At 28.2% G+C, this 72,089-nt stretch overlaps 2 protein-coding genes across 2 annotated transcripts; both read left to right on the top strand.

Moving 5' to 3' along the window:
* The first annotated feature begins 10,439 nt into the window (after window positions 1-10,439).
* On the top strand, window positions 10,440-31,465 carry LOC101237885 (uncharacterized). The gene is made up of 6 exons (XM_065788586.1): window positions 10,440-10,656; window positions 21,186-21,557; window positions 28,549-28,833; window positions 29,566-29,871; window positions 30,046-30,153; window positions 30,736-31,465. Exons 1-6 carry the CDS (start codon window positions 10,608-10,610, stop codon window positions 31,035-31,037), a joined length of 1,422 nt encoding a protein of 473 aa, XP_065644658.1. The 5' UTR covers window positions 10,440-10,607; the 3' UTR covers window positions 31,038-31,465.
* Window positions 31,466-38,650: 7,185 nt separating this feature from the next.
* LOC100215666 (succinate dehydrogenase cytochrome b560 subunit, mitochondrial) lies at window positions 38,651-71,519 on the top strand. Its single transcript, XM_065788585.1, has 6 exons — window positions 38,651-38,803; window positions 49,083-49,145; window positions 55,378-55,512; window positions 63,006-63,067; window positions 67,773-67,936; window positions 71,253-71,519. Exons 1-6 carry the CDS (start codon window positions 38,784-38,786, stop codon window positions 71,370-71,372), a joined length of 564 nt encoding a protein of 187 aa, XP_065644657.1. The 5' UTR covers window positions 38,651-38,783; the 3' UTR covers window positions 71,373-71,519.
* Window positions 71,520-72,089: the final 570 nt, after the last annotated feature.

Raw genomic sequence — 72,089 nt, 5'->3', positions numbered from 1 at the left:
AAATTTATCTCAAATTTACAAGGCAGATTTAGATTCTTCCGATTTCTAGTCAGAAATGGCAGGCTTTAAATATCAAGCTGCCGCAATGATGGACAACTTTGAAAAATCTAGCCCGATCAACATTTTGCAGCTCATTCATAAATATTCTTTGACCGATGCTTATCCCAACACAACAATTGCTATTCGCATCTTCCTCACCATACCAGTCACAGTTGCTACGTGTGAGAGAAGTTTCAGTAAACTTAAGCTCATAAAACACTATATGAGGTCAACAATGGGCCAAGAACGTTTGTCTTGTTTGGCTATAATTTCAATTGAAAATGAAGTGGCAAACAACATTGATTTTGATGTTGTCATTAGTGAATTTGCCTCAAGAAAAGTCAGAAAAGTGGCATTGAACTAAAGTTTGTGTAACCTTAATGACAAACTTTACTTATAACTTGATGTGATAAATTTTGTGATCAATAAATAATTTTTTTGGTTTAATTTTCTTCTTTTTTTTTTTTAAGGAGGGGGAGGGGAAGGGAGGGGAAGAGGGGAGCGCAATTTTCTTTTCTTGCCCGAAGCGCAAAATTGGCTCGGTACGGCCCTGATGAAAGCTAATCCAGATAAATATCATAAATCTTAAGATATTAATAAAGATATTAATAAATATCTTAAACTTTAAGAGAGCTAGTTTTACTTATAATAATAATATGATATTTATCTGGATTAGCTTTCATATCATTATTTAAATCATGAAGAAAATTAATATGCTGCGTTTTGCTGGTCACTCACAACAAAATTTAAGACATTTTTTGCCCTGAAAGGAGTGTTCTTATCAGCATATCCTGCAATATCAACATTTGGTAAAAATAGAAATATATCAGTTATGAAAATTTTAAATAGTAATGGGCCTAAAATTGAGCCTTGTGGAACACTGAGCAAAATATTAAAGTAAGCTGTATCAATCATTTATTTTTACTCTCTGTATTCTATTACTAAGGTACGATTGAATGAGCTTTAATGCATTTCCGCTGAGACCATATGCATTCAATTTAGTAATAAGCAAAGCATGCGGAATGCAATCAAAAGCTTTTGAAAGGTCTGTAAGCAAGGCCCCAAAATGTCCTTTTTTATCTAGACATTTTCTCCATTTCTCAGTCATAGTTTAAAGAATAAGATTGATATAGCTCAATAGAGAATAATCTCGAAAAGGGACTTTCCAGAATAATATCTAAATAGAAAATAAACCGAAATTGTGAAAATATGAATATTATTGAAAATGCCAAAAGCAGAATATGCTATAGGTATAGGTCTTGCGTTTTCTTCAACATATTGATTCCCAATGCTCAAATCTGCAACAAATCTTGCGGTTTGTTACGGATAAACCTAACCATTGTCAGTCATTATCAACTTTTGCAGACTTTGAAAAAATTATGTCAATTGTTATTGCTCAGTTTCTTTTTTTATAAAAATTTATGTTTCATGAAAATTTTACTATGTAGGGGAGAACGGGGTGAAATGGGACATGAGGTGAGATGGGACTTGGCAATATCTCAGTGAAAAATTTAATAAAGCAAAAGTTTTTTATATATGTTATAAGTTTGCAATAGCTTCTTCATATTATTGTGTTTTTTAAATTTCATAAGTTTTTTTTTTGGATTATTTGCGAATATGTAAAAATCTAACAACTTTCCTGGATTTTGAAGACATCATTAATATTAAATATTTATGTGTTGTTTGCATATATTTTTATGTTCATGGTTTTTAATTATTCACTATTGTTTTATTTAACTACTGAAGAAATATGATTAGCATATGGCTACGAGGACTATATAAAATAAAGGTTTTCTCACACCTGCTAGTGATGGGGTGACTTGGGACAGGAGAATTGAGGTGAAATGGACACTGTTCAATTTTATCATTTTTTAATTTACTGTACTTTAACTTTTATAATCAATATTTTCGTAAAAAAGCAAGTGAACAGAAAATTATGTTTATGTTTATGATAAGATTTCAATGTTTACTTTATAGTAAAGTGTTTTTTATCATAGAAAATAATAGTAATTATATTGGATTTCTTTGTTACTTTGTCCTGAAGACATCTTTCACAGTAAGTATTGTTTTAATGCCAATCATTTTTGTATTTTAAATTCAGTTTAAATAACGTTCTTCACTATTAGCCTTATTAAATTTAATCACATTATAAGTTTTATAGGGTTGTGATACTATTTTATTTTCATTAAAATAAATTTAAAATTTATAGCCGAATCTGGATTTTGGTTAATGCAATTAAAAAGAGCATAATTTTTTTTAATAATGGAGTGAGTAATATGCACAAGAGTATACAATTTCAAAATCAAGTTTACAGCGGAAAATAAAGGTTAATAAAGAAACTTCCTACAGTAACTTATACTTTGATGAACAACATAAATATATTTTTAATAAGACACAAGAAGATGAACTTTCAATATATCTTCGTCAAGCATCTAATATGCATTATGGACTTAATGTTAGAGAAACAAAGCAACTTGCATATCAATATGCAATTAAAAATGACATTAAAATACCAGAAAACTGGAAAAAGAGTGAAACAGCTGGAACTGAATGGTTTTATTTACTCTTAAATCGTACAAAATTATATATTCGTAGAAGCTACCAGCCTCAGTCGAACAACTAGTTTCAATCGCACAAATGTAGATACTTTCTTCAAAAATCTTGACAGTGTGCAGAAGCGCTATAACTTTTCTGCTGATTGCATTTACAATATTGATGAAACAGGTCTGACAACTGTTCATAAGCCAGTGAAAGTGATTGCTGGTAAAGGAGTAAAGCAATTAGGACAGGTAACTTCTGCTGAAAGGAGAACTCTAGTTACAATGGTGGGTTGCATTAATGCCCTTAAAATTTTATTTCACAGTTTTTGATATTTCCTCGTGTCCACTTTCGTAGCCATATGCTTAAAGGTGCACCAACAGGTACAAAAGGTGAATCCTAGTGGATATATAAACACAGAAATTTTTTTGAAATGGTTTGATCATTTTGTATGGGCATCCTAGCAAGGATCATCCATTACTTTTAATAATGGACAACCACAAAGCTCATATATCGATTGAACTGATGGATAAAGCTAAGGAAAGCAATGTTGTGCTCTTGACATTGCCACCCCATTGCAGCCACAAACTCCAACCACTTGACAGATCAGTATTTGGGCCATTAAAGAAATTTTACAATTCAGCATGTGATTCATGATTAAAGGCACATCCAAATACTCCTATGACGATATATGATATTTCTGAAAATTTAGGAATAGCTTATACGAGAGCCTTTACTTCCCAAAACATTCAAAATGGTTTTAAAGCAGCTGGCATTTTCCCGTACGATCCATATGTTTTCAGTGATGTCAACTTTTTATGTTTTTATGTATCTGATCGACCAATTCCAGCAAATCACAATTCCGACAAACAAACAATCCCCAAATCACTGTGTGTTGTATCTGAAATTATTAATGAAAAGAAACAGCAAATCAGCACTTCTGCCTACCATTGAACAGCAGAAGATATAAGGTCATTTCCAAAAGCGGGTGAAAGGGTGGCAAAGAGAAAAAGTGCAAAAAGAAAATGTTCTAGGTCTCTGGTATTGACTGACACACCAACAAGAAATGAACTAGTTGAAAGTTTATCAGAATGTAAAAGAAAAAAAGAAGATAAAGATAAGAAAAAGAAAAAAAGTTACCCCCTCAGACATCAACGTAGTTTTGACTCAATTTAAACATCAAGCAACCTGTTGAACAAAGTTACAAATGCATTTAGAATGGTATTTTATTTTTGTTAAACAAATAAATTTTGTGTATTGTTATGTTTTATAAGGAGTAGAATAAACAATAAAATATTGCTTAAAATTATTTGTTTCTATTTTTGTCCCATTTCACCCCAACATGGGGTGACATGGGTCAAACAGTGTCACTTTAAAAAACCAAGCCCTTGAACTTAATTTGATGGTAAAATAATGGGTTTTGCAATAATTTAACTTGACCATTCATTGGACTATAGTTTTATACCGATTTGTATGGTTTTTGTGGAAAATTTAAAGCGCAGCACGCAAGCAAATTTTTTTGTCCCATCTCACTTCGTTCTCCCCTACTCCAAATATATCAAGGTATATACTGGTTTAAAAAGAAAGTTTCAGGATTATTTGCGTGCATGCTTTTTAAATATATATATATATATATTTGCTATACTAAATAGTTTTCTAGTGTAATTAAATTTTGTCTATTTGCAACATTTTTTTTTTGCAATTGCAAATATTTGTTTGCATTACTTTTATATTATTTGTTATATTGTATAAAAAATTTTTTTATAAAGTGGATCATCTTAGTTAAAGTCGGATGTTTAGGACACACGGCTTTTATCTTTTTTTTTTTTTTTTTATATAAAGTCTATATAAAAAACGTTTTATATGCTGTTGTTTTACGACTTCTATTTTTTATCATTTTGTGTTACGGTATATATTAAGGGGCTTGGCGATAGGACAATTTGTCTTCTTCTTGCCCCTGCTATTTGTAGTTACACATGTTTACGGTATGATTAAATGTATACGGCAAAAAAAAAAAAAAAAAAAGTTAGTTTTGATAAAATTAGAAGAAAAACTGCCTGAACAATATTGAGACTGGAAACTATATTATTGTATGATTCCGTTTTTTTGTTTTCGACACTATTCATTAAATTCATTTGCGATATTATTTTTTATTTTGCGAGACTATTCCGTTTTAACTTTTTCGACAATCAAAATTTTGCGATACTATTCCGCCACACCTTTTGTAATTACGTCAGAACGAAACAAGATCATCAAAAATTTATTACACCCTCAATATTTTATGCTTATCTACTGCAAATTCCATGGGTTATATGAGATAATACATAAGCTGTTGTCATGCTATTTAAATTATGATAGTACTTGGTAAAGTTGCTTAAGATGATTTTTAGACACTCAAGATACGGCTTTTTATTTAGAAAAGCGCTTTTTTTTTTAAGTTATTTTAAAGTTATTTATTTAAGTTATATATATATATATATATATTAATTATTTTTATAAAGTTATTCTCCATGGGGTTTTATTTTTGTATTTCAAGAGCGAAAGGTTTTTCAAAAAATAGTATTGCAAACTTTTTTAGAAATAGAAAAGTTTTATTATTGTTTTGTTTTTTTATGGTTGAGATAATTACTTTTTACTTAAGTATATGTCCTTAAAGATACAATTTTATTTAATTTTTTTTTATGATTATTTTTTTGTTGATCATTATTAATTTATAATGATTATAAATTTTGTTGATTGTTATTATTATGATTTCCTTAGATGATATGATTGGGTGTGTTGAATTTAACGCAATTTTTGGTATAAAGATTTTTCTTTAAATGAACTATTCATTTATATTCTTTAAGAGGAAAGATTAAATTATGACAATCTGCAAAAATAAATATAAATATTATAATATTTCGGCTGCAAAAAAACAATACACTGTTAACATGCTCAACATACGCAACCTTTCCCTACACCAAGCAATGTTAGCGTAACTAAGATTGGAATGAGTAAAGGAGAAATATAAGAGTTTTTTGTTGTTTTTTTTATTTCGTCATTTTTATAATAAGTTATTTACAAAATATTTTAAGTTAACATATGACCGGAGCACGCAGAAGACAAATGTCTTATCATCTAGCCCCGTTGTATCGTTTACACTATCATAAATCAATCATAAAATTTTACAATATCAGTAAAACAATATAAATACTTTTAAATAAACATTTTACATTTTTTTATACATAAAAAAAAATATTTTTACACACATAAAAATATATAATTATATAAAGAAAAAGGAAATAAATACAAATTAAAATATATAAGCAAAAAAATATGTTTTGCTTTTTAGCAAACGAAAGAAAAGTCAAGAATAAATAAAAAAGATTTTAAAAATAAAATAGAATTTGAGATATGTCATAATCAAATAACTGTTTTTTTCAAATTATTTTGAAAGTTTGAAGTGAAATTGTAGTTTTACTTTCAATTGGAAGGAATGAGTTCCACAAATGTGGCCCTCGGTATGTTATTGAGAAACTAGATTGTTTTAATGAGGTTTTTGGTACCTGAGAGTTATGCAATGAATGCTTTGTTTGATATTTATGATTTATAATAACAAAAAGGTCGTCAAAAATATTTGGCAACATACGATATTTTAATCTAAACATGAATAAAAGAATACCGTAAATATTTAATTGATAAACATTAAGCACTTCAAGCTTTTTAAGCAGTGGATTGGCACTGGTGTATTTATTAGCATTTAATATAAGGCGGCTCGCTTGTTTTTGTTTATTTAAGATACGCGTTAATTTTGATGGATAAGTGCTGGCCCAAGCAATATTACAATAACTGATATTGCTATGGGTAAACGAAAAGCAGATAAGTTTTAAGCAGTTTTTATCCAACATATGTCTTGTCTTGTACATAATTCCAATACTCTTTGAAATTTTATTTTTTATTAAATTAATGTGGTCTTTCCAACTTATTTGTTCGTCAAGTAAAACGCCCAAGAATTTAATGCAGAATGTCCGTTGTAAGTTAGTTTTTTCTATTTAAATATTTGGGAGTTTTAGGGGCAAAGTTTCAGATTTGGAGGATTTAGAAAAAAGAATATATTTGCTTTTAGTTTTGTATAGAGATAGTTTGTTGGCTTTCAACCATTCATTGAGGTTGTCAAGCTCACGATTCATAATGATTAAGACTGACTCTATGTTTGAATGGGTATAAAAAACCTGAGTGTCGTCAGTAAAAAGATTGAAGTTTAATACACTAGAAGATAAATAAATACTTCTTTAAATACTTAATTTTAAAAAAAGTTTTGCTCTTTAAAGTAGGTATATGTTTCTTGATATTTTACCTTCAATATATTTTACATGACCGCTCTATGATACATTTTCGTCAAAGAGTACTCCAAAAAATTTTTAATGATTTTTCTCTTTTTATTTCGCAATTGTTAATACAAAGATATGGAATTTTGATGGATTTTTGTCTCGTTCATGATAGCGATGGAAAAAAGTATATTTTGTTTTAGTTAGATTTATAGAGAATTTGTTTACTTTAAACCATTCAGCAAGGTATAGCAGTTCTGTGTTTACAGTTTTAAATAACATTTAAACACAACTGAAAATTGCAAAAGAAGAAATTTTTTCAAAAATGTAAAGACCTAGAATTGTTCCTAAGTTTTGAAGGAGAAAAGGATGCTTATGGAAATGAACTTTTTTTTGAACTTAAGGTTCTTTGTGAACTCCTTACGGCTGAGGTGGAAACAGATGTGGAAATTTTGAGATTTATCAACAGGATTCAAAACCTATTTCCCAACGCATTCATTGCGCATAGAATTTTACTGACTATATCTGTTACTGTTGCAAGCGCAGAAAGAAGTTTTTCCCATTTGAAACTTATTACAACATATTTAAGATTGTCTATGAGTAAAGAAAGAATATCATTCCAAGCAACGTTATCAATTAAATCTGACACAACAGCCAAAATTAATTTTGATGACATTATTGACAACATCGCTGTAATGAAAGCGAGAAAATTACAGTTCATATAAGGTGAGTCTAAGTTTATAATCCTTTTAACGCAATTTTAAAAATTATCCAACCATGGACAATTGCATTACATTTTTAATAATACTGTAAATGCATGTACAATTTTTTTTTCCAGTTTACAAGAACAATCTTTTTTTATTAATTTATATTTAACCAGGATTTTATTGTAATATTTTACCAGGAGTCTATTGTAAAACTATGTTCGATTATTTTACAGATGTGAAAACTTATTTTAAAACTTCTACCTATCTATGAGCACCCTTCAGACCGATTACCGAAAAAATTAAAAATACAGTTACAATATGTGCAAATAACATTAATATTTTATAATAATGCGTTATAATATAACATATTATGACATATAATTACAAAATTACATTTGATTATTCATTAAAAACCCAGCATAAAAAAATTTAGTTGTCCTTCTCACTCCTTTATTTCCTATCTGAGCGAAATTGTAATTTTTTATTATTATTTATTTATAATATTATTTTAGATCTGTAGTTGTTCAATAAAACAAAGCATACTTCCTCATCAACGAAAGATAGCCAAAGTTACACCAATAGTTAATTGAGGGTGTGTGTGTGTGTGGGGGGGGTGGGGGTGGGGAGGGGGGATGGTGGTGGTGAGGGGGGGGTCATCAGATATAACTAATTATTGTAAAATACTAAAAGCAAACCAATATGGATTTAAAAAAGGTATTTTCACGGAACACGCAGTGATTCATCTGAGTAGAAATATTTCAGGTTTGTTTGAGAAATTACAATTTATTCTTTAAGTTTTCATTGATCTATCAAAAGTCTTTGATGCGGTAGATCATGAGATTCTTATTAAAAAACCTAAAAAATGTGGAGTCTGTGGTAATTTTTTAAGATTACTAAAGAGTTATTTAAGCGATTGTAAACAGGTAGTGCAAACTGATGTATTCTCCTCTACAAAATTTACTTTATATAATATGTGGTGTTCCCCAAGAGTTTATACAAGAACCACTTCTTTTTCTCGTTTATATTAACGATTTTTATAATGTCTCAAATTTAAAAATGTTTGCTGATGACAAAATAACTTTTCTGTCTAGTAATAATATCATAACACTATTTAATGACACAAACACGGAGCTAAATAAATTTCAAAATGACTCAAGTCAAATAAGTTATCAATTAACGTAAATGGTCTCTATTTCATCCAAAAGCCAAAAAAAATGTTTTGCCAAATAATATGTCTCAAATATATATTGATGATATTCAAATAAAACAATCAAGTTATACTTTTTTTTGGTGTTCTTATTAATGAAAATCTCTCATGGAAAAATAAAAGAAGCCTTCTCAAAAAAGTACTAAATCAAAGAAGTGCTTTACGTACGGATCAATGGACAGTGCTTAGAAATGCAGAAGAATTGTAATCGGTCGACACACATTCAAGGGGTAAACGTAAGCAGGGTCTACCACAAGGTTCGACTTTAGAACCAATTTTATTCATTCTGTACATCAACTATCTGCCAGATAAAGTTTAACATTCAGTTAATTTCTACGCTGACGGACGCATAATTATTGGCGTCATAAATCTGACTTTGAGGTGGACCTTGTAAAAGCAGACATAAGCAAAACCATGGAATGGTTATATTACTGTCTAATGAGTTTCTATGCAAGGCGTAAAATGAAGCATGAATCAAAAAAATCAACAGTAAGCTATTTCATGCCTATCTCATTTAAAGAAAGAGGAGTTCCCTGAAGACTTTAAACTCAACTATCAACTCAACTATCAACTCAACAAATCATGGCAGCTGCGGTGAACGTTAACCAATCTTAAAGAAGACTGAAAAATAAATAAGGTATAGTATTTAAGGTAAAATTAACAACTGGGCTAAAAATAAATACTGGACAACATACAGAGAGAGGACTTATTTATGAAATGTGTTGTATCGCAGTGGAACACCTTTCCGCAAACAGTAATCGATACAACTTTGGTTAGCATGTTCAAAAGTTGGCTGAAACAAATTAAAAGAAAAAGATAAACGATAAATCAGAATAAAATGTTTTTTATGGTGTAATACTTGTGTAACAGATATGTATTCATTAGTTTTCATTTATCAAAAAGTTGAAATCTATAAGGTAAAAACAAATATAAAGGGAGAATTAAAAAAAATTATTTTGAGGGGGTAAAGCTTCCTCTCTTCCGGAAACATTTAAATTTTTTTTGTTTGTTCAGATAGATTTGATGTTTTTAAACAATTAGATAGGTGTCAGATTTAGATAAATTTTCCCTCTTTTTTTTTTTTTTTTTTTGATAGTTAAAAACATATTAGAATACTAATTAAAAAGAAATACAATTAATTTTTAACAGCCAACATATCCACCATTGTTTTTTTAATCAAATTGAAAAGTAAATAAAACGGGTAAATAAAAAAGCAAAAAAAAAACAAAAATCAATAAAAACCTCTGCATTTGTCTTACGACCAGATGAGTTCGCCCATAAATATATTTTAACAAGAGTTTTTTTTTTTGTTTGTTTGATTTCGTTATATGCTTTATGTTGTAATAAATTTAAATTTTTCATAACTTTTTTAAGATAACAAAATTTTTTTTAAACACTTCATTGACGCTCTTAAACATTGTTTCTATGTAAGTTAAAGTATTTGCGTCGCGAGGGAAAGAGAAGTTAACAATATATATTAATTGAAAATTCAACTTAAATATTCAATATTGACAAGTTATGGTTTATATAGTGGAAATAAGTTTGTGGGCTCATAATAGAACAGATTTTAAATATTGTAATACTCTATTACGTTTTTACACGTGCCTCGTTCAGTTTGTTTGGCAAGGTTAAACATTATGTATTATAATTTGCTCTTTTTACTATCAACATATTTGTTTTATTTAATTTTTTATTATATTAACATATGAATGTCAAAAATGTGAATTCCCGAATCTCACTTTTTAATCTTCGAAAAGGAAGAACATACAGTTTTGAAAATTTTGAAATATTTTTTTTTAATCTTAAAGCATGCTGTTAATTTATCATTTATTATATCTTGGTGTTTTTTTATGGCGCGGTGAGTAATTGAACATTTATAACTATATAACTATATATATATATATATATATATATATATATATATATATATATATATATATATATATATATATATATATATATATATATATATATATATATATATATATATATATATATATATATATATATATATATATATATATATATATTCGTGTATATCCTTAATATATTATTTGTTTTTGTTTTTTTTTTCGTTAACGAATTATAAGACAGTATAATTTATTTTTTTGATTTTAAACTTATTGACAATTTGGAAATAAAATAGTCAAAATTTATTATTTATTATTTTTTGTATTTTTTAACTAAGTTTCATTTTGTTTAATGTAAGTTAATGAAATGTTTACAATGATTTACATTATTAAAAATTATATAAACTTAATTAATGAAAACTTAAATTTAAAAATGTTAAATATAATATAGCTACTTGGTGTGAAGACGACAAACAATGACGGTGACATTCTTCTTTAAAAATTTTGAACCTTACTTGCTCCTTACATTCCAAGTTAATTGTCAATATATTATTACTGTTTTGAAAATGCGTTAGCCGTAATTAATATACTTGAAAGAAAACTAATTTAAGATGTCTTCATTTTACTATTTATCAGTGGCGGATTAGGAATTTTCGGGGCCTGGGCCTAATTTATAGTAGGAGACTCCTTTCCATAAAATCAAAGATTTTATTTTCAGAGTTTCTTTAAAAAAAAAAAGTTGATTTTATTAAGATATATAATCTTTTATTTATTAAGATATATAATCTTTTATTTATTAAGATATATAATCTTAAAATTATATTTAGAAAAGTAAAATAAAAATCTTATTTATAGCTATTAAAATTATTATATATTTAAATTCTATATTTATTGCTTTAAAATTTTAAGATGTCTCTTTCTGAATAAGATTTATATACTTAAGCAAATCTTATTAACTAAAAAGTCGCATATATCTTAGATAAAAAAAATGTTATATACCGTAAAACAAAGTAGCTTAAACCAAAGTTTGAAATGTGTTTTAATCTAGTCTAAATGTTGCAAATGCATTTCTAAAGTTATAACTTGTTTAATTTAAACATTTCTAAAGTTAACTTGCTTAACTTAAATAAAATAATTATCTAATAAAAAATGGTTTTGATTCATGAAATACATGTGTCAACATAAGTATTTTAAGCATCAAAACATCCAATAGTAATTGGATGAAAACATTTGTTCTTATAAGATTTCAAATCATAAACAAATTATATTAGGCTTTTTTTTCGCTAGAATTGTTTTTTAAAAAGTTTAATTTTAAAATACGGGGAAATTTTTTTTAACTTAATAGCAAAAGTGAAGATATTTTATAGATTGTGTTTAAAAGAATTTGTTTGAAAATTCGCGTACAAAAGTATATTTTACAAAGGATTTTACAATTTTAGCAATTTACAGCAATTTAAAAATAACAACACAAACATAAATAGACAACAAAATGTAATTGTTTAACTAATTAACGCCAAAAAAAACTTGTTTAATTAGCCATGCTTGCATAATAAATAAGTTACCATGGGAAAATTTTTGTACTTGAAGTATTTATCTCTTTATATCTGTTTGTTTAGATAATGAACTTTATTTTTAATAAATTCAAAAACTCATGACATTTAAATGAATATAATGCTTTGTTTTGATAACGATAAAATTTAGAAATTTTTTTTTTTATAAGCTTTAAAAAATGTGCGGTATACTAGCTTCAGATATCTCCAATCTTCGTAATATTTCGAGATTTGAGAGTACTTTAGCATTCACAAGGACCTTTATTTCAGCTTTTTTGCGTGGTGTAAGATCGGCTTTATTACCCATGCTTAAAGTGTTCAAACTTATTATTATTTATAAACGTTGCACACGAAATAAACAGTTAAATGCGTAATATGTACTGTAAAACTGCTAAATAAACAAACACTTCAGATAAACACGTCCGCAACTGAAGCCACCGCAAACGCGACTGGAGCAGCTTTCGACTTGTACGTGTTAATGTACTAATTGACTCACACTGTAATACCATATATGGAAAATACATACAAACACGAATTGTATAGTAAATTTCCTGCATAAAAATCCATCACATCCATGTTTAAATGTGAATGTACTGCATATAAACTGGTGTAATGCGATAAATTCTTAAAAAACTCGAGTGCGTCTAATAATTTGGCCAGGGACTGTATATATATATATTACCATATACTGATAAACCTAATAATTTAAGATTACATATAAACGGGCATATTTCCAGTTGCAGAACTGGTTTAGCAATTGATCAATTTGACAACCTTGTTTAAACTTGTCAACGTGCCCACAAAAGTGTAATTGAACCTTTTTTCCAACTTTTAGTCTTTCTTAAGGTTAACAATGAAAGTTTTTTGTTATCATATGAAAAGCATTTGCACAACTAAAAACATGATACATTTAATTGATATTTCCTGTCTATATTCAATCCTTCACAATCCATAGTTACCCATAGCAACAATATAAAAATTAAAATTATTTTTGTTTTTAATACAAATATCTTGCAATAATACCAAAAACAGCACTACTGATAATTATTTGAAAGGCCTCTAGTGCTAATAGTTTTAATATATAAAAAAATATTTTGTATTAGTATTTTTTTTGGTAATTATATTGTTTTAAATAAAAACATTTTGAGAAAAAAGATTCACTGGATTTTCTATTTGTTTCACTGTTCTGACTATTTTTGAATTTATTTGGTTAAACATCATATTTCAAGTTTAAATATATATATATATATATATATATATATATATATATATATATATATATATATATATATATATATATGTATGTATGTATATATATATATGTATATATATATATATATATATATATATATATATACAGATGCTATATATATATATATATATATATATATATATATATATATATATATATATATATATATATATACAGATGCTATACATATATATATATATATATATATATACAGATGATATATATATATATATATATATATATATATATATATATATATATATATATATATATACATATATATGTAAATTATGTTAGTGTATTTTACAAATAGAGTGCTCAATGTTCTTAAAGAACAGAGCAATAATAAATTAGATAAAAATACTTATCTAACTTTTTTCTTCAACTTTAAGTTTCACCATTGCTGGATCATTAGCAGTGGCGGATTAAGACTTTTCGGGGCCCGGGGCTATTTAAAAGTAGGAGGCCCCGTTCCACTAACAAGGTCAAAAATGAGTAAAACAAAGACTTTCTTGAAAACGCTATTACTGATATTTATTTATATACAAATTTTATATTTATTATATTGAATTAAGTTGAGTGATTTTTTTCTGCTTTTCTTCCCCGCAAACTCTGCAATCACATCACTGAAATCCAAAGTTTCTAATAATTTTGACTCAATAGTTAATCTTGCTATATTACTTAAACAACTACGGACCATTGTTGATCGGTGCATGTTCTTAACTCTTTTAAGAGTAGAGAATGATCTCTCAGCCTCGCAATTTGTTATGGGAATAGTTAGAAACAAGCGATATGCTATATAGACATTTGGAAATACATCAATAATATCAGTTTCAACAATCCAATTTAAAACATGGAGAGGAATCAATGTGCTTTCAGTCTCAGATTTATCTTTTTTATGCGATAAAAAATCCGGAGGCTTCAACTTTAATAATGTTACAAATTGTTCTACTTCAAGTATGAAACTATCTTCTAAATCATTTGAGTACACTTCTACAACTTTTTTCGCGCTAACTTGCAATTCCATGGTACTAATAGCTTACAGCTTCGATAGAAATCCAAATAACTTATTTACGTGGTTGTTACCATTGTGTTGTTAATTAATTGTGTTACCATTGTGTTGTTAATTGTGTCACAAGTTTGTCAATAATGACAAAAAATGTATTCACTCGAAACTTGTCGGATACGCTTAAAGAATCAACTTGGTTTTCTCCGTTGCTCAATTTTTTAATTACCTTTCTTTTGTTCTTATCCGAATAGTCTTTTTCAATAAACGAGCTAAGTTTTTTTGTTTCATTCTCAAATCTCGTAAAGTCGTTTCGTAAGTTTTTTACAAAGTCAATTAGTGAAAGTAACATAATGCTTGTCAAAACGCCAAAATAGTTGATAGAATTGATGCACTCACTGACACTGCACTGCCCTACTAAATTTAAAGAATGTCCAGCGCAGGGGATATAAAAAGCTAATTCACTCCGCTCTTTTAAACATGCTTGTAATCCAGAATATTTACCAGACATATTGCTTGCATTATTGTATGCCTGTCCCCGACAATTGGTTATATCAATATCATATCTTTCCAGTAGATCTAAAATGTCAGTAATCAAAGATTTACCGTCGTGGCTTTTAATTTGTAGAAAACAAATTCATCACTTTTTGAAAATATTCACCGAATAATATCTGTGCTGGTTTTCGAACATTCGCTTCGAAGATTCGAAATTAGAGTCTTTATTTTGAAAAAAAGCATACCCCTTGTTTAAATACTTCATACGTTCATTTTCCTTTAATTGTAATGGCCATAAAGCAGGGTCTTCGCGTAGAATGGTATCGAGGAAAAAAAATCATGATAAATAAGCCTAATAAAAAAATAATAATAAGTGACAATTTATAGAATAAAAATATTAATTGCCTAAAAAGTAAATTGTTTGTTTAGCAGATGTTAGAGGTGTCATTAAAGATAGCAAAAATTGGAGCACCTGAGTCAAGCTCATTATTATGCATTGTAGATTCAACACTTTCAACTTCTTGAATTTCATTTGAAGGACCTTGGCAGGCTACCTCATTTTCCGTGTTATTGTTTTCATCTTTTCTTTCATTGTTTTTATTATTATCTACAGTTTGTGGAAATTGCATATTAGTTTGGTTTGATGAAAAAAATTTGTCATTTTCGGAAGTTTAGCTACCATTTCCTCTCTCTCTTTCTTCAATCTTCTTTTAGAAGCTCCACTTTCATATTTTCTTTGCATTTTAATTATAACTGTATAACCTGAAAAGTGTTAACCTGTTCTTTTTTTCTCTTTTACGAATTTAGCGCTTCAACTTTTAAATGCATTCACACAAGAACTCTTTTGTGCGGAAGTACAAAAGAATTGTAGAATTGCAATCGTTTATGCATTTTCAATAACAATATAATTATTCAAGTCATTAATAATTTTCCGAAGGGAATTGTTTTTGTAGCAATTTATACAAATGTTGCATTCAGTTATTGCTATAAGGCGCTGCTACCAATCTAGTAATTTTTTTTTTGTAGAAGTAGTTGCGCTCCTTCGTTGTCAAAGACCGGAAAAAATATATAATGCAGCGTTTTTGTTGACAGTTATTTTTGTGCTTTTGTTTTCAGACAATTAAGTAAATTTAACTTTGGCTCTTTTAAGGTAATAAAAGATTTAATTTTCAGAGTTAATAAAAAATTATTTTCTTTGAATCCGGGCCCCTAAAATTGTCGGGCTCGGGGCTATATCCCCCCCCTAGCCCCCTTCTCCCCCTTGATCAGCCGCTGATCATCAGGAAGAGTACTAGAACTAAAGCCTAGAACTCTTCCTGATGATCCAGCAATGGTGGAACTTAAAGTTGAGGAAAAAAGTTAGATAAGTGTTTTTTACTAATTTATATATATATATATATATATATATATATATATATATATATATATATATGTATATATACATATATATATATACTGTTTTAGATGAAATACAAGATTTTGTGACATGAAAATAGCGGTTTTTGGCGTCAGATAAAACTTTTTTACAATGGTTTCTAGCAATAATAAACAGTCGTCTGTTTTCTGGAGAATTATTTTTACAATAGATATGGAGTAATGGTAACGATTGGAAATTGAAGCAGCATAATAAGAGAAAAACCATGGGGTAGAGTGAGGCTTGACTTAGAATTGTCAAGAGGGAATAAAAGATTTCATGCCAGCCTAAATCCAAGAAGTTACATAAGTAGCACATTTGTCAGCAGGAAGACGAAAGATTTCTGCCCAAAGGTAGAAATCTTTCGTCTAATGCGGTAGTGGTGTAGTGGTAGAGCGCTCGCTTGGAAATGCGGTAGTGGTGTTGTGGCAGAGCGCTCGCTTAATAAGCGAGAGATTCCGAGTTCGATTCCCACCACGTCCCTGCTAGTCCCGCACTCAACTCGTTTCTCCGCCCAGCGGCCTTGTTCGTCAAGGTTCGTGTTTTAGGAGTTATAGAGTTGGGAGAGGGTTATAACCACAAGTAGCCTCCTCATCTGTAGTGGCATTTTTCTTGTCCTTGGAGAGGTGAATTACAAAAAAAAAAAAAAACGTCACAAAGAATGTTAGCTTTAAAATAGTTGTAAGAAGTATGATGATAGGGGGATTCTGATGATGAAGAAGAACGAGATAACAGTTTTAGAGAAACCAAACCGTGATCAAAAGCACCTAAGGGTGAATGTGAAGAAACTGAGCACTGACTAGGATCAGAAACAAGAATGTGAAGAAACTGAGCATTGACTAGGATCAGAAATAAGACATAAATCAAGTAGAGAAAATAGAGGATTCAGGTTGTTTGGAAGCTATTTTCCAAACATTGTTTTTCTATTTGTGTTGTAGATTGAGAAAGGCAAAAGGGCTTTAATTTCTGAAGTCACTGACATTAGAGCCAAGTCATTTAGTATGATGAGCATTAAAGATACCAACAACATTGATATTAGCCGAAGGATAAAGGAGGGCTTGGTTAATTTGATCATAAATAACATCAAAAAAAGTACAGTCCTGAGATGAAGGAGAGCAATATAGAACATAGTGAAAGGTGATAAGAGTGAAGTGAGCTAAACAAAAGCACATAAAAGTATTGTTAGTGGAATAAAACTTTGTTTCCCAACAAATTAGTGATTTCTTACAAATGTAAATGCCTAGGCCAAGCATGTGACTATTGGAGTCTTTGCAAATTAAAGGAAGACAGCCATTAAGGCCATCTAACTTGAGTTCAGCTGTCTCATCACAAAATGAGACAGCTGAACTAAAATTCGTCTCAAAAATATTCAACAGAAATAAATTTACTTCAAAGACCAAGAATATCAGTGATTGATAGATTTAGAAAACTTGGTTATGAAATAATTTTTTGTGTTTTATAGTTTTTGATCCTTATTCATTTTTTAAATTGACGAAAGAACGTCACTCAAAACACAGATAGTACTCAGTACACCATCTAATAGTCCAAGCGATTGCCTCATTTCTATTAATAAAACCTGAACCGCAACAAATGCTCTAAACGTAGCCTCAACAATACACACTAAAAAACGAACAGGAACACCATCCATGCGCAACATGGCATTGCTAGTACTCTAATATTTTACAGTTGTCGATAGAATGGGTCTCTCTGAGAGCTGCGACAGAGTTCAGAAAACCTGACTACCAGTTGGCCTCAGAACCATAAAACTGAGTCCTAGAGCTGTACCCTCATTAAGAAATAATAGAATGAGTTGTCATAAAAGCAAAAACAAAAGCAAAACCCATGCAATTAGTTAAGAAGATACAGCATTCGACATTCTAAGCTGGAACAACGTGTTATAAATACATCTACGTCAGTCTTATAAATAAAGAAAGGGTGCGAAGTTGTCAACAGATAGAACCTGTTTACCCCTTACATGTGTGAGCATGAGTTTTATTGAATCGGACTTCTCAGAACCTAAGTCTTGGTCCCGGTCCAGTAAAAACATTCAAAGACTTAGTCTTGATCTTGGGTTGATTTTTTGATGTCTTGGTCTTGAAACATTCAGTCTTGGTCTTTGTCTTACTGTCTTGACTACATCTCTGCATATGAGGCTATATATATATATATATATATATATATATATATATATATATATATATATATATATATATATATATATATATATATATATATATATATATATATATATATATATATATAAATATATATATATATATATATATATTATATATATATATATATATATATATATATATATATATATATATATATATATATATATATATATATATATATATATATATGAAAACATACGTCCATAGGTGTTCCTCAGTGTTCAACTCTGGGTCTTTTTTTTCCTTATCTATATAAATGATTTAAACACTTGTGTTAAGTACTCGAAAGTGTATCATTTTGCTGATGACACTAACCTCTTGATTGTAGATTAGTTTTTAAAAAAGTTAAATAAGTACCTAAATTATAACCTGGCATCATTGGTTCAATGGTTGCAATCAAACAAAATATCTTCGAATGTCAAAAAAACTAAATTAGTTCTATTTAAACCTTAAGGCAAAAGAAAATTACCAAAAAGTTTAATGTTAGAATTAGTGGTCAAAAACTAAATATTGTAGATAAAATAAAATATTTAGGAATAATGTTAAATGAAAATCTTTTGTTCATTCAGCAAATTAAATCCATATCAAACAAAGTAGAGCAAATGGAAACTCTCTTCCTGTTGAAACTAAAAAAAAATTCTCCAAAATGATAAATAGAAATGCCTTCATAGCCCATGTAAAAAGTTTATCCTCAATAAAAATAATCAATGAGCTATCATTTATGCAATCACCCCCTAGTTATTCTCTACAATTCCCCCTATAACACCCTCTAGTTATTCTCTATGACTAAATTTTAATAAAATAAAAGTATAAAACTCATAAATAAAAATATAAAACCCATAAAATAGAAATAAAAATATAAAACTCTAAAAATAAAACATAAAAATATATAAATGTTCATATAGTCTCAATGAAATACTTTCATCATCCTGTAAAGTTTATATGACCTTAATGATATTTTAACTGATAAGGTTTTTATCAGTTTATAACTGTTTGTAAATGTCCCGCACGATTGTATATAATATATAGATATTATATAGTATTATATAGATATTATATAATATATATATATTTTCGCGTCACGGTAAGGAAGGAGTCGTGAACTTCCTGATTTAATGCACTTCCGCGGTGCTCTGTGACAAGACCGTTAAGATTTCTTGGAGCACCCAAAAGAAAAAAAAAAAAAAAAAAAAAAAAAAAAAAATATATATATATATATATATATATATATATATATATATATATATATATATATATATATATATATATATATATATATATATATATATGGATTATATTGGGAGCAATTCTACGAATAAAAAGGGCAAATCTTTAAAACTTGTATTTAAATACAAACTATATATAAACTTATATTTAAGTATAAAGTAATAATTAATCTAAAATATAGCTATCCTTGGTGTCACAATAACTTCACAACGCGCGCTACACTGTAGCTGTGTTTTGTTTCCCATCCAAGACTGTAGCCTACAGTCTTGGATGGGAAACAAAACATGCCTCATTAAAGCGTTTGTTTAGTGTTTTTAATATTTTAACAATAAAAACACTTAACAAAACGCATTTTATAACGTTTTTAATCTTTTTAAAGCCTAAAAATGCACCTACCATTTTTAGGTTTTACAAAATTAACACATTAAGGTTTAAAATATGTCTGTTTCCATTGTATTTGGTCAGTTTATCCCGTACTGAAAGTAAAAATTGTATGTCTAAAGTAATGTTTTTGCTTCCTTCAAATCTCCATACTTTAACTAAATATATATAGTAGAGGAAGACGAGGACCATTTGACCACTTTGCAGGTTTTTATTAATTTACAAATGATTTTTTGCCAGAAAAAATAATTTTTTTTTAGCATTACAAGTAATAGACTTAAACAAATTGAAAAGATAATGTATATAAAATATTGATTTTTGTTAAATTTACCACTGTTTTAAAAGTAAACCTCAAAGTGGTCAAATGTAACCCACCGCTGGGATAGTTTCAACCAGTTAGATATCGTCGACAATAATAATATGGTCAAAAGTACTCCTCTTAGAGGGGTGCTTTCGACCATATCCATATTAATAAAAAAATAAATCTCTAAGCTTTCTTTATTTTAAATATATCCATATTAATAAAAAAATAAATCTCTAAGCTTTCTTTATTTTAAATGTTTTATTGTACAAATGAAAACTTTCTACAAAACTGCGAAATTGTATCGAAATAAAAATGATGACATTTTTTCGGTCAAGATTAAAATAACTAAATTCATATAATATGTTAAAAAGTATTCTAAATCATGCTTTATCATTAGTAATTTTTAGATAGATCTATTTATTAAAAATCAAATCAGTTTAAATTTTAACCATACTTAGTTTCTAAGTGTATGTTAATAGGATGTTAAATTTTATAAAAGACTTGATTAAAATGAAGCAACTTGTTTGATTCTTATGAGTTAAAAGATTTTTTTATAAGGTTTTATTCTAATGTTTTGTTTTTCTCATTTGTTCATTTCTTTTTACTCCCTTTCAATATTTAAAAATCTCTTAAATTAATAAAATGTATGCAAGATGATATTTTTGTTTTAACAAAATAACAATATTACTTGTTTTGAATAATTTAATATTTTTTCTTTTAAATATTATTAGTGAGTGCTGGTACTATAGAAGTCATTCAATCTCCATTTAATTCTATAGTTGGATCTTCTGTAAAGTATAGTTGGAAACTTTCATATGATTCAGCAACCGAAAATGTTGTTAAACTAACATTTTCTGACGGGGGTGTACAGGCTTTGGCAGAAGGAAATTTTACACATTTTTATCTCACAAAATTTGGAGTCAGTTACAATACAAAAATATCAGTTAACTTTTCTGAAAGCGAAGAGTATAGTGTTGTACTTTATAATTTAAGCTATTCGGATGGAAAAACATATAAATTAGATGCACAGTTCTTTCTTGAGCAAGGTGACTTGTTATTGTTAGAATCTCATCCAGAAATAGCTTTTCCATTAACTGTTAAAGGTACGTGTTATGTATGAATAAACTTTACAAAAATCATTTTTTTAACTAATATTTTATTTATTTAAAACTTTATTAATAGTTGAATACAGTAGTTTAAAAAATAATTAGTATATGCACAATAAACTGCAGATAAACTGCATAGACAATACACACAAACATAAATCAGTAACAAGCATAACTAGAAACTTTAATAAAACATCACACATAAGTATTTAAAAAATATATATATCTTTATAAATATAGTAGAAAGAACAAATATAATTTATAAATTCACAAATGACTTGGTTCATAATAATTATAAATAAATTTAAATTCTAAAAATCTAAAAAAAACATTATACTCCAATCCAATGTAAAACATTATTTTCGAACACCTGGATATTTTTTAGGCATATGGTTTTATTAAGTCCAGAGGAGTGGTTTTATATAAAACATTATTTATACTTTTATGATTAGAGACTTTGGGCAGTAATTCATTTTAATAGTGTTTTAGCTAAACTGTTAAAGGTAAGTGTTATTTTGTTAAGACTTAATGTAGTATAAAATAGTCAAATATCATGAGAGCTTTTAGTTCTACAAACATCAACTTTTAATTACTTTATTGCTTTAATACTTCTATAAATCTTTTTGGAATCATTTGGTTTGAAATTTAATCAAATTTTATCATAATTAATAAAAAGTAAATTTCAAATGTTAAAACATAAGTTCAATTTACTTAAATATAAATGTTTTTATTTATATATAAATTTTTATGGTTAAATTTTATGGTACAAATTAAAGGCGAATGAAAAAATGACAGTAAAATCCAGAATAAATGTTTATTAAATTCATAGCATTATTAACATATGGATCTGGAAAAGTGATGATGTAGTTATAAACAATTGGCTTTCATACAAACCATTAACTGAATAGAGAAACAAACTAAACAATAATCATAAAAGGCATACCATGGCACGTGTCTCCTGAGAAGGCTTGATATATATATATTTATTTATATATATACATATATATATATATATATATATATATATATATATATATATATATATATATATATATATATATATATATATATATATATATATATATATCGTTTGATTTAGTGTTGTATTATAATAATACAAAACTCTTGTTCGTTTAAAAGTGCTCAATATTTAGGAAATTTATTTTGGTTATATATAAATTTCTAAACAGAGCGATTTATAATTATAGTTAAAAACGATAAAGAAAAAACTTTTTATTATGGAACTTTAAGTTTCATGCCTAACGGCAATCATCAGCCATATATTACAAAATTAAAAATTAAACGTTAAGTTACAATTAGAATTACGGTGGCGTGAGTTCTAATGACTCCATGAAAACACAATTTTAACGCATATGTAAATTTAGTATAACGTGACGTAAACGTGACGTAAACCAACCAGGATCAATCTTCGGTATCAAAAGAGGAGATAAGGAACTTATTTTTGTGCCTGCACTTCGATATTATTTCGCTTCTTGTATTTAGTAGGTTTTCTCCTCTATACATCAAAATTTGGAACTTTTCGTTCAAACAAAGGTTACAAACTCTTGATGTTGGGTTGTATGGTTTGCATTTTTTAACAATCCTCCATCTGACAAAAGGTGTAAAGTTATTTTCTTTTAGTTTCCAAACTTCTTTAGATAGCTCTGTATCATTCTTGTATCTAACTGCATTAAAAGATTTTAAGTGGTTTGCATACCGAACTTTAAAAGGTGTTTCGCTAATTCCAAAATACACTTTTTCTTTATATTCCGGGTTATTTGAATAGATGGTGGCCTGATAAACAATGTTGTTGGAAAGGCAATGGTTGTTCATGGGACATTTGGTTTTTTCAATGCAGTTGCATTTCATTTCATTAGTTTTTGCCTCCTTACGTAAAATGCTTTTGTTGTGAGAGTTAATAATGGATTTTATGTTTGGCATGCAGGAATAACTTATTTTGATTGTGTTTCTATTAAATATTTTACGAAGTCTGTGGTTAAATGGAAAGTGGAGGTCGATGAGGTTCAAGAAACATTTACCTATTTTTGTAACAACATTTGCACTGAAAGGAGGATTATACCAAATTATCTTGCGTTTATGGTTGCAGTTTGTTGACTTTATACATGGATGGTATGCAAGTTCACAATTGTAACCCGATTTTTTCAAGGCTTCTTGATAAGGAGGAATACTTTCTTTAAAAATTGGTTCACTCGACGATGCTGCTGACAATCTTAATGCAATAGTCTTAGGAATACTTTTAATTACACTCGGTGGATGATTAGAACTAATATGTATATAATTCAGTATATTATCTGGTTTGCGATATGGCTGAAAAGATCCATCGTTAAGGTTTAGCGTTAAATCGAGATAGTTAACTATTTTCAAATTACATTGAATAGAGATAAGAAGATTGTTATTTTTAAAAATTTGTACAAAATGTTTCTTTATCCTCTCCATTTCATGACCACTTTTATTCCTAAACATAGCTAGCCCATCATCTCGATATATGCCGAAATTGCTTTTATCATAAAACTGCGAGATTTGATGCAAAATAAAAATCCCAACTAATTCGCAAATCTCCGCGCCATCAAAGGCCCCCATAGTAACATCGAATAATCCTCCCATTTTTTTAATCCAAGCAGTTCCATTGCTAAATAATAATGATTTTCTTGCATGGTGTATAAAACTCTTTTGTTCGCTATTTATTGTTAGATGTTGCTCTGCAAAAGTTATTGCGTTTTTTAGTAGGTTTTCATTAATCGACGGATAAAAATCACTAATATCAAAGACTAAGAACTTACAGAATTGCTTTTCTTTTATGTTTTGAAACCAATGTATAACATTTTGGGTGTTTTGCCATTGGTTCAAAAATAGCTTCTTTCTCAGTTCGGAGTTAATGTTGGATACAATAGATTTTGAAATTCTTCCTATCTCATTTTTAGCAGGATTAATAAGTCTAACAGTTGGTTTATCTAGGAAGTTCTCTTTATGGTCTTTTAGAGTTATGAAACAATCTGCAGTACCGTTAATTTCAATTTTATTGTATACATCATGGTTGATTAAGATTTTTTTACCTTGTTTATTTACTTGATCTTTGAGTTTAGGGTCCGCCTTTTTATACGTGGAAGTAATTGCATTATTAAGGAGATGGTTGTATTGATCTTTGGATAGTTTGTACATGTTTGATGTTTTGTCGGCTAGAGTTAAAGTTTTTTTCGAGGTTCGTATAGATTTTATATCGTTTGCTATTTTTTCTTGAAAAACATTGTTGATTTTCCGAAATTTAATGGTTTTAACAAGATTAATTAAATTGTTTTGTTTTCGAAAGCACACATTTCCTTAATTTGCGGAGGACATTTAGAAGAGTTAATACCGTAGTTAACGTAATCGAGAGAATCTTTTTCATTCGATTGTTTGTTAATGAAAAAAAGCGCTTTCCATCTCATTCTTTTAATAAGTGTTTCGGTCTTTGCCAGTAATTGTAAAATATATTCTTTCTCTGATGGTATTGAGATATTTTTAATTGAGTATTGCAAGTTTAATTTCTCCATCTTGTGGACGACTTCGAGTAGAGTGCTCGACTGGTGGAGCGTTTATATCGTTTGATTTAGTGTTGTATTATAATAATACAAAACTCTTGTTCGTTTAAAAGTGCTCAATATTTAGGAAATTTATTTTGGTTATATATAAATTTCTAAACAGAGCGATTTATAATTATAGTTAAAAACGATAAAGAAAAAACTTTTTATTATGGAACTTTAAGTTTCATGCCTAACGGCAATCATCAGCCATATATTACAAAATTAAAAATTAAACGTTAAGTTACAATTAGAATTACGGTGGCGTGAGTTCTAATGACTCCATGAAAACACAATTTTAACGCATATGTAAATTTAGTATAACGTGACGTAAACGTGACGTAAACCAACCAGGATCAATCTTCGGTATCAAAAGAGGAGATAAGGAACTTATTTTTGTGCCTGCACTTCGATATTATTTCGCTTCTTGTATTTAGTAGGTTTTCTCCTCTATACATCAAAATTTGGAACTTTTCGTTCAAACAAAGGTTACAAACTCTTGATGTTGGGTTGTATGGTTTGCATTTTTTAACAATCCTCCATCTGACAAAAGGTGTAAAGTTATTTTCTTTTAGTTTCCAAACTTCTTTAGATAGCTCTGTATCATTCTTGTATCTAACTGCATTAAAAGATTTTAAGTGGTTTGCATACCGAACTTTAAAAGGTGTTTCGCTAATTATATATATTATATATATTCGCTAATTATATATATATATATATATATATATATATATATATATATATATATATATATATATATATATATATATATATATATATATATATATATATATATATATATATATATATATATATATATATATATATATATATATACAGTATGCGGCAAAAGTGTTTACATGTTTTTGAAAAATATTCTTTTTTAAAATATATGATTGAAATACATGTTTATATATCAATATATATATACCAAAATAAAGGTAATTCATTGTAGTTTCATGTTTTGAGCCTGAATTTAAATGAATGAGAAGTGTTTATAGCAAGTTATTTATTGAAACAAAATGTCAGATGTAAACAGTTTTGTCGTGATTTATGCTATTATTAATTTTAATGCGAAATTATTACTTTGTGGCTATATTTTTAATTTGTTTAAATAAAACATATCTCAATTAGTAATAAACGGTTTATTTAAACTTAAAATTCATAATGTAAACAACAGAAAAATTATAATTGAAAGAATGAAGAAAGTGTCAAAAGCAATTGAAAATTTAGCTGTTCAGAAGCTTAAATCAGGATTGTCTCTTCGTGAGATAGGGCGAGAACTTAATATATCTTATTGTTTAGTCTATAAAATTAAGAAGCGAAATGATATAGAGGAGAAATGCAACAAAAATGGACGCAAGAAAATTTTCACTACTCGAGATCAGAGAACAATTTCTAGATTAATCATGACAAATAAAGAAAAATCAGCACACAATGTAAAGAAACAATTAAATAATGCTCAAGGTACAGTGGTAAGTACTCGAACAGTGCAGGGAGAACTCAAGAGAATTGGATTCAAGGCAAAAAAGAAGATCAAGAAACCACTACTAACACCGAAACATCGTAAACAACGATTGGAATTTGCAAAGAAGTATGAAAACTGGACTTTTGCTGAGTGGAGTAAGGTGATTTGGACAGACGAAAGCAAGATTAACTTGATTGGCTCTGATGGCATTCGATATGTATGGAAAAAAGCTGGAGAAGGAATTTCTGATCGTGACTTTATTCCAACAGTAAAATATGGCGGTGGAAAGTTGTTGTTTTGGGGATGTTTCTCTTCGTCTGGTGTTGGTAAAATCGTAAAAATTGATGGAATAATGGACGCAAAACATTATATTGACATTTTAAACAATGGCTATTTGCCTAGTTTACGAGGATGGCGAAAGCAAATTCGTTCGACACTTTTTATGCAAGACAATGATCCAAAGCACAAGGCAAAAATCATATCAGAATTCCTAAATTCCAAGAAATTTAAGATTCTAGAGTGGCCTGCGCAAAGTCCCGATCTTAACCCGATCGAGAATCTTTGGTCTATTGTAAAGAATCGAGTTTATAATTATGAAACAAGAGCAGCCAGTCGACAAGAATTATGGGAACGAGTTGAGTATGTTTGGAGTTCGATAACTGTTGAAGAATGCAAGAAGTTGATTGGTAGCATCCCTGCGAGAATTGCAGCAGTCATTAGAAGTCGTGGAGGCAACACAAAGTATTAATTTCGCATTAAAATTAATAATAGCATAAATCGCGACAAAACTGTTTACATCTGACATTTTGTTTCAATAAATAATTTGCTATAAACACTTCTCATTCATTTAAATTCAGGCTCAAAACATGAAACTACAATGAGTTACCTTTATTTTGGTATATATATATATTGATATATAAACATGTATTTCAATCATTTATTTAAAAAATGAATTTTTTTCAAAAACATGTAAACACTTTTGTCGCATACTATATATATATATACATATATATATATATATATATATATATATATATATATATATATATATATATATATATATATATATATATATATATATATATATATATACACACACACACACATTTTCTAAAATATGTGTTATAATTATAATAATCTCTACATATCTATATTTTAGATTTAAATATAGTTAGATATAGCTTAAATTTATAAACAAAAAGCAGTTTCTTTTTACACTTTTGGTGTAAAGAATGTATTCAGATGGTTTATATCAAAGAATCTGAAATATAATAATACCCATAAATAAAAGTAAACAAAAAAAAAAAATGATAAAAATAAGCTTTTATTTATTATATTTTTAATCATTTGTAAAGATTTTTTATTTTTTTTAAATAATTTGCCCTTGACAGCAACATTCATTTTGTCATTGATTTGGTTGATTAATTTGCTTTTTTATTGCATATCTTTATATAGTAAAAATAAAATTCTGTTTTGATTCAAAGACTAATATACGCTTGCATACTTATTATTATTAAATAATATTTGCTTGCATACTTATTATTAAAAAGGTTTATTGTTTATATTATCATTTGTTATTAAAATAATATTTTTATTCAAAATAAATTTTGTAAACTTTAATTTTTTTTTTTGAGACTATTCAAAACTTTTAGTCAAGGTAAGTACACAGAGAGGCATTGCTATATTTTTCATATCTGGTAGAAAATAAAATTTCACTAAGTTTTTAATAACAATAAAATTTCACTAACTGTTTCATTAAGTTCATCTTATTATAACAGTAGCAACTATTTGATACAGGTTTGTTTTCGTTGTTTGTCAAGCTCAAAAACAGTTAAATAAAAAGAAAAGTCTAAATATTATTTTTAAAATAAAAATGATGATATTTTTATAACACAATAAAATTTGATTTTTTTTTTCAAATCTATTAACTATATTATAACAGGTGGACCTGCAATCTTAACACGCACATTTCCATCTGTCTGGACACTTCATGAAAATAGTGAACATAATCCATCTATTCATGTTCAGGGAAAACCAAAACCTAATGTTGAATGGTATCTTGGAGATACTGAATCATTACCTGGTAGTTCTATTAGCTTAGATAATAATATTTATATTTTTTCAACAAAATTTAAAGCTGATGCAGGTATCTGCGGTAGTTATCTGAGATATAAAGTTAGTGGCATACAAGGAACTATCAGTGCCGAAACACAAATAAGAATACACTGTAAGTTATTTTAAATTATTAGTTCAATAATTGAATAATCTATAATTTTTTTTCTTTTTAGGATAGATCTCCCCCTCCCCTACCTTTTTTTTTTTTAATTTCTCTAATGAATTATTGGCATCAAATTAAATAACAATGAGTTTTTTCATCATTCGGTTTTATTTTAGGACAGGAAAATGAACAACAGGTTCTAATTATTGTTAGACAAGTTTTGAAAAATTTTTGGAAAACAAAAAATGTCAAAATGAAGGTTGAAAGAAATAGTAGAAGTAGAGTGTGTTGATAAACTTTTTATTTAGATGCAAAAGAGACATTTAGGACAAAAGTAGGTGTCAAGTTCAGAGAAATATCTTCACTTTCTGACAACAAGAGTTACATTAATAAAGAGCAAAGAAAAGCTATCCTCCACATCTGTACATAGTGTTATGATTTAGGCAGTTAATGGTGTCCAGTGTCTTGAAAAAACAGAGATGATGATCAAATGAATGCGTGTTGTGACTCTAAAAGATAAATAAAGAAACAATGATCTTAGATCATTTTTTGGGAATATCGTTTGATAGAATGCATTAAGGAAGGTTTAGATGACAATGATCCCAATAATTGAAACAGTTTAAACAAAATTTCATATTTAAAAATAAAGTCCATCTTATTTATATTAATGAATGCTCAGAATATTATTTCATCAAAACTGTAATTATTTTTTATTTTTCAAGTTGTGTTTCACTTTTTTAGTCAAAGAATCACCTTTATGGATAAAAAAACAAGATTATTGCATTAGTGTTGATTGGCACATTAGACAACATGGAAATTGTTCCACAAAATATGTTATTGATTTCCTTAATAAAACATTGAATAAAGTATACACCAGTACTGTTTCATCGCAAGTTAATTCAGTTAGACAATGTTATGGAACTATACAAGAAGTAAATGAAATAAGTGATGTTAAGGTCAAATTGGTCAACAAAGATTTTGAAAGTGATCTTTCAGATATATCATATCCTAATGATAAACCTAATTATCATGAAAAAGTAGCTTCAGGTACTCAACACATTGCGGTTTACTAATTTTATAACAAATAATTTTGCAGTGAGTAACAAAGTTTTTTTAATAAATTTAACTGCAGATTTTTTAATTGTTATTTTTCCATTTAGATTAAATTAGGCTACGAATTTTTTGAAAATTTTACAATAAAAAAATTAAAATTATATGTAGGAAACCCACCACTCAACTTATTGACAATATCAGTTATAAGCGGTTGTGGAGCAGTCATTTTTGTTGTTTTTGTGGTTTCTTTTGTTTGTTTGCTAAAACACAAAAAACGTGAGTAAATAATTTATTAAATGACAAGGTTTTCAGAGCTTCATAGGTTTTCTGATTATTTTTTAATGTTTACTATAAATTGATTATTGATTTGTTTGATTTTTAATTATTTATTGATTTACAATCGATATTTTTTGTTTATAAATTCATTTCTTGATAACAATATATCTAATTTTATTGAGTGAAAAAATTAACTTTACATTGTTACATGTTTTTATCTCATCTACCAGCCGTCAAATAACGGATGTAAGCACTGGCAATACAGCAATACGATTAATTTTGGTAACGCGTTAAATTTCGATATTTAGATAAGAAATTGGGGCGCTTTCTTGCGAATGCGATATTTAGTTTGGTAATTGCGATGCTGTCATTTTTATAGAGCAAGTCACTGGGTGATTTATTGTGATTTGATTTTTATCAAAAAATTGAGTGCGAATTGATGCGATTTTTTATTACTTTTTATCGCATAATCAAAAAAACCGCTTTTCTTCAAACCGCCAATGTGGTAACGCCAGTGCTTAATCGGCTTGAACATTTTTTTTTGTCTCGACTATTTTTCGGAAGTTTTTGACACTTTTTCAGAAAACAGACAACTTCGAAAAGAATTTGTTGGCGAAATCTCGCATCCGTTAAATAGCGAGCCTCCTAGATATGTTTTTACGGCCAATGCCAATGGTGAACAGGAAATGTTTCTAAAAAAGTCGAAAGCTGACTCTAACTTCTCATTAAATAGCCTTCAAAATACACATTATATGGTTCCAAGACCATATTCTGTTGAAGACCACGATTTTAACTATCAAGCTATTGATGATAATATACCTGCTATACCGGATTCAGTTTACACAAACATGACTCAAAGCGCTATAGCAACTAGACGTTGTTGAAAAGAATATTTACTGTGTTTATAAATAGGTGTTAGTGGTTTCCGCTAAGGATCAGTGATTTCCAAAGCGATTGCAGTTTTTTGAACAGTTTTGATTTGTCCTTCCTTTAATTTGTTTGATTTATCATTATAATTTACGTTTTTTATTGTAAATAAAATAATGTTAAACTATACGACTACCATTTAACAATTAGTGAAATTTTAACAAAAATTGAACATTACATTTTTATTGTAAATACGACATGAACGAAAGTTAAACAATTACCCTTTAACAATTAACAAACGTTTAACATTTAATAATTAATGACAATTTATTGTTGTTTAACGAACGATTAATATTTTACGAACGTTTATCTTTTATAAAGGTTTAAACTTAAAAAATGTAAATAAAATTGTTTTAAAAAACAAAGTTAATATAACTACATATTACTACGTTGTTTTTTTTTCGTCGTTCTAAAGATTCTAGATTTAAATGGCCAGAGCTGTAAAGTAAATAACAGCGACATAATCATTAAAATCGACAATTCTGATCACTGCACTTACAATGTGCAGGTGCACATTGTAAGCACAAGTACATTAAGAAAAAGCATACGTGCACATTGTAAGTATGACATAAGTATGAACATTGAAAAGTTTAAAACTTAAAACTTTTCTGAAACTTACTAAACTTAGATATCAAAAAGTTCTAGAACCACCCCCAATTATTGAATTTAAATTGAAAGATGCATTACTAGTCTGTAATGTTAGTCTAAAGCTAAATTGAACAAAAAACTCTGCATAAGACATTTAAAATTTCAGTAGGTTAAAGAAGTATTCATTTCTATTGGTAAGATTTAATTGTTACCATTAGAAAGATTTAAGATTACAAGATATTGATAAGTAACTTGATTCAATAATAGGATTGACTATACCGTATGGCTTTATTATATCTAAAAGAATGCAATATTTAACTGTGTCTAATGTTTTGGATAAATTAATATATACTCATCTAGTAAGTTTATTTAATCCGTTGGTAATCTCTTTAACTTTTTGAATAATTGCTAATTTAAATAGTTTTTTTTATAATTTTCTATTATAATTTACACGTTTGAACAATTTTGTTTAAACAAAATACAAAAAGTAATAATATAGTTTTATAATTTTTAAAGTCTGAAGAATAATTTTGATTGGAATTTTCTTTTCTAATTTAAAAACATCATAGAAAATACTGAACTTCAGTGAATGCCTCAGTAAACGGAATAGAAGTCAGCTTGAGCTAAGTTTGTATATAGGGTAAAAAAAACTAAAATAGATTAAAAATGAATATTTTATTATACCTCAGCGTATTATTTTTTTTTATAAAATAAAATATACTGTTTTAAATTTTTTATATAGTATACAAAAATACAAAAATTTATACAAAATTTTTAATAAATAATTTATACAAAATATTTATAAATAAATAATTTATACAAAATATTTATTTTGTATAATTATTTTGTACAAAATATTATAAAATAAATATTTATAAATAAATAATTTATACAAAAATTTTTTTTATAGCTTAAATCATTGTTGCATAAAATGGCGTAATTTGGGTATTTAAGGTAGATTTGAAAAGATTCTAATGTTAGTATATTTACAAAATTTGATTACCAACATCTGTTTTAAATTCAATTGGGGTTTTTGTATTTTTAAATGTAATTTTGTATTATAAAAGATAATAAAAAAAGTTTGATAACATTGAAACAGTTTACGAGGTTAGCGTTTTTTAATGCGTTTTTATAAAGTTTTGTACATGGGGTAGCTTAAATGGGGGTATGTTAATGGTTAAATGAGAATGTTTGATTGTTATATTTGGGGTTTGTTAAAACTCTTAGGTAACAAGAGCTTTAAGTGCAGAAAAAACGCAAACTTAAGCAGCGCAAACTTGAAACCATACAAAGGTATACTACTGTATAGTTTTAAAAACATAATTGGTGATTAAGCAATAATTAAGCTAATAAATTAGTTTTAAAAACATAGTTTAACGTAATTTAGTGTTAAAAAACATTATAGTTTTAAAAGCATATATTTAAACTAAACTACTGTACAGTAGGGTGATTCATATTTGACGAACTTTTGAAAATCAAGTTGGTCCTACCTGGAATGGTTGACCAATAATATAAAAATAATTTTAAGCACAAAAATTTTAATGTCACGTGACTTTAGAGGTCCCCGCCAGTCAAATTTGTGTATAAAAACATATCAAACTTCAGGGGTCTGGCGGGGACCTTTAAAATCAACACGGAAAGCCAACTTTTATTCTATATGGTATATTTTAGACTACTTATTTATAATAGGGTAGGACCAAAAAGAAATACGGTGGGATTTATTCCACATGATGCGGAGAAAGTGGCGAAAAAACGGTTTTTTTACATGACACATTACTATGTATAACTGACGCTGATTTATTCATCATATTTAGGCCAAGTTTTGAAAATTATTATTAGATCTAAGCATTAATAATGTTTATATAGAAGGGGCGTGTCAATAGCTACCCGCCCCCTCATGTTTATATTGTCTTTTTTAGCAAAAAAAGACAATATAAACATTAAATTATGATTACATTAATACAGACATTATTCTCTACTTTCAGTTTAGAAGATCTGGAGACAAAATAACTCTAACAAAAAAGCTGATTGCTTGTACCATTGGTCGTCAAACAGCAAAGTGTTCTGGTCTTGGTAGCTGTCCTGAAAACTGCATTATGTTCGCAGTTAAGAAACCATGGATAGACGGAGGATACAAGGATGGGATACTCACTGACCCATTTATAAGGTAGGCCAAACAAAATTTAATTCAAATTAAAGGGACAGGTTACCATAAACACTACACAAAACTTGAATAATATAATATTTTCTAAACCTGTTATATGTATTATTACAGGAAGCATATCGCTGATCTGATCAACAGCTGGGAGAATTTAAAGAAAAGTAAGTGTAAGAACTCAAAAGAAGCAGGAGAAGCTAGACAAGATTTCAAAGAAAAAGGAAAGAAGATTTTCTGGATTGCTAAACCAAATATACAAGATATTCTAAAGAAGACTAGTCTTAATAAGGAATCGTATTGTACCGATATGAAATTTTTGAGAGATCAAAAGACCAGTCGCAAAATGACTCTTGGTAAAAAAGACAAACTTCATAACCGGATAATTAAGAGAGAACAGAGAAGATTAAAACATCCACAGTTAGTACACAGTGTTAAACAGTTTTCTCAGAGAGATGATTTTACTAGAGAGCTTCAGTTTTCCTCAGAAACCAGTGGTATAAATACCAGCATAGACTCAGATTGTTCGTTTGATTTCGATCAGCCAGGTCCAAGTAATGACACGCCACAGTTAGCCAAGGATTTTGTAAAAGATATTGCCATGACTTCAGTTTCCAAAAATATTTCCTCCAGAGATTTGCTGCATGTGTGTACAGATTTGGTTGTTAGTTCAGGTGGAAATGTTGAAGACTTTTTACTGTCTCAAACTACTATTTGGCGGGCACAAAAGAAAACCATCCAGCAAAATGCTGCAAAGCTCAAAATAGAGGTTAAAAAAGCTGCTGAGAAAGCAATTTTCCCTATAATAGCGCACTTTGATGGCAAAATTATTGAAGATATTACTAATGGGAAAAAAGAAAAAAGAGACAGGTTTGCTGTTTCACCTAATATTGATGGAGACATTAAGCTTCTTGGAATTCCAGCAATGGAGCATGGGACTGGAGCTGCTCAGTATGAAGCTTTGTATAATGTACTGGAAGATTATGGAATACGTGACGGTGTGAAGGGACTATGTTTTGACACAACTGCCACAAATACTGGAAGACATTCAGGAACCAATATAGGTTCAGTCAAAGACAGGAATGTATTTTATTAGAGCTTGCCTGCAGAAGGCATATATATGAACTTCATCTCAAACATTTTTGGGAGCAGATTACCTCAGGCAAAACAGCAGCTCCAGAAAATTTAATGTTCAAACGGTTTCAGACAAACTGGAATGACATCAAGGAAACTGTCGATTCTTCCAATTTAATAAGGTTTGATATCCATCAGCAATACTTTCTTGGCAACCCAGATTGAGGAAACTATCCAGTTTTGCAAAGATGCATTAAACAATGACATATTTCCAAAAGGGGATTATAGGGAGTTATTGGAACTTTCCCTGATGTATCTGTATCTTAAAATATTTTTCAAAGTTCGAGCTCCAGGCTGTGTTTCTCATGCTAGGTTCATGTCGAAAGCCATTTACTACTTGAAGATTCAGATATTGAGTAAACATCTGCCCTATGATTTGACTGCTGCCCAAAATAAAGAGTTGAAGACAATGGCAGAATTTATCTCGATTTTCTATTCTGTCTGGTTTCTGAGAACCTCATTGCCCTCAGCGGCACCATTTCAGGATGTAAAAGCCTATTGGCAAATGGTGCAGTACAAAGAATATGTAGAGAAACGTGACACTGATTCCAAGAGAGTTCTAAACGGAATTGAAAGTACAATGATGTCAATGAAGAGTCACACCTGGTACTTAGATGAAACTTTGGTTCCACTTGCTCTCCTAGACCCTACCCTTCCTGATGTGGAGAAAGAAAACATCGCAAAAACATTACTCTCCAAACCAGTTCCTGATTATTTTCAGCATTCAGAGAAATCAAACTTGATAAACGAGTTAAAATTTAAACAAGAAGTGCCACCAGGACTTGCTCCATTAATTGGAGAGAACTCTTGGTTTATCTTCAGTTTATTAAACCTGACAAGAATGGAGGACAAACTTTGGTTAAACTGTCCTGCTCCTATGTGGTGCTATGTTGACCAGTTCAAAACATTCTCCAATTTTGTAAAAAAACTTGAAGTAGTGAACGATTGTTCTGAAAGGGCTGTAAAACTTGTATCAGAGTTTGTGAACAATGTTCACAATGAGGATGATCGTCAACAACTTATACTAGCTGTGCAGCAAAGACGAGATCACTTCCGTGGGTCAGAAACCAAGGAACAGTTGAAGCTAGCGTATGAAGCAATAGGAAAGCAGAGAAAAAAATAACATGATTTATATACTATATTTATGCATTGCAATATATTATATTATATTTACATGTCATGATTTTAATATTTATATTGCCAAATTATGTTTTTTTTTTGCTAAAGAAAATAAAGTAATTTTAAATATTATAATTTATAATAAAATTTAAATAACTTCGCCCCCCCCCTTCTAACAAAGAAGGGATAGAGGGGGTATAAATCTCCAATAATAGGGTGAGGGGGCGGGTAGCTATTGACACGCCCCTTCTATATAAACATTATTAATGCTTAGATCTAATATTAATTTTCAAAACTTGGCCTAAATATGATGAATAAATCAGCGTCAGTTATACATAGTAATGCGTCATGTAAAAAAACCGTTTTTTCGCCACTTTCTCCGCATCATGTGGAATAAATCCCACCGTATTTCTTTTTGGTCCTACCCTATTATAAATAAGTAGTCTAAAATATACCATATAGAATAAAAGTTGGCTTTCCGTGTTGATTTTAAAGGTCCCCGCCAGACCCCTGAAGTTTGATATGTTTTTATACACAAATTTGACTGGCGGGGACCTCTAAAGTCACGTGACATTAAAATTTTTGTGCTTAAAATTATTTTTATATTATTGGTCAACCATTCCAGGTAGGACCAACTTGATTTTCAAAAGTTCGTCAAATATGAATCACCCTACTGTACAGTTTTAAAAACATAATTAGTACTGGATAGTTTTAAAAACATAATTGGATTCTATTTAATAAAAGTTCTTTTAAGAATACCAAGCATTTTAATGCTGCATTATTTATCTGATCGGACCAACTAAGCATAATTATTTGATTGGACTAACTAAGCATATTTATTTAATCGGACCAACTAAGTTTGTTGCTGAAATAAACTCCTAGTGTCTTTTCAATATCGATATTTTCAAAAGATATAAGAGTGCTAAATTAAGCATTCCATAACAATAGTCGAAAGCATCGAAACCACAATTAAATCTCATTACTTTGCATTTATTTATAGTAAATTTCATGCTCCCAAGTTTAGACCAATGTAGTAAGACATTTATATCCTTTCGGAATTATTCTAGATCAAATAAGCTTTTAATTTTTGCAATTAATTGAATGTTATCGGCAAATAGTTTACAGAAATTAAATAAAAACTGAGGCATGTCATTAATAAAAATTAAAAACAGAAGTATAGCGATAACCTAGTCCTGAGGAACTCCACTTACTACATTTATCCAGTCAGAAAAGGAGTCACCTAGAATTACTCGTTGTTTTCATTTGGTCAAAATTTTTTATCCAATTAAGGATCAGTTCACAAAAACCGCATCCCTTTAGTTTTAGAAGAACAAAAATTAGTGAAACACAATCAAATACTTTAGTGAAGTCTAACCGAATTAGTAGTGCAAAGCAGCGATTATAAGGAGCGTCGGTAATAATGTCTAATTCTTCTAAAAGATTAGTCGTACACAAACGGTTTTCGAACAAATCCGTAATGATGGCAGGATAATAAAATGTGAGTGTTTGTCATAAAATCGCGAAGTAACGTTCCCATAACCTTACAAACGACAGAAGTTAGCGGAATAGGTTAATAATTTTCTGGATTATTACGACAACCTTTCTTGTGAATGCGTGAGACATTTGCAAGCTTCCAACATGATGGAACTTGACCAGAAATAATGAGCAGTTTTAATTAAAAACAGTCATACCTTTTGAGCATTAAGGAATATTCGATGAAATTTTAAACATGCGGATAAGCTAAAATTTAGCATAAAACAGAGATGTAGCCAAGACAATAAAGGTCAAGATTCAGATCAAGACCAAGACTTAGAGTAAACCCGAGACCAAGATCAAGACTTTAAAAGTTTTCACAAGACCAAGATCAAGACTTAAGATCTTAGAAGTCCAACACATTTATGCTCACACATGTATGTATACTATTAGGCCTTTAACTGATGTATTACTTTACCATATTTACACATTACTCTATAATAAAACGTACTTACACATGCAATGTATAATTATGTAATTGTATATTAGGCAGTGCATTTTTGCAACATACAAAAAATATCTTCAACAATAACACAAAACAAAAAGGTTTCTTTATTGTTATAAAAATTATATACCACTAAATAATGGTGCAAGATTATGACATAGTAAAACTAAGAACAGCATACGTATACCAGACTTGCTAGGCTTGTAGCCACATAATCTATTAACAAAAAATAAAGTTTATATTTTCCATTTAAGTACTTCATGTACGAAGTCAAACAGACAACTATGAATCATCTGATTTCATAACTTACATTTTGACAATCTAACAAAAACTGCATGCAAATCGTCTTTAGAGCGGAAAGTTGCGTTGATCAACGACTTTTAAGTTACTAATCCTTCTATTATGTTGATTTTTTTTTTTTATAGAATTTGCGCAATACCTTAAAGTGTCACATCCGAAACACCGAAGAACCAAATTAGCGCCACTGTAAACGTGCCGGCTAGAGTGATCAGTACATATTTTACTGACCCCAAAAACCTATGGCTAGAAGTATAATATGACTACGTTTAGATCTCTTCTATTTTTGCCTACTTTTGATAGTTTTGCTGAATGTGCAACGGCTCAATTTTCTAAAGCCTTGGGCTTAGCTCCCGGAAATTACATTGCAAATCGTATAAGTGCGCACGAACCTTAAAGCGATTTAAGCAACAAAAACAACAGAAAAAGAAAATGATTCCATTTACATTCAGGTGATTAATGCTATTGAATTTTAATTTATATGCTTTTTTGAACTATTTTTCAATTACAACTAAACTTCTAAATCATTTAAAAAAAAAAAAAATTAAACATGATTGGTTTAAAAAATATATATTTGATTGAAAAATTCAATTTCGTTGCAAAAGATTGGTATATTTCGTTGCAAAATAATGGCACAGTAATTGCCATTATTATATAATTAGCATTTATCTTTTTAATTAGCATTATTTTATTAAAATGAAAATATTTTTGTTGTTCGATAATTTAAAACAATAAAATAATTTATAGTAAACAAAGAAGATTGCCTCAAACAATACAGAATTTATAAAAATGTAGAAATATCAAAACCTACCTTTTGAGAAAATTGAGAGCAAGAGTATTTCAAAACTGAATTTGATATGCTTAAAGATAATAGTGTTGCTATGTGGAAACTAAGTGTAATGCTCAACTTAATATATAGGAAGATATCCCGTTTTATGATTTTAATGAAAAATCGATTGCTGATGAATACAATGAATTTCTAATCCATAACATTCTAGATATTGAAAAATGGATAACAAAATTAAACAACTATCTGGCTGTTGCTTACCCAAAAACATCACATCGTGTTGATGGAATAAATGACTTTAAAGAAATTTCTAATTATCAATTTGACAAAATAGTGAATGACCTTAAAGATAAAATAAGTATTTGTGAAGATATGATTGTATCAATTTTAAAGATAGTATAGCTAGTCATAAGTTTAAATTTGCTAAGAATAATTAATCTAACAGGTTTTGTATCTAAAACTTGGAAAAGATCCACTTTGATACCTATACAGGAAGTGAGATTGCCCAATTTACCACAAGACCACTACTATGTTAACTACTCAATTCAAAATGAAAGGCAACAATTGATAGCAGTATGTTAATTATTACAATTGAGGAGTGAACTTGCAAAACCAGACCAGTTGCAAGTCCACTCTGAAAAAGTTATGGGAAAATGAGAAAAAAACATCAACATGATTTCAAAGAAGATCTGAATGATGATTGATTGCATTATTTTTATGTATTATTAGACCACACTACACAGTAGAAAGTTTACACATATTGGTGCACTTATTCCCTGTCCACAGACTTTATATTTTGGGACTTATCTGCTTTTGCATGCTTATCAGTTATTTTGTAAAGTTACTTTTGTCCAAAATTAGCATTTATTTTTATCTTTTAGTGAGAATGAAAGCTTTTTGTTTTATAATTCTAAAAAAAATGTAACTGAAAAATCAAAGATGAAATGTCCAATTATTATTAACACAGATCTCTCACCAACTGCCTATTTTAATATAACCTATTACTATTTATATCCAAAATGCAATGTCATTATCCGCACAGTCGCACTCTTTTCCTGGCCTTGTATCATCGACTACATTGGCAGATGTTTCTAAATTTAGGTATACTTTGACACCTGGAAGATCTTTCCATTTTGCACCGTAGGCTACATGAAGAAGTTTATGAATATCCTTCAACTTCTTAGGGTTGATTGGCCTGGATGATGGCAAACGGTTAACCACAATGTTTGAATGTTTTTTCCCCTTCTTTAAGAGATTGACTGGAGTGCCCACGTCACATTTGTAGCTGGATTCACATCAAACATTAATCACAGGCACTTTGTTTCCACTGTATGTTCTTGTTGCAATAATTCTTTTTCCTTCTTGAATGTTTTTCACCGGTTTGTAGATAGCACTTGTTGCTGTCTTCCAGTCATCACAAAACCAGTCGGTTCCAATATGGAAAACCTTGTCACAATGATGGCTAAATATTTCATGAAATCCTTTCGGTTCCAATATCGTGTTGTTGGTTTTCAATTCCTTCTTGATTTTTCCAAATAAGCGATTACAAGGAAGGAATAAGTGCCCATGTATTGGAAATAGAAATTTAATGAAATCAATGTTTATAGGTGCTTCTGCAAGCCATGATACAGCTATACCAACCACAATGTTGTTTTCGTTCTGCCCTCCACATCCGTCACTCACCAAGGGAACATCTTAATCGTATTTTCAAATGATTCAATGTTTTTCAAATAATGGGAAACAATGCTAGAAATTTTGTTTGAACCACGATATGCTTCATTTTCCATCCATGCATATGAATAATTTTTAAGAGACACCTGATCATGTAACCCAAAAGTTGTATAACGACAACTGACGAGAATAAAATGCTTCCTGACACGTCACATGTGGCAAGGGTTGTACTTGCTGCAAATCAAACACGATACTGTATGTCTTTTCTGATATGTTCTTAAGTGATGCATAAAATATATTTGCTCGTAATTTGTGCACTCTTAATTGCATTAGAAGAACAACTTTATCTTTTGTTGAGCATATTCGTAGCTGATTTCTAAAGCTGTCACAAGTTGTACAGGTATAACAAGCAGGTGAGGAAAATCCTATATTGAACTCTTGTCTGAAAATCCTACTGAAAAAACTATATCCAACTTTTAGGTTTGCAGCTGAGATGGTTGAATTGTAGATTTTGCATAAATTGGTTATGTTTTTCAATTTAATTGGCAAATATAATCTACACTTTTCTTTCTCCCATAGCGGCTTTCTGTTGCTCAAATTTTTTTGATAAATTGGTGAACACTCATTTTTCGAGATTTGTTCTTGTCACCTATACGATTCCCACCACGGCCTTCAGTGGCACATCCTTAACTTTCAACATGGCGTTTAATTACACTATTTGCGCTTTCTACCAATTGGATTAATGATTTTTAGAGAGGCACTTTGACAAATACGATTTGTTTTAATGAAATAGTTAGTAGAGTAAGTCTTGTTAAATACCTTTTGATAAAATCTCGTCTGCATTCTTTTGGCACTGGTCACTTTGACATTTAGTAAAATGTGGTTGTCCTGCTGCACCTTATTATTTGTTTTGAAAAGCTCGCAACGGAATGACAAAACATCATGGCAAACAAGTGAACATCCAAAAGCAGAGCATTTCTTGGCATTCTGACCCTCAGGAGTAGATTTTGTCTTTGGTTGCTTTTTACTTCATGTTTATATTTATGTCGATGTTACATCAACCAAATTCTCAGTCACATTCACTTGGTGCCTAAACAAAAGTATATATTAATAAAGTACTATGAAATAAAATTTAGTAAAAACATTTTTGTAATCAGGTTAGGGTTATGGTGAGGTTAAGAGTGGTGATGGTTTGATTAGAGTAAGTTACTACTGTTCACTTAGGGTTAGGTTAAGGTTTGATTAGGTTGCATCAGGATTTGCTTGTCATGTTAGGGTTAGATTAGGGTTATGTTACAGTATTGTTATCCCTGAGCAGTTTACTTTGAAGTCCCAGATGCAATTATTATAGAGGGAACCAAGGAGGTAGTCATAGCTCTCTGCTGCATTGCATTTCTCAGCTCTAAAAACTGCAAAGGCTCGCACTCTGCGTGTGAAGTTTATAGTAATAGAAAGGTTAGGTTTGCGCCCATGGCAGGATATAACCACCTTGCAAATTGGGGCAAGATAGCCCCGAGCAAATTTTTAAGAAAAATTAAGGGGCGAAAATATTGGGTGAAATGACCAAGGGGCGGAATTGACCCTGTACCTTAACAATGCTATAAGCAAGATTAGTACAAGATTAGTGTAAAAGTTGGATACCTTCTCAATTTTGCTTTTAACCAGTACTTTTAACCAGACTTCTGATTCGCTGCAAATACTTCCACACCTTCATTATCAACATCATTAATATCAGCATTTGCAATGTGCGCCGCCATTTAAAAAGTAGTTATCCTTGACTGTGTTGCTATATTTAGCAAACTGACGTAATAATAATGCGCTGTGATTGGTCAATACTCGTTCAATACTCATTTGCAATCTGTCTGGTTTTGCATGTCTAAAAATGAAATCGAGGAAAGGACTTGTCTGATTTAACGATTTTCATCACGCTTTATTTCAAGGTCCTGTCTGATGCACGTCTGACCTATTTAAATGCGCGTAGAACATGCCCACAAAGCTTGGGGCACTAAATGCACGTAAAATGTTAGACGTGGACTTGTCTGGTTTTGCAGGTTCACTCCTCAGGTATGTCAGACTTAAATATAGCATTTGAATTAATTAATATTAAATATTAATTGAAAAATTAAGGTGCTATAAAATGGGAGGAGTAGTACTTCATAAGCTACTTAACAAGAAGAACTCAAAGAGTTAGAATTATTGATTAGTTATTATCTGAAATACCCAGTGAGGTAGGTGTGCCCTAAGGATCAGTACTAGGGCCCCTGTTACTTATAATATACATGAATGATATTGGCAGTGCTACCAGATATGTAAACATTATTCTCTTTGCGGATGTCACATTAGTCTACATTGAAGGTAAGAGTTGGGAAAAATTGATTATTAGGTTAAATGATGAATTGGAAGTACTCAGTATCAGTTTATTGAAAATGGATTGAAACTAAATGCATTGAAAATAAGTCAATAAGTATGTTGATTACAAGTTTGAAGTTAAAATATTTAAGTATCAATGGAAAATATTCTAACATATGTGTCAAGCTTGAAAATCAAGAAGTTAAATTCAGTGAGTGTGTGAAATACCTTGGTATTAAAATCGACTGCTATTTGAATTTTTCTGAACACATTAGATATACTGCAGCCAAAATTTCTATGATGACTGGTTATCTTGTGAGAATTGCTAAGTGAACTAAATCAATTATTTTATAATACAATTATCTCACTTTATTTTGAATATTGCACTTCATTACTCTTTAATGGAATAAAAATGATATTCAAATGCTACAAAAGTTACAAAACAAAGCTATAAGAACAATCTAAAAATGTGACTGATTCACACATAGTAATGATATGTTGACTAGATTAAAAACATTTTAATGTAAAAGTGATAGAGTAGTCATGTATGATGGACATTCAAGCTAATCTTCATTTATTTACAAATGGTTAAAATTATTATTTTCATTTTGGTGTTATTTTTTATTATAAATACGATTTTGTGAAGAAAATAGTTTTTAATTTTAATTAATATTTTATATTTTTCTCCTAGTCTGAATAATTTTTTACTTAAAATTTTGTATTTATTTTATGGATGCTAAGGTCCTTTAAGTGCAGGACCAATGGGCAGTGCCATGGGTGGCCCATGCACAAAGATGGTATTTTATATATACACATATATCAAGAGCAGATTCATAGAGGAAGATGGGGGTAATTGCCTCTCCTCTCTCCCCCAAGATTTAAAAATAACTTTTTTTTATTTACCCACAAACTATATAATCTAAAAGTCATCCCCCCTTATTAGATGGTCTGGATTCGTTAAACTAAAAAAAATCTAAAAATTGCTTTTTCTTAATAGATGGTTAGGATCCACTATATCATAAAAGTCTTAATTTGTGTGTGTGTGTATGTGTGTATTTATGTATGTATATATATATACATATATATATATATATATATATATATATATATATATATATATATATATATATATATATATATATATATACATATATATATATATATATATATATATATATATATATATATATATAAATATATATATATATATATATATATATATATATATATATATATATATATATATATATATATATATATATATATATATATATATATATATATATATATATATATATATATATATGTATATATATATATACAGTGGCGGCACAAAGTCATGACAGTTGAAAAACAAGAGAATTTTATTCATTTTTGGCACAATATAAAATAAAACAGCACCACATTGAAATAAAAATGACTCTGCACTGTCAGTAATAAGCGCCACTAATAAAACATAAGAAATTCTGATTAAAACACTAGTATTTTGTATGCCCTCCATGCGCATCGAGCATGGCCTGTACACGTCTTGGTATAGACTGTACCAGCTTTTGGATGGTGTTAACAGTGATTGCTAGCCATGCAGCTTGCAAATGTTGCCACAAATCATCCAGATTGCTGGGTTTGGTTTTCTGTACCTTTCTGAAGAGCTCCTCCCACAAATTTTCAATGGGGTTCAGGTCAGGACTTTGTGGAGGCCATTCAATAGCATTGGTGTGATCACGTTTGAGATATTCCATTACTTTCTTAGCTTTGTGGCATGGAGCACTGTCCTGTTGAAAGAAAAATGGTTTGTTTTTACCAAATAGTTTGTTTGCTGATGGTTTCATTTGTGTTTTTAATATTTCCAAATATTTATCCTGGTCTACCATGCCCGTACAACAATATAAATGACCTACACCTGATCCTGACATGCAAACCCATACCATAAGAGAGCCTCCTCCATGCTTTAGTGTGGGAGTTCACCAACTCTTCTCCTCACATAAGCTCTTTTAGCTCCACAGAAAACAGTAAAGGTACTTTCATCACTCCATAATACTTTATTCCATTGTGTGACAGTCCAGGTTTTGTGCATCTTCGTGAATGCTTATTTTTGCGATGTTATCAGGTTGCAATAAAGGCTTCTTTGCAGCAATTCTCCCATTCAAACCAGCTTGCTGCAGGCGTTTTCTAATTGTCCTTGCTGCCAGATGAACTTCATGGTTTTTCTCAATGTAGCTTACAAGATCTGAAGCCGTGGCGAAACGTTTCGACAAACTCGCTCAAACCAAAAGCCAATCCTGCTTTGCAGTAGTTTTACAAGGTCGTCCAACACGCTCTAAGTCTGCCACTGTACCGGTGTCTTTCTCTTTTCTGGCTGTTCTGGTAACAGTTGACAGTCCCATTTTCATTTGCTCAGCAATATCTCTGTAAGAAATGCCTTGTTTAATCATAACAATGATCTTCAGTTGTTTCTCACTTGATAGCATCTGATACATGACATACACAATGTTCTGCAAAATTATAATACAAAAATAATAAAATGTTTGTTTAATGAAAGAAAACATGATTTCAATCATTATTTAACAACAACAAATGTTTAGATACACAATAAAACTTGAAAAGTTCCAAAAAATTGTTAATTATAGCTAATTAAGATTAATTAATCCTAATTAGCACTGCTAATTAAAATTATAATTAAATCTAATTAATTTATTCTAAATATTAGCTCCACGTTCGGTTTCGGTACGATATGTAGTCGAGTGATAATACATTAATTTTAAGTAAGTATCTACTAAAACAATGCTAGAAAAATCTTAAACTTACCAAACTGTTATCAACAATTTCTGATCAAATCAATGCAGAACAGTAATTAACATAAAATACAGTAATTATAATAATAAAAATAATGATATTTGGTTGCTAATAACGCGCCACATCGGTAACTAGATATTTAGTAAGGTTTCCGAATAAAAATCGCCACAAAAGTTAGTTATTATTGCCTAAGTACACTATTAGAGAGATCAAAATATGCGTGTGGTCATGACTTTGTGCCACAACTGTATATATGTATATATATATATATATATATATATATATATATATATATATATATATATATATATATATATATATGTATATATATATATATATATATATATATATATATATATATATATATATATATATATATATATATATATATATAAGGCTTGGACAGGAATGGTGTGCAATCTCACGCTGTAACTGACCTTATATATATATATATATATATATATATATATATATATATATGTATATATATATATATATATATATATATATATATATATATATATATATATATATATATATATATATATATATATATATATATATATATATATATATAAGGCTTGGACAGGAATGGTGTGCAATCTCACGCTGTAACTGACCTTATATATATATATATATATATATATATATATATATATATATATATATATATATATATATATATATATATATATATATATATATATATATATATATATATATATATATATATATATATATAAGGCTTGGACAGGAATGGTGTGCAATCTCACGCTGTAACTGACCACACTTATAATACTTTTTATTTACAATTTGACTATGGCAACCACGACGGTTTTGATGTTTAAACAATTTAAATACTATGAAAAGAAATTTTTACATGAATAACTTTTAATCGTTGATCTTTTCTAAAGTTTTTATTTTACACAAAGGCTTTAAATAAAATAAAAAGTTAGTTATATCGATCGTTTAACATAAACACATTTTATGTAAGTTAACAAATAATATTATATTAATTTTTTTTTTTATGTAAGCATGTATTTATTATGATAAATTTAAACGTTTGAAACTATTTTTTCATGACTTTCTAAAAATCTTTTTTTTTTTAAGTTACTTTAAATTATGAATAAGATTAAATCTTCCATTGCAATGGAATGATTTAATTACTTTATTTTTTTATTAATTTTTCATTCATTTGTTTATTAATGTTTATTAATGTTAAAAATTGAAAAACTGACATGATTAAAACTATTAAAACAGCTTTCGTTTGAATGAATATGTTTATAAATGTGCAAGTTTTTATCCCTTTTACAGTGCTTGATTATTCTTGTCTTTAAATAGCTCTTACATTAACAACACCAGGTTAATATTTCATTGTGTTTGGAAAACCTACAAAATTATCAATATTTTAAACTTCCTTATATTGGAAAAATATCTGATTTAACCAAGCAAAAATTAAATGCAATCATTAAAAGGTATTGTAAATGGGTCATCGTAAGATTTGTTTTCACTTCATTGAAAATTTTTTAAAATTTTTTGGGAAAAGATCCCTGTTTTATAGACTTTAAATCATTTGTTGTCTATAAATTTGAATGTGCAGGCTGTAAGTCCTGTTATAATGGCAAAACTACTCGCCATTTAAAAACACAGATAATCAAACACTATGAAAAAGATAAAAATCCGTACATTTATAAACATATTCATTCATATAAAAGCTGTTTTAATAGTTTTAATCATGCTAGTTTTTCAATTTTGCATTTGACCTCCAAGAAATTTTTATTAAAACTCAAAGATAGCATGTACATAGAGTAGAAAAAACCCACTGTTAATAAAATAGTGAACCATGTAATAATGACATTTTCAATCTAGTTCCTTTTTACATTACCAGTTCTTTTATTGTTTTTAAAAGATTTGTTACATTTTTTAATAGTGTTTTTATTGTATTTTTTATTATAAGGTATCAATCTCTATATGTTCAACTTAATTTTACAAATTTTATTGAAGCTTTTATTTTAAAAGCTTCAATAAAATTTGGGGAGGAACAAGGGATCAATTATACAAGTAAGGAGACATTTTATTTAAAAAAATATCATAAATTGTTGGGTGGGTAGGTAAGTTACAAGCATAGGTGCTTTTAGGGAGGTGGAGGGTACTCAAAAAAATGTATAGCGAAATGCAGGGGAGGGTCAAAATGAAAGTGTATGTGTTATATGGATGACCCCTAAGTGATCAGGATAAATCATAGGCTCCACATACAATCAAAGCTATGATTTATCCTGATGCTGCAGGTTAATACTGTAACACTGGTTTTTGCAGCAAGATGTACATGTTTTTTGCCATATCTTGAATCTAAAGGCAGCTGACAGAACATTTAAACAATAGTTACTTTTGTATGGTTTGTATTATTTTATATTCAATATTTAAAAGTTTCAATGGTAAGAAGAGTTTAGTTCATTCTTATATATCTTTTTCAGTTGCTGCAGTGCTCAGTATGATGTTCTAATTTCTCTAATCTTTAAAGTAGTAAGTGACCCCCACTGAGGCCCCCACCATAGTCACTTACTACTATGAACTAGTGGGAGAAAGTAGTTAATCAAATAAATACAGTTTCCCAATCAGCAAGAATTTGATGATCTGATTAGAGGTTTTGGTTGAAGGATGAATTGTTATCAACACATCTGAGGGAGTGGAATCTTTTAGATTTTTCATGTAAACTGATTACTTTTCATAGCAGATATACATCATATGCAAGTTCTATGCAATGCGTGAATCTCTGTGTCATTGGGTAAGTCTTGGTGCACTGTTAAATGAAATCCAGTTGCTCAATTGCTAGAGGAGTTTACTCCATGAAATTAACTACACCCTATATAACTGGGGTGTATGCAAGGGTTCTTAAATGTTTGCCTTTCTGTTGGTTCTCTACAGTGGAAACAATAAACTTGCAAAAATAAAATTAGTTGTTATAAGTATATAAATAAAACCTCATCTATTAAGAAATATTTGATTTGAAACAGCAGATTAATAATTATAGGTAAATACAATAAACAATGAAAATTAAAATTAAGACTATTAGAATAAATTTGTAGTATATAATATTTATAATAATAGTATATAATATTTACATGATTTAGGTTGTTATCAAAGGGGACATCTACATCTAGACATTTAATCAGAATCGGACTGTCTCATAGGTGGTAAGAATCTGCTTTGTAAATTACATTTAATTTTTTATTTGTATCAAATATAATTTATTTATTTCAATTGTAATATACATTTTTTATATTTTTTTTAGTTAATTATTATTAGTTTTAAGTTTTTTAATATGTAATTTATTTTGTTATAAAACCTGCTTAGTTATTATTACTCTTTTTTATAAATTATTTGTAATTTTATTAAACTATTTTTTTATAAACTATTTGTTCTTTTATTAAACTATTTTTTAAGTTGCAATACATGAATCTAGATACATGACAATTTTAATACTTTTTTCATAGTTTTTGTTTCAGTGTAAATGTTTCAAAAAAAGTTTTTTGTGGATTTGATTTGTACAAGAATTAACTTAATAAAGATAAAGTTTAATATTTACACTTTTTTGATATCTTTAGTTACACTTTGGTATGACTTATGGTTCATGTGTACAAAATTCATGTGTACAAAATAACTTCTTTAACTTGTTAATTTTTGATATCTTTAGTTATAACTTTTTTTTTTCTGTTAATAACATTTCTAAGTTTTGTTGAAAGTTTTTAAGTTCTATTAAAAAGGTTGCTACTTTATGACATCAACTTTTCTAAAGGCTCTTGTATCTGGCACCCACTTTCATATATATTTATAACATTTTTAATTGATTCGTTAGTTAGAAAAAAAATGTTCATCAAGACATAAACTTTTTATAAATACTTAAAATTGCATTTTTTTTAAAACATTATATAACTTGCTCTATAGGTGAGCTTCCACTCATTCGTTTCTCTACAGGAATGGGAAAGGGTATGGAAAAATAATCACATAAGCATGCCCAGTTTTTCTTTGGGCAAATAAAAACTTTTATTAGGCATGCTTACGTGACTATTTTTACCTTTCCTTTCCCATTCATAGTGGAATGCACTAACCTGCAAAAAACAATATTTCAATACAAAAAAGAAAGTAGTTTCTGTAGAGAAATAAAACTTTAACAATAACTATAGTGTCTGCAAATAAGATATTTAACCTAAGAGATCATCCATAAATTATGCATTACTAATTTTCACTAATAAACAAAACAAAAAAGATCAAAAGTTTTCCCTTGCAGAGCGTTAAATTAAAAAATGAAAGTAGTGTATAAAGTTTTATGAAATGTAGACCTGAAGGTAATCTTAATAAAATTAAAAAAAGGTAAGTTAAAAGCTTAAATATTAAGAATATAAGGACAAAAAATAATTAGAATGCTTGTTTTTTTTCCTCATATATACACTAGTGGCCATTGAATTAAAGCCACTTGATGATTTTGCTGTAAAATGAAATATGTATAAAAAAGTAAGAACAACGTCATGCCATTCGGTTTGTTTATATATGACGTCATTATTATTTATGTTATGCATATTATACACGTGTTTGGCTTAGTATTTAATTAAATTTCATGATTTCTTGCTGAAAAACTATAATGTTGTTATTGCTTATTTTAGTGTGATAATGGGGAAAAAGCCAGATATTAATGATTTTGTCAAGGGGCAAATTGTAACATTGAATACTGAGCGTTATTCTCAGCGTGATTTTGCAAAGAAACTGAAGATTTCTAGAGATGCCGTTGAGAATGTTTTAAGATCTGGAGGTGTTTCACTACGTTCCAACTGCAAGGGAGTACGAAAAACAAATTATCGTGATGATCGTTATTTGAAGAGCATTGTTGCGTCTAGTCTGCATACTTCTTCTGCACGCGTTGCAAGTCTAGCTAGTGACAGGGGTATTCAAGTGAGTGCTAGGACTGTTAGGAGACGTCTGTCAAATGACTTTGGTCTTGTAGCTCACAGACCAGCGAAGAAACCTCTAATCACGAAACAACAACTCCTCCAGCGATTGAAGTTTTGCCGTGTGATGAAAGACAAGTCAAGGGAGTGGTGGGAGAGAGTCATGTTCACAGATGAAAGTACCTTTCAGCATCTACGAGGCCCTGGTTACAATTATGTCAGACGTCCTGCCTCTCAGCGATTCAATCCCAAATACACCATCAAAACTGTCAAACATCCACCAAGCGTCATGATCTGTGGTGGCATCACAGCAAGTGGTCGGTGTGGACTGCACATCTTCGATAAAGGGGAAAAGATCAATGCCAAAAAGTACTTGGAGGTTCTTGAAAGTAAGCTTCAAATCCACATGAACATCACAGGAGCAACAATTATGCAACAAGACTCAGCCCCTTGTCACACCGCAAAGATTGTCCAAAAGTAGTTTTCAGACAACAACATTGAACTTCTTTCCAATTGGCCATCAAATTCACCTGATCAAAATGTGATTGAAAATTGTTGGCAAATTATGAAAAGGAAAGTTGTTGCACATCGTCCTACATCAGAAAAAGACCTGAAAAAGGTTTTGAAGCGTGTGTGGACGACAGAAATAACACCGGAATACTGTAGAACACTTGTTCATAGCATGCCTGATCGCATTAATGTTGTGCTTAAAAATAAAGGATATCCTGTGAATTACTGACTTTTATTCATCGTTTGAGCTAGAACTTTATTCAGTGTATTGTAAGGTTAAAATTGCATTTGATAATATGCCTGCTAGACCTTGTTGCTAGAGTAAACTGTTTATTTTCCAAAAATTTGCTGCTGGCTTTATTTCAATGGCCACTAGTGTATATATATATATATATATATATATATATATATATATATATATATATATATATATATATATATATATATATATATATAAGAGATGTGCTGGAACCAGTTTATGCCGAGTCTCCTATTCCGAGTAGTAGAAAAAACCGAGTCTGGGTACTTGGCACCGATTTCATATTAAAAAGGTGGAATAAAAGCTTGAGAAATCTCTTGCACTGAATTGTTTTTTTCACAAAATAATGCTGATTAATTTGCGCTAATTAAGTTTGCCTAAATATATCAAGTTTGCTAATATTAAATAATAATTTGGAATAAGAAATCCATTCATAAAGTACATATGCTTTTATTTTTATATTATATCTCTACCCTCTTCTGCATTTTGATATATGTTTTTTTAAGTACCCTCCGCCTCTCTAAAAGTAACTACGCCTTTAACCAACCTCCCTAGCATTTAATGATATTTTTTAATTTTGTGTTTCATTACTTTTATAATTGACCCCTGCCCCATATCTCATATACGTCATTTTCAGACTCTCTCTCCCGCATCCGAGCTTATGTACTTTATAGACGATCCCTAACTTACCGTCTTACATAATTAATGCCAAAATCATCAAGAGATCTTTAAAATTAAAGTTAACTCTATCAACTTGAAGAAATACTGTTGCCGCTAACTAATTTTTGTTTTATTATTGTGGTATTTCATATAATTTATTTATTTTTTTAATTTATTGCCAAATAGTTGCTTATATGCGCTGATTAATCAAAAGTTTTGTTACGGAAAATGAAAGATTAAGAGAGACAGAGAATTGCAGGGAAAAAAAAAGAGTAGACCTTCTCGGCTGTAGTGTGAATTAAATGAAAAAAAAATATTTTAATTGAGACATGTCTATATTGAGTAAATAGGGCTTTGTGGTTATTGACTCCATAACACTCTTAGACTTATATCAAGAAATTTGGTTGAAGTTAAAACTAAAAGCAATCCTGTTAATAATATTTTGACACAATTCAAAGTACCACTTAAACATATAGTTACAGCATTTAAGGTAAATGTTTCTTTTAAGATACCTGATGCCGAGTACTGCAAAAAAGCTGCTGATTCTGGGAACCCGGGAAAGCAGCTGAATTACCGGGTCCAAACCAGGTACCCAGCACATCATTAGTATATATATATATATATATATATATATATATATATATATATATATATATATATATATATATATATATATATTGATTGTTGTAATAGCATAAAATAAGTAATTATTTTTAAAAATAACACGATGTTTTTTATTCTTGACATGCTTCAAAAAATTTATTTACATTTTCAAAAGATTATTTTACAATAAAAAAAAACTCTGAAATAAATATTAAAAAATAGAAGTTTTAACAGAGAAATATTAATGGACAAAAATTATACATAATAAACCAATATATTTATTACAAAATAACTCAGTAAATAACCAATCAAAATAACAAACTGTCAAAACAAAAGCAAAACAAAAAAATAAATTGACAGTAAAATTAAATAGATAAGTTTATAGCATAATGTAAAGTTTGTTTATTAAGTGAGGGACTTTTCTATTTAATGTGAAGGGCTTCTTTTAACTTTAATTTGTGTTTGGTTGGGGCATTATCCAAAATCTCAAAAGAATCACAGTTAGCCAGATTTTTGCAATTAATAGATAAATTTAGGTGTTTAAATATATGAGATTGTTTATCACTTTTAAGATGCTCATTTGTTCTAGTTGCCAAATGTCTGGAGGTTTCTCCAATATAACTAGCATTACAGCCAGCGCAAGAAAATTTATAGACAGCATGAAGTTTAAGTAGTTTAGGAAATGACTCTTTTAAGCAAAAACAATCTTGTGTTTTATTAGTATGAAAATTAATTTTATTAGAACATCCTTGCAATATTTTTAAAATTTTCATTTTAGTATATTTAGAGTACATTCCAATGTATGGAAGCTTAAAGTATCTTTTATTTAAGCTATTATTAATGTTAGAAACAGTTGGGTTCATTTTCTTTCTAAAAAAATGGTGCTGTTAAAGGAGCAGTTATTGACCCATGTTTGTTCATGAAATCCAATGAAAATATTAGCTAAGATGGGCGTTAAAGGAGAACCCATAGCAACACCGTCTGTTTGATCGTAATATTTTCCGTCAAATAGAAAATGTGAACTGGATGTAAAAATTTAAAGTAATTTTTTAGAGTGAATTTTTAAAAAACGTTCTGAGTTAATTTTATCTTTAAAAAATAAATCAATTTTTTTTTTTTCTAAACATCTTCGCTTCCAACAAGGCTGCAAGCAACCACTAATTAAAGCTGGAAGTTACTGGAAGAGAAAAGATGAAGATTGTAGAGCAAGATAACGATTGACGGACGACTTAAAGAATTGAAAAATACATGAATCAGGAAAGCACGATGAAGAAAGCGAATTCCAAAGAACTCATGTTCGAGGAAAAAAACTAGACAAATAAGCGTTTTTGGAGCACTTAGGAACAGTCACAGAAAAAGGATAAGACTCAACCAAATGACAAGTAACATGAGAATGAATTTTAGTAGATGGCATAAGAGATGCTAGCTCTTTAGAACAGTGCCCATTATAATATTTGTAGAAAAGAGAAAGAGAAGCAACATTACAACGATGTGATAATAGTTGGAGGTTGGCTGCAAGAGCAGGTCCAACTATGTTTACAATGCATTTTTGCACCTTGTCTCAAAGAAAAAGGGCATCATTAGAGGATCCGCCCCAGATATGGCAACAATATTCCATACAAGGCCAGATTTGAAATTTATAGAGATAGAGAATAGAATCCGAAGTAAGAAAGTGTCGAGCTTGATAAAGAGATGCAACCTTAGCAGATGCTAATTTTGCAACTGATTTGATATAAGGTTTCCAAGAAAGATCGGAAGTAAGAGTTAATCCTAGAAGATGAACAGTAGATGACTCATCGAGTACATCACCAATATATAAATATAGGAAGATCTAACTTATTGCGATAACGATTGGCTGAAAAAAATTGAGTTTATCTGTATTGAAGTTCACCAGCCACTGTGAGCCTCATACTGTACCAGAAGTGAGAAACTTTTTAAGCTCAAATACCCCCTCCAAGCAATTAGAGAGTGTTGGTTTCTTATCACGACAAGAATAAATGGTAGTATCATCAGCAATCAATGCCACCTTAGATGTGAGAATATCTGGAAGATTGTCAATGTAAATTAAAAAGAGTATAGGGCCAAGGATAGAACCTTGCTATGTTGATGGTTTCCTTAAGTGGAATATTTGTGAACAAACATTCAACATCATATGAAACAATAAATTAGTTAGATATGAATATATATATATATATATATATATATATTTATATTTATATTTAGATATATATATATATATATATTTATATATATATATATATATATATATATATATATATATATATATATATATTTAGATTTTGCTTTTCTTTTAGCTCTAGATTAAGAGCATATTACACAAAATGTATAATTATGACAGAGTTTTTAAAATAAGATTACTTATAAAATTGTTTTACAAATTATACTTTAGTGCATTACTGACAATATATATGATCTTTTATATTTTTCTAGCTTTGCTATAGCTGCACAACAAAATGCTGCAGCTGCTGCATCAGTAGTTCAAAGAAAAGTTATACCAAATGAAGGTTTTTGGGAAAAAAATGATAGAATGCAGAGGCCACTTTCTCCTCATATCACTATCTACAAGTATGTGTCTTGTAAAAAAATTAACTTTTGTTTTTTTGTAATTTGTTTTTTACCAACTTGAGTAAAGTGTCACAGGCAAAACAAAGAATTTATTAACAACTATATATAGGAACTGTCTTCAAAGTATAATTTCAATGAAGTAATAAAATAGGCTCCTCTAGAACTGTGGCGAAGCTTGCTGGAAGCTTTTTTAAATGCTTTTTTTAATCATATCATATCTAATAAAAATGGCAGAGTTGTGTAATCTTGTAAAAAAGATCTGCTCCATCACCTTTTATATTACAAATTTTTCAAAACTTCACAAATATATAAATAAATTTGATGGTTTAATGAATTAATAATTTTTAAGTTTAGCAATTGTTTCATCAAAGAAATCTTGTTAACAAGTTCTCTCAATTGGTTTTGGTGAGATGGAAGTTTCATTCAATTTACTAAGCTTTAAAAGATTGCCAGATTTCAACTCATAGAGTTTTTTTTAAATCATTCCATTTTTCTTCATCAGGGTTCATGGAAAACTAAATAAATGTTTTGTAAATTCAGAAAATCAGATTTTAAGTATGAAATAGTTACAATTACATTAAGAGTTGTTTACTTATTGAGTTATGAGTTAGGGACTTAAACTTGATTTAACTTGACTCTAGAATTAAATTAGGCTTTGCTTGACTTGAATCTTGATTTAGACCTGAGTGAAAAGATTTGAAAGAGACTTGTGACATGTAAAGCGAAGACTTAGTCATAGCCCTGGTTGCAAAAGTTTTATATTTTTCAACATTATCAGGAAGCACTCAGGAAATCAGGGATCACTCAGGAAATATTGATTTTCAAAACTCCCCATTTTCTTCAGTTAAGCAATTATTACTACTCCTCACTTCATGACATGAACATAATCAAACAAAAATGTGTTCTTGTCATCTCTGTTTCTCTTCAAATTTATTCATTTTTAAAACTTTTTGATTTACTTATTTTTATTCATTTCTTTCAGTAATAATTGGTTGCAGTTTTACGTGGTGTTGATTTTTAATTGAAAATCAGAATCCAAGTGACTGATTAGAATCATTTTTACTAGGAACTCTGTTCCACCATATAAACATTTTACCATTACAGTTAGCAATCACAATTGTTTCTTTTTTACATCATTTGCAATCCATAATAAATGATAGCTGCAAAAATTTGAACTAAAAATATAAATGGGTTGTTCAGTTAAAATATTGTTGGCTCCACATTTTAATGACTATCTGAAGAGACTACAAAGCAACTTTGACATATATACAAAGACATTATATGTCAAAATGTCAGAATATGGTTTGGATGATTTTCCTTAAATTTGGAACCTAAATAAATTTTTGTTCAAGGAATTAAAAAGTATTACTCTAGGAACTTGGTAGTGTCAATAAATGCCTTGTTTATCCCATTTTATTCAACTTGTAAATTATTGATTTTTGGAGCTAAAACGAAGACTGTCACTCAAAATTCCTGGGGAAAATGTTAAAGGAGATTTTTGTAATTAAAACTTTTGTTATATAATAACTAGTTTAAAACCGTGTCAGATAGTTCCTAGACCTACAAAAATTTTGACCTACTAAGTTGTTCTACGGAAAGAACATCTTCTAAAAAGTGGAACTAATTTTCAGATAAGCTACTGAGGCCTAAATTGTTTTCAATCGATTGTAGTCTTTTTTTATTATTAACCGATTTATGATGTTTTCAATTTAGAAAAATAATGAGAAAAAAAAAACATAATGAAAAAAAAAAGAGTTTTCAAATAGTTTTGTTTGTATTTTAAACTTAGTAAATTTTGCATTTGAATTTATTTTAATTATTTATATCAAATTGTTAAATGTTTAACACTTCAGAATTTTTTTGGAATAAATATTTTCCTTTTTCAAAAGTTTTAGTTAAGAAATCATTTTAATATTTGTAAGAATTTTCTTGTTATTCTATTAACTAGTGTTAGTATAAATAATAAATATATTGAATATAAAAAAATGTGACATTAGAAAAGTTCTCAACATTCATTGCTACAAAACTTGATTTTCTAAAAAACAAGGTGTTGTTCATCTTAGTGACCTTTTTTGTGAAGAGCAAGAAGAAATAATGTGGTGAGCATATTTAAAAATTTAAGTATAAACTTAAAATTATATACTTATCTTGAGCAGTTCTATTTATTTTTTTGAAAGTATTTTAAAGAAATTACTATTAAAGGTAATCTGACATTTATTATAGTTACAGCAGAACTAATATATTAAAAGAAAAATATTTTATGTAGGTTCATGATTAATTTTCAGTTAATCTTAAAACCTATATAAATTTGTTTTTTTAGGCAATGTAAAGATTTCTCTAGACTTAGCAAAGGTTTTACAAAGGTTTTACAAAAAAGATGCACAAGTAGTAAGTGACCCGGCCCTGTCACTGGCTAAAATTGAGACTTTTTTCAAACCCGGCCCCAGCAAAACTGTAAGATTTAGCAGGGGTTGATAGCCGGAGCTAAAAAAAAATTAATAATTATTTATATATTATAATATTATGCTTACATTTACTATTTATTAAATACTGGCATATATGTATATATTTTCAAACTCTAATTTACTTCCAACAAGATTACAAGCAACCACTATTATGAGTTACTTTAAAATATAGAATAAGTAAAAATACTAGGAAATGGTTAACTGAAGACTTAAAAAGTTATAGGTTGTATATAAAAGAAAAACATAAAGATGGCTAAAAGTTGTAAGGTTTTTTTGATGTGCAAGGAAAAAAACTAGATTTATAAAAGTTTTTATAGCATGAAAAGATAGATACAGTAAAAGGATGCAACTTGTTGAATAAGAAGCCAAGCAAGAATGAGTTTTGGTTTATTGTAATAGAGATGATAGCTCGTTAGAACATTGACCATGATGGTATTTGTAGAAAATAGAAAGAAATGCAACTTTACAACAATGGAAGAGAGTGGCTCAAGCTTGGCAGATAAAGTAGGTTTAATTACATTTACAATGTGCTTTTAGACTTTGTCTGAGAGTAAGAGGGTTGTTATTTATCAATGTAGGAATGCCATCATTATTGCAATGTTTTTTTGCAGTAAATAAATGAGTTTTTTTTGTTTAACAAAAATTGTGGATTTTAAGTCCAGAATATAAAAAAAGTCACTGCAAGCCTTAGGCTGTTACACAAGAGAGATCAGATTAAAAATCAGCTGCTTGTTCTAAGCAATCATAAAGTGAAGATTTTTTGTCAAGACAAGAGTATAAAGTTGAGTCATCAGCAAATAGAGCCACTTAAGATGTAAAATTTTTATGAAGATTGATATTCTAGATAAGAAACAATACAGAAGCAAAGATAGATCCTTGTGGTACCCTTTCTTGAAATAAAGAAAAAAGTTTCTTGAAATAAAGAAGACTGTAGTCCTTCAAAAATAACTTTAATACTGCAGTTAGATAGAAATAATTTAATAATCTCAAAACCTTTATATAAAGTAACTAATAACAGAGTGAAGACTAATTCTAGGATAGTTAAAGAGTTCAAAGTGTTTTCTAGAGTTTTGAAAAATTGGAACCACTTATTCAGCACTTTTAAATTTTTAGCAAAAATTAAAGAGAGTTCTGGAAAACACTTTTTAAGACTACGATGGAAATCTTGTCTGAAGCACAAACTGTAGAAGTGTTTAATTGAGAATTAACTTTAGCATTGGAAGCCAGAATGATTTGAATGTTTAACAATGGGTTAATTTGTTTAACTGGCAGGAAGTGTTTGGCCATTATATTCAAGAGTCAAGTTAGAGTAAGATTTCTTTGCAAATAACTCTGCTTTATTCTGGAAAAAAGTAAAAAGATCAGACCCATGAATTAGAGATTAAATGTTAGACTTACTTTAGTTAATGACATTGTTGAAGACTAACCAAAAGTCTCTAGAACCTAACATCTGATATAAGATACAAGATTTAGTAAGGTGAGAGTAACAGAGTTCAAAATCAGACAGGACCTTTTTACATTGGCTTCTTGGAATAATAAAAAGACATTTGTTTTCAAGAGAGATGTTCTTGTAAATAAGATGAAAAAATGATTAATGTTTAATAAAGCAACTGCTCAAGATGGTGAAAAATGTGGAGTAGAATGAGGCTTGACTTAAAATTGAAGAGTAGGAATAAAAGCTTTTAAACTTTTAGTCCAGAAGGAATAAAAGCTTCTGAGATGTGCTTTATGCATACATATTATGTATATAAGCATATATGTTTGCTATTTATTTAGATGCTGGCATACAATATCCTTTCATTTTTATATAAACTTTAGTATTTATATGGTTTAGTGTTTGCCGAAAGAGAAGATGATCAGATAATGATGATGATCGTAATGATGTTTATATATGCATATATACAAAATATAACATAAATTTTGAATAAAAAAAAGTATACTTAGGATGTATAAATGTTTATGCAGCCCCGGTCACAAACCCAGCCCCGGCTATATTATATCAAACCTGGCTCCGGTCAAATATTAACCCTGGTCGCTTACTAGTTACAAGGTTGGAAGTTCTGCAGCAAGTGTTACAAAAAAACATGATTATATGAAGATTTTAGTTTGCAGGATGAAAATAATAATTGAAAAAAACTTCGAAAGTTAAGAAATGCATTAAATTTTGTGAAATAATTTGAAGATTAGTAGTTTCCAAACTTATAATTCAACTTCATTTTCAAGTTAAGCTTCGTTGTTACAAATTTAGATATAATCTCTAATATAATACTCAAATTTTTTTACAAATCAAAATGTGAGAAAAAAGTCAAGTTTGATACTTATATGGATTTGCTTAGGATTTCATCAGTCAAGTTAAAAAGAGTTCCAAACACAAAATACATACAAATACATGCAGCAAAACAAAAGTTCGAAAACAAAGTTGTAAAAAATTTTTTGTTAGCATACAATATTGATTAAGCTTCTTTAAGAGCAGAAATAAACAGCACCATTTCTAACAATAACTTAAAGAAAGATCATGATCTAGACATTTCAATGTATGAAATCAAAAAGAATATTTCTATAACTGGCTTTTATTGCCATAAAGTGTAAATGCTTACACCAGAATAATGGACACATAAAAGGATATCAAGTTACTTTGAAGTGCCTGAATATCTTGTTTGTACAATCAGATCAAAGTTTTGTACTCTAAAACTTTTGTGGTGCATTACAACTAACTCATCAATAAAATTTATAAAGATTTTATGACTTAGATTGTATGTTGTCTTGAAAATAGTATTAATGCCTAATACCATTTTCAAGACTATGCCCTGGTATTTCAGCTTTAAAAAGCTATTTAGTGCTTGAGTTTATAGACCTTGAGCTAGAAGAAAATATATTATTCAAGCAGAGTACTGACTGTACGACATTACTGTTACAATCATTGCTACTAGATTAATTTAATAATTTCTTATGTGACAGTATTGACCACACATTCATTAATAGCAAAAACACAAAGCAGATACTTGAAAAACTGTAGAGAAAATCTAAAACAAAATGCATGCTTAATTTTAGGAGATTTTGCTGAAAATAATCAATTTGTTGTCCAGGATGAACTTCAAAGTTATCACTGAAGCAAAAGTCAGTCAATTTATTTTCAAAAGAACACATTTTTAAAAGAATAATCTTTTTGTTACCTTTAAGAAGATATTGATCATGACAGATGATTTTTTTATAAGATTCAAGAAAATATAATTAAATATATCAAAGAAAATCTACCTGATGTATCGTGTATAATTTACTTTTCTGATGGCTGAACAGCTGATGGTTGTGCTGCACAATTCGAAAACTTTAAAAACTTTATCAATCTTTGTCATCACGTTATTTGTTTTTCTTTTTCTTTTTTTAGATCTGGTGGGGCTTGAGGAAGGGGGTTGGGGGAGAAATTTTGCCTCCCTGTTCATCCATCAGATACCCATGACTAAATATATCCTAGACTTATTATTAAGTAACATTTTATTGAAGTTTTAATTAAAAAAAATGTTTTATAAAACATTTTCTTTGTTAAAAAATTCAAGTTTTTTAATGTTATGAAAAGATGGTATTTTTGAGTGCTTACGTTGATCAAATATTACAAAGGCAATTCATGAATCTTTTTTTTTTTTTTTTCTGTAGACCTAAGATAAAGTAATAATATACAATTAACATTTTCCACAGGGATTTCAAGGCCTCTATAGGCTAATGAAGTTAACACCTTTGTACTTATTTAATTCAAAATAAATGTTTCTTTTAAAAATAAAAAAAATATAAATATTTTCCAAATTTTTTTAATTTAAAAAGCAACAAAAGAGTTTAATACCTTAATTAAAATTATCTTAATTTTATGTTTTACTTTTAAAAATAATCTAAATGTGGGTAATCAGGTTTTTGATCAAAAATATTTCAAATACTTGTAAGCACCATATGACAGCATGATGGCCATCAAAACTTGGTTACTTTCTTTTATAGAACCTCCTGGAACCTTCGTTGCAGATAAAACAGTTGAGTTTCCACGTTTTATTTCAGCTACAAAAGAATCCTCCTATTGCAGTTAATTTAATTCGATTAATTATACAATCATTAAGGACATAAGTAGTTTCAACATCAAGCAAGTACTAAGAACAAAAAAAAATTAAAAAAACATGATTACAATCTTTTAACTTTAAAACCCATCATGTTTTAAAAAAGGAATGGTAACTACTATAACACCAGTAGACTTATTTAAAATCAGATTTTTCCCAGCCTTTAACTCTTTTTTTTTTTCTTTATATTCATTACTAGGAAATAAGTGGATATTTTTGTAGCTGATAGCACATAACCACTATTACAGTATGTTACACAACAATTTTGAGGTTTTAAGGAATTACATAACATGTATCATATTTATCTAACAGAAAATTATAAACAAAGTTTATAATTAATAAGTTTTTAATAAATATAAGTTAGTAATTCCTAAAAACATTAACCTAGAACTACAATTTTTTAAGTTAGTGTGTAAAAGACTAAATACATTTGCTGAAATTTTGTGTTTAGACCAAATACTGCAGAATATAACCATCAAAAAACAAAAATAATTCATTCAAATTTATTGACAGTCTTTAGGGTCATATATACTGGGTTATAGTATACTGGTATTTAACACTATGAATTTTCAATTTCATTTTTGGTGCATACAAAAAGCTAAGTTTAATATTATAAACTTGTTAAAAGTCATTTCCATGAAGAATTCTCAATCTCATTACAAATTCTTAATAACATATAAAATTTTACAAATTCTAAATAACATATATAATTTTACAAATTCTTAATAGCATATATAATTCTTAATAACATATAAAAATTCTCAATTAAATATTATTACTACTTAATTACATTTCTTAAAAATTACTTTTCTTTACTTTAATTATTTTAAGAAAGTTTGAATTATAATGTAAATTATAAATTAAAATAAAATGTAAAAATATATTAGTTTATGTGACATTAATGATTTTTAATAAAATGTTTAAATTTCAGATTTGAATTACCTGGTCTTTTGTCTGGCACTCATCGTTTTACTGGCTTGGCAATGTCTGGAAGTAAGTTTTTATTATAAATTTTTATTTATATATAGTATATTATTGTAGTAACTTTAATGATATATGAGATGTTCCATTTTAAAAAATAAATAAACTTTTGCTACAGTTAGAATATAAGAAAAGTGGATCTTATTTAAAACATTACTATTGATTGCTTTCATTGGTTCTTTTTGATTGCTTTCATTGGTTCTTTTTGATCGCTTTCATTGGTTCTTTTTGATTGCTTTCATTGGTTCTTTTTGATTGCTTTTGATTTTGATTGCTTTCATTGGTTCTTTTTTTATAATCTACAAATGATATAAGTTTTATATTCCAAAGCTGATATAAATTTTATAAAACTGAAATTAATTCTACAACCTGCAACTGATGTAAAATCTAGAATTTACTATTGATATATGTTTTATAACGCACAATTGATATGAATTTTATAATGTACAACTGATATAAATTTTATGTACAACTGTACAACTGATAGTTGTACAATGTACAACTGGTACAAGTTTTATAATATACGACTGATAAAAAAAGTCTATAATTTACAACTGATAAAAAATCTATAATTACAGTTGATATAAAATCTATACAACCGGTATAAATTCTATTAATAAATTTAGATTTGGTTTTTTAGTATATTAGGTTTTATTACTTTTTTCTATTATTCTTGTGTTTAGTTAATATTGTATTAGTTTATTAAAACTTAATGAAAATTTTGGCAAATATTTCTTTGTTTCAATTAATTTTTCTGATGAGCAAATATAATAAATCTAAATTGTATTATATTGCATTCCTGTTATCATTATAAATTTTTAACATTTTTATTTTTATTTAGCCATCATCGATTTTAGTTCTACAAGTTCTTCTTGACTAACATACATAATCTTAATTATATAGAAAACATTAAAAAATCTAAAGAATTGCTAGAAAAATTGTTTCTTAGATCCCTAATGCAAAACAAAATAATAATAATAACAATAATAACAAGCGACCATTTCTCCTTTTTTTTTTTTCTTTTTCTTTTTTGTAATTGTAAATGTTTGTTGTTTTTTTTTGTAACTGTTTTTTTTTGTAACTGGTTTTTGTTAACTAATTTTTTTTAACATTATTTAACAATATAAAAACCAAACTTAAGGACCAATATGTTATCTGTTTATGAGACCTATCTGTTTTGTGTTGATACCTGGGATTAAAATCATTCATAACAATCTTTCTATACTGTTCTGATGTGTTGTTATATTGTAGTACTCACTTTTTGAGGCAAAAGCTAGGGAATGTTTTCTCTTAAAATATTATGAATAGCTATAATCAAAACCCTCGATTCCTGCTTAGCAACACTTATCTATATTCATTTTAAGCTTAGCAACACTTATCTATAAGTAAAACAATTTATGTTTGAGAACTTTGCTGCATTTACAATAAATTTAAATAAACTTGTTATATATATAAAAAATTTTATTAATTTATTAAATCTTTTAATGAAACAAATAATACAGTAAAAGCTATGACTTTTTTTCATCTTCAACTTGATTTAAAAGTATGTTCCTATTGTTTTCAAATTTTTATGAAAAAATGTTGCAGAGGAAACCAAAACAGTGCCATGGCAACTCTTTTGTTATCTACTGATAATGTTCAGCTCTAAAACTTAGTTTAATGGTTTTCAGGCTGGCTAGCTGTAAAGTTTCCTTAACTCAGTCATTGCTCTCAGAGAAGCTGATTTCATCAGCAGGTGTAGAATATAAACAGTGTAGAGTATAAACAGTGATGCGTATGTGCATGACACCATTCATGCACATGCACATGCACATATGTGTATGAATAGGTTCATTTGTCTTTTAGTGTTTTAATGTGCATTGTCAAGGCCTCATAAGTCCAAAAAAATATAAAAAATCAATTATTACCAAAAAAAATTTTAATTTCATACAAATCTTCAAAGTATTTATTGTTGAATATTACCTTAACAAAATTCACTAGACCTACTTGCTATTTGTAAGACTTCTGATGTTTTTATTTAAATTCTGATGTTTTACTTACAATTCTCAGTTTTAATGGCTGTTTTAATCGTCATATATTTTGCCTGGGTAGAAAAAAAAACAACATATTGATATCTAAAATTATATTCACACACTTTTTTTTTTGCTTTTATACTCTCTCTCTCTCTCTCTCTCTCTCTCTCTCTCTCTCTCTCTCTCTCTCTCTCTCTCTCTCTCTCAATCCTATAGCACAAAAAGATAAATCTTGATGAACCAGCCAACTGGTTCATCAAGATTTATCTTTTATAAATAACTTCCTGTTATAAATAAATAAATTAATACACAATAAACAAATTAGTCATGGACCTTTCTGACAAATAGATTAATTGACACGTAGGTCTGAATGGTTGCTTCTTAAATGAATATTAATTGAAAATAAATTGCTACTCAATTTGATGCTAAATACTGAGCTAAGTGCTTTAACTATTTTCATTTCCTAATAGCTCTCAACTTAAATAGTGGTTACCTGCAGCCTTGTTTGATGTAAAACTGTTTTATCAAATGCTCCCTCCATTTGGAAATAATGTTTCGATTTGCATTCAACATATAGAATTAAAAGAATTATTGAAAATAAATATGTTAGCCAGATTTTCTAAAAGTATCAATTGATTGAAAATACTTAAATCCTTTAGTAATGATATCAATTCGGAATAGTATTTTAGAACAAAAAAAGCCCTGAAATCAGAACAGTATTTAAGAACGAAAGGAGAAATATTGTTTTTATTTTTATTGTAAATATAAAAATGAAATATTTCACCTTGGAATTATCTAGCATACTTTTTTTTAAATTGGACCTCTAGAAATTTGAACATTTTGTTCAAGTGGATTGTAAGCTCGTGCAATATAAAATCACTGAAGAATTGTGTATGTAGAATTGCAAAATGTAGAGCGTTGTCATAAAATGTGACACCACTACTACTCTTATTTATTATACATATATGTGGTTGTTATTTAAATTTAAAACAAAATATAGTTTAATAAAGTTTAAATTTTAATAAAAATATTTATTAGAGTTGTTAGTCCTTGGCCTATGGTCTTGGCCTTACCTCAAGTCCAAAAATTAAAGGCTTGGCCTTGAAACTGACTATGGCCTTGAACATTTTGGCCTTGGCCTTCCACCTTTTCTTAATAATTTCAGAACTATCTTTCGTGTTTGCATTTTAAAAATTGTGCTAGAGTTGATTTTGCTTGCAAGTGTTATTTATTTGTTTGCTTGAAAGCTTAATTTTATGTTTTATGTCACGGTTTAAATTGCCATTTTTGGCTAGTTATTTTAAAACAACAATTAATGAAATGATTGGTTAAAAGGAATTTATATATATTAAGCCGCATGATTTGTTTTAACGTTTTTTTATTAGTTTAAAATATTTAAAAAAGAAAATTTAAACAGATTTTTAACATGTGATTTTTTCTTTAGACTAAAATCAGAATTTTAAAGTTTTTTCTAATTAAAATAGTTTTTTTTATACTTAAATTATAATTTATTATAAAGTTTTTTTTTTTTTATCTATACTGTTTTTTTTCAACTTATCTAAATCTGTTCAAAAAAGTTGTTAATGATGTATTTTTAACAGAGTTTTTTTTCAACGAATAAATCACTAGAATTTACTTAAAAAGATCTTTAATAAAAACTGTACACAATGAAACAATATTCAAAAATTAGAAATATATATATGTGGCAAGTATTTCTTTATCCCTGCAACATCAGCTCCAGTCAAGCGTATCTTTTGTCAGAGTGGATTGATAATGCACCCTCATAGAGCTGGTATGTCTGATTCATTGCTTGAAACTTTGATGTTTCTTAAATGTAACAAAGGCTTATAGGCTATATAGTATAGGCTATATATATAGTATAAGCTATATTATAGTATAGGCTATATATATAGTATAGGCTATATAAAGTATAGGCTATATATATAGTATAGGCTATATATATAGTATAGGCTATATATATAGTATAGGCTATATATATAGTATAGGCTATATATATAGTAAATGCTTTTGACATGTAGTCAATGCTAACAACTAGTTATTATTTTTAATTAAAAGATGTCAATATTAGTTGTTTGCATTTAGCACAAAAATACATAAGAATAAAGAATTAAAAGTGTAATTTTTTTATTTTGTACATTTTTTTTTTTGGCTTTCGTATTATATCAAAATATAGTGTCTTACTGTCTTACTCGAATTCTGTGCTTAATCTTGGTATAATTTCACATAATATGGTTTTATTATCACAGCACTTGCTACCTGCAGTTTTGTTAACAATTGGCCTTAACGTAAGGCCAAAATTTAAATCTTTAGCTTTGAAAATGTTTTCGTAGGCTTTGGCCTTGAAACTCTTGTCCTTGACCTTGAAACTCTTGGCCTTGGCCTTGATCACGAAACTCTTGGTCTTAGCTTTGTCCTTGGCCTTAAAATATTTGGCCTTGGCCTTGGAACATGAGGCCTTGGCCTTATTATTTTTGACCTCATTAACAAGTTAATATATATAAATTTGGTTGTAGCTTTGGTTGTTAATAAGAAGTTGATTTTGGCTTTTGCATTAGGAAGGAGTTATTTTCCCAAAAATTTTCCTTTTTATAAGATGTAAAAGCTTTGGCTTATGTTGCAATATTTATTTATGGCTTAAATTGTTGCCTTTTTTTGTTTGTTTATTGTTTTGTTTTTTTATTTAGTTGTGTTTACTGTTGGCTCTGCCGCTTTACTACTTCCAGGGGGTGCAGAAAGTTATATTGAGATGATAAGAGCTTTGAATCTTCCGATTTGGGTATTAGCTCCAGCGAAATGTCTGATAGCATTTCCTTTATGCTACCATACCGTAAATGGAGTTCGACATTTAGTGAGTTTTTACTTTATAATTATATATATATATATATATATATATATATATATATATATATGTATATATATATATATATATATATATATATATATATATATATATATATATATATATATATATATATATGTATATATATATATATATATATATGTATAGAAAATTTTCTGACTTAAAATAAAAAATATTGTTACGAAGTTTTTAAGTTTTTTATATTTTTTTTTATTAATGTATTTTTATAAAATAATTATTATTTCTGAAGTTTTTATATAATTTTGCTTTTTTCGAGATCCAACAAGAATTACTTTTGAAAAAAAAAATTAATTTTAAGGACCCATTAGATGTTCAATGATCTTGAGGCACCACAAAAAATATTTTTTATTCAAAAAAACTTTTAAATTCAGTGATTTTTTTTTATTATATAGAACACAATAAGGTAAGAACTGTAGATATTTTTCAAAAATATTGTTTCTTGGCCATCCTAATATATGTGTGTGTGTGTGTGTGTGTGTGTGTATGTGTGCGTGTGTGTTTTTATATATATTTATATGTATATGTGTGTATATATATGTATATATATATATATATATATATATATATATATATATATATATATATATATTAGTAGTAGAAAATCACTTAACAAAAATTTTTTCCATTTAACACTGTGTTTCATCAACAAAGATTCATCAGAAATGGATGATCAAATTAATAAAACTTCAATTTATACCAAAATTAAATTACAGGAAGTTGCAAATGTCTTAACTACTGTAAATTTTCACACATTTGTGGAATTTGCTGACACTATTATAAAAAGAGTTCTTTAGAAATGATTACTTATGCTATTTTTTTAAAAAGGTTTTTTTAAAAAGGGTAGTTAATGTAAATATTATTTGAACTCATTTATTTTTATAGTTTTTTAGGAGAAACTTATTTTCGTGCCTACATTTAGAAATTAATTCTGATCTTTTGTTTAATAAGCATTCTTGATTTGCATGTGTAATTATTTCAAATTTTTCTTGTAGGCATAGTATGCATTTTTTGGAAATATTGTTATATGCAGGCGCTGTTTTAAGGATAGACCAATTCAGTATAAAATCATCAATATTTTTTTCTTTTATTTCCCATATATATTTTGACAGCATGGTGTCTTTTGAATACTTTTTATTCTTGAAAGATTGCTTATGATTGGCAAAACGTTTTTTTCCATTCACCCTCTGTTATGCCAATATATTGTTTATCAGGTACATTCTTAGAGGAAACAACACATTTATATACCACATTTTTTGATAAACAACTTCCACTCATTGGACAATTGATTTTTTGTTTACAATTACAATTTTCTGTAGTTTTTTCATTTAGGATTTCTTTTTTGTTTAACAAAGCCTTATTGTGACCTTTTATAATTCTTTCCATATTTTTTGTGCAACTGTAGCTAACTTTAATTGTATTTCGATTAAAAATTTTATGTAGTTTATTAGATCGCGGGAAATGCTTATCAACCAATTTTAAAAACACTTTTCCTATGTTAGTAGAAACATTTTTGCTATATGGGGGGTTGAACCAAATTACATTTCTAGTTCTATTTCGTTTTTTTGTATTCTTTTTTTCAGGGTCAAATTTTAGTTCAAAATTTTCAAAACCACTTTTTTTTAGGGCATCTTCAAATATTCGTTTAGAGGAATTGAATACATTTTCATTTGAGGAATTTTGGTTTAGTCTTTTATTAATTGAAATCGGGATTTGTTTTAGAACTTGGGGTGGATGGTTAGAGTTAATGTTAATATATAATAGTTCATCGTTTGGTTTTTTGAAAGGCTTATATGAATTTTCAGAGAGGTTAAATGTGACATCAAGAAAATTCACAATTTTTAAATTTATGTTTATTACGATTTGAAAGCCAATATTTTTAAAAATTTTTATAATATCTTTTCTAATTTTGTCGAGCTGTGTACAAGATTTTCTACGCATTACTATTAAACCATCGTCGCGATAAAGGCCTAAATCTTTTATATTGATTATTTTACTTAACAAATCTAAAATATATAGTCCAACAAATTTACAAATTTCTGCTCCGTCATAACTGCCCATTGTTACATCAAAGCAGTCATGTATGTTTTTCTTTTTCCAAGTTTCCTTATTAAAATAAAGTAAGGTTTTTCTACAATGTTTTATTATACGGATTGTGTCATCAGGAATAGCTGTGTGGCTTTTTGCAAAAGTTTGAAATAATTACACATGCAAATCAAGAATGCTTATTAAACAAAAGATCGGAATTAATTTCTAAATGTAGGCACGAAAATAAGTTTCTCCTAAAAAACTATAAAAATAAATGAGTTCAAATAATATTTACATTAACTACCCTTTTTAAAAAAACCTTTTAAAAAAATAGCATAAGTAATCATTTCTCAAGAATTCTTTTTATAATAGTGTCAGCGTATTCCACAAATGTGTGAAAATTTACAGTAGTTAAGACATTTGCAACTTCCTGTAATTTAATTTTGGTATAAATTGAAGTTTTATTAATTTGATCATCTATTTCTGATGAATCTTTGTTGATGAAACACAGTGTTAAATGGAAAAAATTTTTGTTAAGTGATTTTCTACTACTAATATAATTGCTCTGTTCTTTTAAGAACATTGAGCACTCTATTGTGTAGAATACTTTATAAAGTTGTTTAAATATATATATATATATATATATATATATATATATATATATATATATATAATATATATATATATATATATATATATATATATATATATATATATATATATATATATATATATATATATATACATATATATATATATATATAATATATATACATATATATATATATATATAATATATATACATATATATATATATATATATATATATATATATATATATATATATATCTTTGTTGATGAAACACAGTGTTAAATGGAAAAAATTTTTGTTAAGTGATTTTCTACTACTAATATAATTGCTCTGTTCTTTTAAGAACATTGAGCACTCTATTGTGTAGAATACTTTATAAAGTTGTTTAAATATATATATATATATATATATATATATATATATATATATATATATATATATATATATATATATATATATATATATATATATATATATAATATATATACATATATATATATATATATAATATATATACATATATATATATATATATATATATATATATATATATATATATATATATATATATATATATATGTATATGTGTATATATATATATATGTATATGTGTATATGTATGTATATATAAATTTTCATCTAATATGTTTATTGTATTTGTCATAGATATGGGATACTGGACGTGGCTTTGAAATGAAGACTTTATATAAGACAGGATACTTTGCGGTTGCCACTTCAATTGCTTTAACAGTTGGTATAGTGGCATTTTGTAGCTACACATCATAACATTCTATAATATTTAGAAAAATTGTCACCGTTAATTTCGAATGTTGACAATGTGAAGCTAAATGCAGATTGAATTTCAACGTATTGCTTAATGGTTGATTGGGTTACTGTGTATTTTTTATTGTTTAACAGCTTTTCTGAAAATAAGCTTATAATGTTTTTTTCGTTAATTTATATTACTGTTTTCTAATCTATGTAAATAATTTTATCTTCAATATTAAAGTAGTCTTCGTGAATATGATGTCAATGCAAAAAAGTTATATACGATTTGTTTTTAAATTTTATTTAACTGTTTGTTTTTAAATTCAAAAGTTCAAAAAAAATTTAAAATCAAAGAAATTAAAAAATGATTTACAACGTATTTTGGGGGTTTAGTGGCACATTTTCAAATATTTGTGTATTGTTTTATAAAATTATATTTTCGTAATTATGATAAATGATTTAAAAATCAGAAAAATATGTACCCAAAGAGCTAGCTTATTACAGGAAACAATCAAGCAAAACCATAACCATTACCATAGCAATTATATAAAATATTAGTTTGTTCATTGCCCAATGGACTAAATGTCAGCAAAAGAAGCTAACATAAAAGTAGAAATCCATTAGTTTCAAGATTCTATATTTATTTAATAGGTATAAATATCTATTAAACAAAAACAGTAAAAGTGGTTGTATTTTTCCAAATGTTGGCAAATTTGAAAAGTTTGTTCTAAGTGG

Source organism: Hydra vulgaris, chromosome 01 (genome assembly GCF_038396675.1).
Source record: "Hydra vulgaris chromosome 01, alternate assembly HydraT2T_AEP".
Taxonomy (NCBI): domain Eukaryota; kingdom Metazoa; phylum Cnidaria; class Hydrozoa; order Anthoathecata; family Hydridae; genus Hydra; species Hydra vulgaris.
This window is presented reverse-complemented; position numbering and strand designations above follow the sequence as displayed.

Bases quoted from the DNA above. Each gene is read 5' to 3' on its own strand.
- LOC101237885 (XM_065788586.1), top strand. From the start codon at position 10,608: ATGCTGTTAATTTATCATTTATTATATCTTGGTGTTTTTTTATGGCGC. The intron at 21,558-28,548 runs GTACGTGTTATG...ATATTATAACAG, and splicing joins TTTTCCATTAACTGTTAAAG to GTGGACCTGCAATCTTAACA. The intron at 29,872-30,045 runs GTACTCAACACA...AATTATATGTAG, and splicing joins TCATGAAAAAGTAGCTTCAG to GAAACCCACCACTCAACTTA.
- LOC100215666 (XM_065788585.1), top strand. From the start codon at position 38,784: ATGATTCCATTTACATTCAG. The intron at 38,804-49,082 runs GTGATTAATGCT...TACATGATTTAG, and splicing joins ATGATTCCATTTACATTCAG to GTTGTTATCAAAGGGGACAT. The intron at 67,937-71,252 runs GTGAGTTTTTAC...TATTTGTCATAG, and splicing joins TAAATGGAGTTCGACATTTA to ATATGGGATACTGGACGTGG.